Source organism: Triticum aestivum, chromosome 4D (assembly GCF_018294505.1).
Source record: "Triticum aestivum cultivar Chinese Spring chromosome 4D, IWGSC CS RefSeq v2.1, whole genome shotgun sequence".
NCBI classification, from domain to species: Eukaryota; Viridiplantae; Streptophyta; class Magnoliopsida; order Poales; family Poaceae; genus Triticum; species Triticum aestivum.
The window spans coordinates 145,847,371-145,918,638 of record NC_057805.1 but is presented as its reverse complement, the minus strand read 5'-3'; the positions used below and the strand labels follow the sequence as shown (position 1 = coordinate 145,918,638).

At 44.2% G+C, this 71,268-nt stretch overlaps 3 protein-coding genes and 3 long non-coding RNA genes across 37 annotated transcripts; 3 read left to right on the top strand and 3 right to left on the bottom strand.

Moving 5' to 3' along the window:
* Nucleotides 1–35,641: 35,641 nt before the first annotated feature.
* On the top strand, nt 35,642–39,944 carry LOC123096933 (uncharacterized). 12 transcript variants are annotated; one of them, XR_006446783.1, is made up of 6 exons: nt 35,647–36,401; nt 36,484–36,571; nt 36,653–36,708; nt 37,264–37,797; nt 37,867–39,551; nt 39,674–39,944. It is a non-coding gene; the product is annotated as an uncharacterized lncRNA (long non-coding RNA). The 12 variants fall into 12 exon arrangements; XR_006446784.1 differs by having other exon boundaries at nt 35,646–36,401; nt 36,508–36,571; nt 37,243–39,551; XR_006446782.1 differs by having other exon boundaries at nt 35,646–36,405; nt 37,243–39,551.
* Nucleotides 39,945–41,766: 1,822 nt separating this feature from the next.
* On the bottom strand, nt 41,767–47,913 carry LOC123096928 (uncharacterized). Of its 4 annotated transcripts, none has more exons than XM_044518719.1 (4): nt 47,447–47,913; nt 46,972–47,052; nt 46,746–46,840; nt 41,767–42,670 (listed from the first exon to the last, which is right to left on the bottom strand). In XM_044518719.1, the coding sequence occupies exons 1-4, from the start codon at nt 47,465–47,467 to the stop codon at nt 42,634–42,636; spliced, it is 234 nt and encodes a 77-aa protein (XP_044374654.1). In that variant the 5' UTR covers nt 47,468–47,913; the 3' UTR covers nt 41,767–42,633. The 4 variants fall into 4 exon arrangements, 3 of the variants coding, with proteins under 3 accessions (XP_044374654.1, XP_044374653.1, XP_044374652.1); XM_044518718.1 differs by having other exon boundaries at nt 41,900–42,670; nt 46,980–47,052; nt 47,447–47,896; XR_006446769.1 differs by lacking the exon at nt 46,972–47,052 and having other exon boundaries at nt 41,900–44,900; nt 47,447–47,907.
* Nucleotides 47,914–48,625: 712 nt separating this feature from the next.
* On the top strand, nt 48,626–50,060 carry LOC123096936 (uncharacterized). The gene is made up of 3 exons (XR_006446790.1): nt 48,626–48,683; nt 49,455–49,668; nt 49,790–50,060. It is a non-coding gene; the product is annotated as an uncharacterized lncRNA (long non-coding RNA).
* A 2,148-nt stretch (nt 50,061–52,208) lies between these two features.
* Nucleotides 52,209–58,013, bottom strand: LOC123096930 (uncharacterized). 6 transcript variants are annotated; one of them, XM_044518724.1, is made up of 4 exons: nt 57,550–58,005; nt 57,077–57,157; nt 56,852–56,946; nt 52,209–52,786 (listed from the first exon to the last, which is right to left on the bottom strand). In XM_044518724.1, the coding sequence occupies exons 1-4, from the start codon at nt 57,568–57,570 to the stop codon at nt 52,750–52,752; spliced, it is 234 nt and encodes a 77-aa protein (XP_044374659.1). In that variant the 5' UTR covers nt 57,571–58,005; the 3' UTR covers nt 52,209–52,749. The 6 variants fall into 6 exon arrangements, 5 of the variants coding, with proteins under 5 accessions (XP_044374659.1, XP_044374657.1, XP_044374655.1 ...); XM_044518722.1 differs by having other exon boundaries at nt 57,085–57,157; nt 57,550–57,993; XM_044518723.1 differs by lacking the exon at nt 52,209–52,786 and adding an exon at nt 52,894–55,008 and having other exon boundaries at nt 57,550–58,013.
* Nucleotides 58,014–58,743: 730 nt separating this feature from the next.
* On the top strand, nt 58,744–60,154 carry LOC123096935 (uncharacterized). Of its 5 annotated transcripts, none has more exons than XR_006446786.1 (4): nt 58,749–58,823; nt 58,918–58,952; nt 59,549–59,762; nt 59,884–60,154. It is a non-coding gene; the product is annotated as an uncharacterized lncRNA (long non-coding RNA). The 5 variants fall into 5 exon arrangements; XR_006446788.1 differs by having other exon boundaries at nt 58,777–58,823; nt 58,918–58,975; XR_006446787.1 differs by lacking the exon at nt 58,918–58,952 and having other exon boundaries at nt 58,744–58,775.
* A 1,823-nt stretch (nt 60,155–61,977) lies between these two features.
* LOC123096932 (uncharacterized) lies at nt 61,978–68,121 on the bottom strand. 9 transcript variants are annotated; one of them, XR_006446772.1, is made up of 4 exons: nt 67,655–68,111; nt 67,189–67,261; nt 66,956–67,050; nt 61,978–62,881 (listed from the first exon to the last, which is right to left on the bottom strand). XR_006446772.1 is itself a non-coding variant. In XM_044518730.1 (4 exons), the coding sequence occupies exons 1-4, from the start codon at nt 67,673–67,675 to the stop codon at nt 64,954–64,956; spliced, it is 354 nt and encodes a 117-aa protein (XP_044374665.1). In that variant the 5' UTR covers nt 67,676–68,121; the 3' UTR covers nt 61,978–64,953. The 9 variants fall into 9 exon arrangements, 7 of the variants coding, with proteins under 7 accessions (XP_044374665.1, XP_044374666.1, XP_044374661.1 ...); XM_044518730.1 differs by having other exon boundaries at nt 61,978–65,110; nt 67,181–67,261; nt 67,655–68,121; XM_044518731.1 differs by having other exon boundaries at nt 67,181–67,261.
* Between the last annotated feature and the right edge of the window lie 3,147 nt (nt 68,122–71,268).

Here is a 71,268-nt window from a genome sequence, read left to right as displayed (position 1 = left end):
CCACGCGGAGGGGAGTAGACTGTACGAGGGTTTACTGGTTCGTCTGCCGTCCCGAGAATAACAGAGGTGTGGTGAGTAGAGGATGGCTAGGCCAGCGATGGGAGTACGGTGGGGCGGTGAGGCCTGCGCGGCAGCAGAGCCGGCCGCGGGGAGGAGGGAGCAGGCACGTCCCGCGCTTGTTTGAGCGCTTTTTGAAGAAGCACGGCCTTGGAGCCATCAACAGTAATGTTGTCGTCACCTTTTTAGGAAGCTAATTGTGGAAGACATAGCCATCTGCATATTCGCCGTAATGGTTTTTTTGGAGCCATATTCTTTTGTTAGCATTACAGCCATTTTGGCTGTTAAAAATATACGAATTTTGTATATTTCGTGCGTCCGAACTTTTTTAATCCCGAAATTTCGACTCACATTCAACTGTTTTAAAAATAAATGTATGTCATATAAATCCAACAAATTCTCCACGCCCATAAAAATTAATGTAATTAAAATCTCGAAATGAAAAAAAGATATTTGAAACTAATTGCCGGTTTGATGTGTTTTAAAATGTATAGGCCCATTTCTCATTACTGATGGGCCATTTTCTCGGCCAGCCGAATGAAAGCTCTCCTCGTCTTGAAAGATTTGCAGCCCAACAGGCCTGACAAAGCGACTTACTTGGCAAATCACAAAAAAACTGGGCTATGGCCGTGGACCCAGCTGTCAGCCTCTCCACGTACAGTACTCTTCCGATGGAAGTCGTTCCTTGACCACGTTGACCACGCCGCGCGAAGAGCACCACGGCGGTGGACGACAGCGAGGCCTAGGAAGGGGACGACGCGGAGCCGGGGAAGACGCGGCAGTGGAAGCCCGCGCGGAGAGGAGTACGAGGGTTCACTGGTTCGGCTGCGGTGTGAGGCTGCCGTCGCCACAGGGCCTGGCCAGCGGTGGGAATAGTAGGGGGCGGTGAGGCCTCCGCGGCAGCACAGCCGACCACGGGAGGCAGGAGCATGCGGCACGATCGGCGGTGCTTTGGGCGGCTGGAGCAAGAAGACCAGAGGTTGAAGAAGCACTACGGCCGTTGGATGGACATCGTACGGTCACTGGAGCTAGAATCGGTCATATTGACTAAGTTGACAAAGCCCTTCGTCCCGGTCAACTTAGTAGGCCCACAAGTCAGCCTCCCACCAAGGTGGGTCCCAGCTAGCCGGGGGAGTATTCATTTTTTTGTGCGTAATAAGGAGGCACTTCCGGTGGGTCCGAGCTGACAGCGGGGGGAATGTTTTTTGTGAAATACGGTGGCCCATCAGGTGGGTCCCAGCAGTCAGGGGCAAACATTTTTTTGCAAAATACGATGGCCCGTCCAGTGGGTCCCTGCGGTCAGTTGGAGGAATCATTATTTTCCGCGTAATAAGGAGGCACTTACTTGCTGCGGCCGTGGACCCAGCTGAGACTCTCCACGTACAGTATACTTCCGATGGAAGTCGTTCCTTGACCACGTTGACCTCGCCGCGTTCCGTTGCATGCATGCGTCCATGGGCGTGGTGCGTCCCCACTGTCAGCCTCTCACGTACAGTCATCTTCCGATGACTCTCGGTTGTTGACCACGTTGACCACACCGTGCCGAGCGCACCCAGACTGGAATGACCCGGAGATGGGGAAGACGGGGCAGTGGAGTCGCAGATGGAGAGGAGTGGGAAACTTCACTGGTTCGGGTGCGCGGCAGCACAGCCGCGGTGCCGCCCACGGGAGACAGGAGCAAGAACAGAGGTTGAAGAAGGAGCACGGCTGTTGGATTAACATCCAACGGTCCAGCTGCTAGAATCATTTGTTGATTAAGTTGACAAAGCCGTGCGTACACGTCCGCTTAGTAGGCCCACAAGTCAGTCACCAAATCTGACGGGTCCCAGCTGTCAACGGGATGAATAATTTTTTCGCAAAACAAGGAGGCACTTCCTTCCGTGCGAAGATACAGCCGGTGGGTCCCAGCTGTCAGGTGGAGGAAACATTTTTTTCAGCTTAATAAGGAGGAACTTTCCTTGCGTGCGACCATGGACCTCGTGGGTCCCAGCCGTCAGGCTCTCCACGTACAGTCCTCTTCCGATGACTCTCGTTTGTTGACCACGCCGCACCGAACGCAGCGAGGCGGTGGACGACGGCGAGGCCCCGGACGGGAACGACTCGGAGATGGGAAAACGCGGCAGTGGAGTCGCAGATTGAGAGGAGGAGAAGGGTTATAACTGGTTCTGTTGCGGCGTGGGGCTGTAGTCTGTGGAGAATAACAGGAGGTGTCGAGGGGTGGAGGGATAGCCTGGCCGGCGGTGGGGTAGCGCTTCGCAGCGATGCGTGCTAAGCAGAGCCGCTAGCCGCCGGAGGCCGGACCAGGCGGTCCCGGCGACGCTGGAGGAAGAAGACGAGAGATTGAAGGTGCATGCCGGCCGTTGGATATAAATCCAATGGCTGTGGATGACACAATCATTTGTTGACCAAGTTGACAACGCCCTGCGTAGGCTTCGACCTATTGGCCCACATGTCAGCCTGCAAAAATGTGGCATATATTTAACCCATGTTTTCTAGAATGTACAGTCCATTTGCTGGGCTGGGTGAACAAATAATTTCGCGTCAATCAGGCCCATTTATATTTTCTAAGAAAACCCAGCCCATTTGCACTTCCTTGAAATACACGTATTAGGTGGGCTCGTTATATATATAATGTTATGTTAGAAGGAGCAATTAATATCAAAGAATAAACCGGAGAGGCACATTATATATATATATAATTAAGAAATTAGCGAGTTATTGCTCAAAATAAAAATGAGCGCGTTATTATTAAATTGGTCCTTAAAATCTTCGCAAGCTTTTGTACGCAATCACCAGGATTTTCCTTGCCTGTGAGTCAAAAACAACCAGGATTTTCCTTGCCAACTTCCGTTAAACATTTACTTTTATAAGTTAATAACACGTGGGATGTTTTTATAATGTATATATAAGTCTCTATAAAATATACGATAATAGTAATAATATAAATATATATAATGTGGTTAGAAGGGAAAACATAAATTGGACACAACATTACTTTTATAAGAGACCTGCGTTTTATACCCCACAGTAGGCATACTAACAAGTTCACACACAAATACAACAGAAAAGGTAAACATTCATATCAAACTCAGGTTCACAGGACACGTTCATATTCATAGCCAACATTCACTATCAACAACTCAAAAGATTCATATATACACAAGCTCAGCATATCTATGCATCCAAATGATTGATAGATCACACGACAATATTCATACATAATTCACAAAAAGATTCAGATATACACATGTTCAGTATGTTTATGCATCCAAATGATTGAGATCACAGCCAATATGATCCATGGACGAACTTTAATTACCTAGGGTACAGACTGGTAAATGGTGTTCAATCGGAGGTACTTCTTGCTAAAATTAGTTCTTGTACGAGTAAACTTTCGAGTACATAAGAGGCAGCACAGACAATCTGAACTTTGCTTGTAGGTTTATCCTCAAATAGTGGCCTCGTGCCGAGGGAGGTTTGAGCAACTTGGCCACTACTTTCATCCAACTAGTTTACTGGCTCATCTTGGTCCTGTATCTCGCCAAAATTCTACATTGCAGACGAGAAAGGAGGCGGTTGAGAAAATGAACCACCCAAATTTTTTGTGCAGTTCAACTGAAATGGAGCATCCTTGGCGTGCAGACTGATTAAGTGCCAGATGAATATACGCGTCAACCAACTTGTCTGGAATCTTTAGACTCCATGCCATATAGTTCGCTACCATATGTGCCGATAACCAAAAGGCACAAGTTGGGACCAAAGACTGGACTGCGTTTTTCTGGGCTATGCACCAAGCAATATTTTTGGCGTTCACTCTCCTAATACTTGGAGTTTGACAATTGGTTGACGCCGGTTGATACTCGAATGAATATAGGCACTTCTTGTCAACATCGATGCTTGTCTGAGTGAACTTTGGAGTACATAGCAGCAGCATAAGTACCTGTCCATCTGATCATTTTGTGCAGTTCTACTGAAATCACCCGATGTAATGATTTGCCTGCGAGTTCAGGCTCCAAATTACTCCTTTATGAAATCGGCAAACAGTAGCACAATACCAAATTACCAATACATATGACAGGCACAATAATCAGGATAAAGACCAGTACCAACCTGTGTGAGGTAGCATATCAATTACTATTTCCTTTGACTGGAAGCCGAGATAAGCCAAGCGACTGACAGCAAAGGAAGAAAGCAAGCGGAGATTAGCGACTGACAGGAAAGGACGGAAGCTGTCGAGGCAATGAAGCACCCAAAGTTTTTGTGCAGTTCCACCAAAATCGAGCATCCCTGTTGGCACATATATTGAGAGAGTGAGATTACTGTAATAGTGGGACTAGTTGATGAAACATACACTAACAAATAGAAGCACCCTCATTATCTTAATGGGTAAAGTTAGCAACATAGTAGTCTTGCTTAAAGAGAGGTATTAGTTTATTTAATCAGTGCCAATTAGCTCAACTCAACACTCAAAGCATTGCCATTTATCATAGGTTGCAAAACTTTAACGTGCAAAGATAAAGGAGTTTCTCATGACAGTAGCACGATACAAATAGAGATGACAGCAAACTAATATGGATGAAGGCCTTAGGCCCGTACCAACCTGAGAAAAAAAGCTTATTCATGTAGTCCCATAAGAGATGATAAAGCACTCACTGGAATCACACAATAGTATATATTTTTGTGCACTTCAAATGTATGGTTGAAATCACTCTTGTTTACCAGTGCTGAGATTATATCGAAAGATTATCAAGAACTTCCAGCAGAGTTAAAGCACTGGCTGGGATACAGTTCATTGTATTGTCTTGTGTAGTTCCACTAAAATGTATGATTGGCACAACATGATCCCTGTTTGCACAAGTAGGAACAAGGTGAAACCTTCATTAGCTTAGTGAGAAAGGATAGGAAGACATTAGCATATTACTCAAACAGTAGCATCAAATTCATGATGGACAATACGCAAAACATTGCCTCATTGAACCAATGGCAATAAATTGACATGCAAAACAATAGCACTATTATGTCATGACACTAATAATATTCCCTCCCTGCTCCACCACATGATTCACCTCCATAGACAAACATACACACGTACATGATTCAGCATAGGGTCCTACTAAAGATTTGTTTAACTCCAACAGGAAAATTAGGCAGTAATAAATTAGTGGTACTTAAGTACTCCTAATTAATTAAGTGAGACAGCAGAAGTGGAAGGGCTCCCTGGAGGATCGTCTCACATGTAAGGTAGTCGTTGCCGGAGCCCTTGAATGGCCTCGACTGAGGCCTCTGGCTTCAGCAAGATCGCCTTGGCACTGTTTATTCTTCTTCTTCTTCCTCTTCATGCTCTGTTTCTCTTTCTCCTCACCAGTTGGTGAAACCAAGTACATGATTGGCCTTCTAATTCAGAATTGGTTTTGTCAGTGAGGGAGTACAAGTGTACTAGTAAAAAACAACATTATTTTCTCATGGCAGTCGGAAAATAGAGATGAACACATGCATTAAATATCATTCTTACCTAAAGGAAGGTTATGGCGCCAATATGGATGATGAGGATTGGAACACAGATCTCCCTTTGTGCAGTTCCACCAAAATGAACCAACTGTTCCATTCTGACATTCCAGTTAAACAGCACAAAAGTCACTTCTTTTAAGAAGAGTTTTGTGCAGTGCACCAAAAGGTCACAACAGCAACCAGGTGAATTGGATATCCCTGTTTGCACAAAAAGGCACAGAGGAAACAGTCAGAGTCTCAAACAATTACAGGCAAAAACATTTGGCTAAACTTGTCATGGCTTATAACAGTGGCATGGCTTCATTTTTACCAGGGACATTAGATTAAGAACAGCTAAGGCTGCGTTCGGTTCACAGGTTTGGTGCAGGATTTTCGTAGGAACACAATTCCTACGGTATTCTTTCCCTTCCAACCGTTCGGAACACGGGAAAGGTGAATAGTGTTTCATAGGAAAGCTGGTCTGGTAGTACTGATTCCATAGGATTAGAAACATCCACGCGCTGCTCATTTTTTGGGCGGAAGCCCGAGGCAGGCGCTCGCTGCCATGCGTTAGACAGGTTGCTGTGCTGTGTAGCCGGAATAAAAAAATCAACCTATGTGTGGTACGTGAGGTGAGGACAAGAGTAGTCACTGTGCAGCTGAATAAACAAATAGCATCTCATACTGCCAAGCATGCTACTCTAAAAAAACAAATCTGTACATTTCGTAGTCTATCCAAACACATTCTCTTGAGAGTTTCCTCCGGTTCGCTGTTCCATAGTTTTATACCTACATTCCTTTCCTATAGCTCTATTTTCATCAAGACCTATGTTTTTGCCCCTTTATTCCGAACGGAACCTAAATATTTGGTATAAGGGCATGGGACAGTGGGTGCACCAGCAGTCCAGCACCATGTACGTAAACAGGGGCATAAAGTGGTGATTCATAGTTTGTTGCCCGAGAAACAAACATCCAAGAAACATATCTGGGTTGGTCCCATTTTTGTTCACTCTAGCCACCTACTCCTATGTGTGGATAGCAAATCTAGTCCTGGTCATACCACTGTGTACAGCGTTACACCTATATTTCCCTTTTCGACCAAGAGACCGGTTGGATGACCAGTCTGTACTACTTTCACTCCCTTCCCTTCCTGTTTGTACCAAGTCCGATGTACTCCCTCCGTTCGGAATTACTTGTCGCAGAAATGGATGTATCTAGATGTATTTTAGTTCTAGATACATCCATTTCCGAGACAAGTAATTCTGAATGGAGGGAGTACATACTAAATTCCCCCACCCCCACTTTATTTCTTGTTTGAACCAAGTACTCCCTCCGTCCGGAATTACTTGTCATCAAAATGGATGTGTCTAGAACTAAAATACATCTAGATACATCCATTTCAATGACAAGTATTTTCGGGCGGAGGGAGTACAAGATTCGACTCCATGAAGTAGCTTTACCTCTAACAATAGAAGAAAAAAATATGTGACGTTGGACCATCCGATCGAGAGGGGCTGGGAGGTAGAAAATGATGCACATGCAGCGACGTAGTGAGCTGGGGAAGTAGAGCTAAGGCGGTTTCGAACGAAGATATACCTGAAGGTCGTCGGGATGTGGATAGGTGGGCGGCGGGAGGCCGGATCCGCCCACAGGCAACGACGAAGGGATCGGAGGACCTCCCGCGCCGGCGCTCGGCCAGAGATAACGGTGCGGCCGGCAGTGGGTCTCCTCCCTCGCTGTCGACGACGGCCTAAACGCTGCCCCTCCTCCCCTTCACCGGCGGAGGGGGATACGTCCGGATCTGTAACCAGCGGTGAGGATAGAAAGCCAGTGTTTTTTGAAGGGAGAAAGACAGTGTTACTACCCCTATCTTGTTTAGATCTGGAGAGGATGAGAGTGTGTGAATAGAGCAACCCTAGCAAGCAAGCGCGGAGGCTCCGGCCTATATATACGTAGTGGGGTAGTTTTCCTTTTTCACTCCATCAAAACAATCGTTTAAAATTGTGTACTACTACATGCCAGGTCGCGGTTTTTTTAGTTGTTGATTGTTTTTTGAGATAGCTACCCCGCTTGTTCCAAGTGGTGTTTTACGTGTGGTGCCAGGGTCGGCATTTGTATCGTTCAGTCTGGTACTACAAGTCCCTCCAATTAAATGAAACACCAACCCCTCGTAAAAATTGTGACAAGCCCCGGCTAAAATTAGCGAACGTGGGTTGGCCCACATGCATTATTATTTATATTTTTATCCCTCCGTTCCTAAATATAAGTCTTTTTATAAGCCACACCTAAGACAAGAATTTTTTTAGCAGTGAACCCCACATGTCATAGACACAAAAATTTGCGATTCCTAGCAAGCCAGTAACAATTGAGCAACTCAGTAGGCAGTGTGAATATGGGAAAATTTGCAAGATTCCCTTAGGCAAGCCAAAGTGTGTCTAACAATTTGAGCAACTCAGGTTAAGGCAAGTGTGGGAAAAATAATGTGGCACACATAAGACAAACATAGTCACAATCCAAACAGCCCCGTAATTTTTTTGTGACATGCATGAAAATTTGGTTAGTTAAATTTATAGTCAAAATTTGGCAAGGTGCATCAAATCAACACATGCAAGTATCAAAAGGAAAGTCATGGCATGCATGCATGCGTTGTACTCCCTCCGTTTCCAAATATAAGTCTTTTTAGAGATTGCAACAAGTGACTACATACGAAGCAGAATATGTCTACTCCTACATACGAAGTAGCCCATTTTAAATGTGTAAAAAGACTTATATCGAGTGCAGTGCTTTGATGTGTCGCATCAACTCGTACAAGACCGAGAAATTTGATTACTACAACGCCCTCTCCCTCGCGGACTGAGCTCCGGTGCCTTAACTGCACCTGCCTTTGGCAGCATGACAGGAGGGCCAACCACCTGTTGGGCCCACCTGTCAGACGCAAAGGCAGGAGTAGTAAGTAGAAGCTTTCGCTACACGCTATCCCTCCCGCACGAGGTGGACGGACATGCAGCAGTGGATTCGATACTGTAGAAGTAGGAGTAACATCATTGTTCGTCTTCTCGAAGAGGCGAAGAGCCAAGCGCAACCCGAACGTGGCAGTTGCAAACGCTCGCATGGTGCGGTTCCTTGGAGTACTAGCCAGGCTCTTGCATGAGACAAAACTGCTATTGTTTAACAATTAAAAACTCCATTATCCATTGGTTGATACTCATTCTGCATAGGTCCACGCGCTTAGCACCGTTTCCTCCTGGGGTCACCAATGTTTATTTGCTAATTAATAGCATTGCATGCAATGAACTAGCCATTGCAAGTCATTAAAAGCATGCACACCTCTCATCTCTTATTGGTTGATATGTCAAGAAACAAGAAACAAGGTAGAAGTTAATGCACCGTGCCTAAGTGTTTTGGGACTATTTGGTTTTCGTAAGATGACTTACACACCTAGACGGAGGGAGTAGTATAGCCCTGTAAACCGGAAAGGAGTATTTGCCTTTCTAGAGATTTCAACAAGTGACTAGACTACACCGTGTGCAGTACTCCCTCCCTTCCGGTTTATAGGGCTCAAATCTCAAATCTCATGAACCAAGGCATTTTGCGATTGGAGGAATGTATCTCGTACTTTACAAAACTACCCTAATTAAACTCATGCATTAATTACGTAGTTCTCTCGTTTTCCTCTCCGCCTTGGTCGCGGTGCACAATATTGAGCACTCCTATATGACTAGCCACTCTATCTACATGCGGGACATTTCAAAGCATCCGGGCCCGCGTGCCATCCACCAAATCACAGCGAGGTGCTACAGTCGAGACTCACCTGTCACCCCGGTGTGGCCGTCATGACCCGTCATATCACAAAACCCACACCTTTACCAGCAGTGGTAAGGTGGCCTCCAAGTTGGACTGGACGAAGCAACCATCATTTCACTGGAACGCTCGTTCAAGCCCTTTCTTCCCTTTCTTGAAGAAAACCTCACTCCAGGCTACTCACTTCTGCCATTTTTCTTCTGTATCGATGAAGGAAAGGTGGGCGAATCAGCTATGCTGCTATATTTTCATTCCAAGAATCTTCTTTTTGCGGAGCACCGACCGATTCTCACATCCTATTCTTTTCCCGTTTTCATTGCGATTGTGGTTTCCTTTCGATTGCTTTTTGTTTGTCAGTTCATTGATGGATCCTGGAGCACTAGGCAAAGAGTTGCCGGCGGACAACCCACTGGAGACAGCGATCTCCAGGAAGCGAGCACCGACCAACGAGTTGACCATGTTGGCGGGCCAACCCATGGAGACGAAGAACTCCAAGAAACAAGCACTGGCCAAAGAGTTGAGGACGTTGGCGGACGAACTCCTCAAAGAAAGTTGGAAGAACAGCAAGGGCCCCACCGTGCCTACCCCAGGAACTCTGATTGCCACCTATGTGAGGCTCAAGACCGAGTTTGAGGAGATAGTCGCCGTTGAGAAGCAGTATTCCCCTGGCAAGGTGATGGCCCCCATCGAGGACGAGGAGATGGCCCCCGGAGGGATGAGATCCCCCGGTGAGCTGCACAAGGTAAAAAATAATGGCTTATTACCATAGTTGTGGTTTTTGATTATTTGCAATGTGCTTGCTAATATGTTAGGGTTGTGCAGGTGCCGGTGGACGTCCTTGATGATTCCGATGTCGTGGCCCGTCCTGTTGGCATCGCCCCGGAGATCGATTCCGATGCCGCTGTCCATCCTGTGGACATCGCCCCAGAGATCGATTCCGATGTCGCGGTCAGTCCTGTGGACATCACCCCAGAAATCGATTCCCATGCCGCTGTCCGTGCTGTGGTCATTGCCCGAGAGATCGATGACAAGAAATAGTTGGTCGCGCTAATCCTTCAGGGTAGTTTGCATTGCCCTGTGTTTAATTACCATAACGATGCGTGTTATCAAACCATCTTAGGGCTAGTGCACTGTCATGTGTGGGCGGATCTTGCTACTTTTGTTTGATAGTGAATCATGCGATGAATCATGCGAACCCTCTCCGAGTTATGGAAACAGATGTATCCTCACCAGCTTTTGATGTAATATATGGCATGCTTAGATGTAAGTTTGAACTGTTTATCATATCAGCAGGCTTGTTTGATGATTCTTGGTGTCAGTAGGCTAGCTACTGTGCGAGCTATAGTACTTGCAAAACACTCACCGAAGAGAAACGTTGGGGCTGATGAGCTCGTGGTACGCTTATACTTATCCCTCGTCGATCGACCAATAGCCCTAGCTCCTAAAATTGTAGGCTTAGCGATCGATCAGACAATAGTCGACATACATTCAGGCCTCATTTGGTTCATAGGGTAGGAAAATCGTAGCAAAAGTACAAGAGACGTGCAACACAAAATCATAGCAGTGCAGAGACGTACTCCCTCCGTTCCAAAATAGATGACCTAGGCGGGCTAGTTTGGCCTATTGGGTTTCAGTGATATGACGTGGTACAGTGCCGTCCAGTCCTCGCGTGTGGTAGCAGTATTGCGGGTACAGTAAGTTTTCTTGAAGAAGCGGAATTCAACGAAGTCATGATGGTTCCTTCGTTCGAACAACTTACAGTGGGAAAGGTTGGGCCTGCGATACGACCGGGGTAGACCAGGATAATTTTGTGCATGGCAGGTGGACCAGGATGGTCGACGTCCCACATGTCGGCGAATGAAAGTATTCTTTCCGATATAGAGGACGAGCAACGAGTATTCATTGTTTATTTTTGATGAAAGCTATTGTCTCCACTGTTACGACGGAGGAGTGTGAAACACGGCAGCCCAGTGAACTTGGCATGTGCACCACTCCCTCCTTCCTCATGTAATGCCCAGGTTACAGCTTTTTCTCACTTTCTCTCTATCTATTTCCTCTCAAATGTTTTTTACCTTTCTTTTTTTAAGACACAATTGTTTTTTATGCCTTTTTTTAGAATTATTTTTTTATACCTAGGAGCACGTGTAGAGACGGGCTCTTGCAGAGTCCACTCCTTGACTTTGTCAATGCCTCTCTCTCCTCCACATAAGGAGTACTACTTGCTATGCATGCATGCGGCGGGCAGCTGGCGTCTTGAGGGGCCAGGACGGTGAGAGCGGGCTCCGGAAGCGGTCCGGACTCCAGCATGGCCCACCTCACATTATCACCATATATTTCTTGGAGTCCATGCGCGGCGGGCGGGCGATCTCTTCTCCCTCCCCCGTTTCTCTCTTCTCAGCCGACGCCCGCCGAGTGATTAGATTTCGACTATCGACTGTTTATTCAATTACGGTCCCACATGTCAGTGAAATTGCAAGACAACGTGTGTCCCCTCTGGTGAGCGGCGCGCGAGACGGACTGTCGGGGTTGCGACGCGTACGAGTCGTAAGTGTGCCGCCTTTTCCTTTAGAACTTGCGAAGCGTAACATTTTCACGCGATCGATCGATAGAAATCCAGAACAAAATGACGAGGGCGGTGCTTTCCTGCTCGTTAGGCGGGCTAGTTCGAGTGATGTGACGTGCTACAGGTTTGTCGGGCGTGAATGCGGACGCTGCTTCAGTGACTTAACTGCAGATGCGTTTGGGTTACTGACATGTGGGCCCAACGGGCATCTGGCCCGCATGTCAGTGACACACCAATTGCACCTGCAGTTAAGTCCGATGAATGCGGCATTGACATTCTGGAGAGACGGTGACCGTTTCAGGCGGGAAGCGCGCGCTAGCGATGGAAGGAGTTTCGGTGTGCAGTGGCACTAAGATCGGTCGCTCACGATAGTACATACTCCATACCATACTACCATAGTACCCTCTCTAGCTTAGGCTGTTTGATAGATTGCCATTGTGATGGACGATATACATGAGCAAGGCGGTCCGAGTATGACCGTTGGTGTTGAGCCAGGTGAATACATGCTCGGCGTTCGCGTAGGCCTCCATCAAACGTCTAAACAGTAATGTCAGGCACCGCCGGGGTGCGCACGTGATGGGCTCACCGTTTGCATTGCGCCATGAGCAGGACTTTGATTTAGAGGGCGACGTGCATGCATTAGCATGCTTTGACAGCGTGAGCGTGAGTGTCTGACGCGAAGTATTTCATTTTCATTTGGCTAACGAGGGTGCGTTGCAGCGACGAGTCCGTGGTTTGATTCCCCACATACGCATAATTTTGGTTTTTACAGTATTTCTTTCTCCATTGACAGGTAGGCCTGCGTAGATAGATAAAGAACACGAGCTGATGAGGCGCATGCGGACTGTTTGACTGGTCAACCCGACAAATACGGAGCTATACGCTGAGCCAGTGACCGTATAATCACCATATCTCGTATACAATGATCAAAGTGAGCTATCAAGACAAGTTCGATGACCGCCAATGCATTTTACTCGGTAATAAATGACCAGGATTGAAGGGGAATCCAAATTTGCTTCGTCTTCTGTCCTTGAGCTCTTGACAAACCAATGCACTATACGGTTGTCCGGCCACTCCACCCCAGAGCTCTCACCAAGCGTCGTTCATGCCACCGCGCCGCACACTAACCGGTAAGGCAGCGATGGCATCCCGCCGCGCCGAGTTCCTCGCCGCCCACGACCGCACACAAAATGGTAGGGAAGCGATGGCATCCCGCCGTGCCGAGTTCATCGCCGCTCGCGACCTCACAACTATGTGGGAGGAATTTGAAGATGCCAAGGCCGAATGGGCGGTAGAGCAAGAGGCGGCCAAAGCCGCACAGAGGGAGCGGAAAAGTCAGAAAGCACTCAAGAAAAGAGAGGCCCGCCGCCGCAAGAAAGAAAAGGACGCACGCGCTGCTGCGGAGAGGTCGGCGGAGATCCAAGCACGGTGGGGTGTCGCCGACAAAGCCGGGAAGGAGAACGACGGCGTCTGGCCAGCATGTGAGAAGTAGTAGTACTAGTAGTTAGTGTGTGTGTCTGTGTCTGAGTACGAGCATGTACCAATACTACTAGTTACTACTGTAGTTTTTAGAGCAAATTACCAGTACATTAGCCTAGACTAAATGGAAAAATTCCTATCCTAAGCATCAAATGGCATCTCTTTCTCTATAGGAATTGAGATGCATGTCATCTCACTTCCTATGATTTTCATATTCCTATCCTATGAACGAAAGGAGGCCTCTGTTGGAGTAACTACTGTAGCTAGCAGTACTGCTGGTACAGTAGTTTTCTTCAAGAAGCGGAATTCAACGAAGTCATGATGGTTCCTTCGTCCGAGCAACTTCAAAGTGGGAAGTGGGCCTGTGATTTGACGGCTCATTAGTCATTGTTACTGCGGCGCGACGACCTGGGTGACTCTCCCTTGGAGTTCTGCGTGCATGGCAAGTGGACCAGGATGGTCGACGTCCCACATGTTGGCGAACGGAAGTATTCTTTCCGATATCGAGGAGCAAGGAAACCGCGTGGTATAGTATCACTGCTGATTGGTTCGCAAAAAAATAGTATCACTGCCGATTTATAATTATTTTTTATTTCTGATGAATGCTAGCGTTTCAACTCTTACGACGAAGGGTGCCAAACACGGCACGTGCTGGATGTCCCACACGTCAGCGAAAGGAGTGGGACATGAACAGCGTGGTAGAGCCCAGCGTAAAAAAACAGCGTGGTAGAGCGTCTCCACTTCTTCCACTTCTGGGTCGGAGACCACACGTAGTAGTACTTAGTGGTATGAACGATACAAAGTGCGACCTGGAGAGAAAGACACGTCTAGTTGGAAGGTCTCGGGGCATACACGTAAACAAATATAAAAGTTAATATGTGCCTCCAACTAATATAGTAGTAGTAGAGTACTTAGGCACGTACTCCATAACATCACCGTGCATTGCACGTACAACATTTAGTGGTAGTACGTAGTAAGAGACAAATGCCGCCCAAGAGTTCCCTTCTCGACCTACTTTTGGGTGTTTGGTAGAGTGTATGGAGGGTGCATGAGTCCACACTAGTTTAGCACAAATACACTAGAAGCATGCATGAAGAGAGCATGCATGAAGAGGGGTGTTGAGTTGAGCATGCATGAAGAGGGAACAACTATGCTGAGACGAGAACGCAACCAAACACACCCTATATGCCACGCATGTTCATACCATTTGTGCCTTTCTACTTCACTTACTGCGCTACATTACTCAGGTTCGTACGTCCACTCCTGGGTACATGTCCGTCTCGTAGTTCCAGTCCCACGTGTTCTTCATATAGATGGAACGATCCTTGCATAACACGTGCACCTTGATGCTAGATGTCTCGCGTGTTGGCAAAAGGATGAACAAAGCTCACGTAAAAAAATAGAGTGGAAGAACATAGATTCCGGACGACCGAGAAGGAGCAAGGAACCTCGTGGTGGAGCGTCTGCACTCATAATATTTAATATTATTCAGCGATATAAAATTAACCAATCATCTCCACAGTGGACTGGAAGAGTACGAAACACGGCAGCCCAGTGTAGTTACATCATACTAGTACATGGCTAACCCACGCTATCACCATATTTCTTGGCTTCCGTGCGACACCTATCTCTAGTAATCCAGCAGCCTGTATCGCTTCTCCCTCCTCGTCTCTATCAAAGTGCGGCGGGCTGGCGTTTCTGCCGTCTATTGAGGTCGGTTAACTATCACATGTTAGCGACATGCCAAGAGCATTCTAAAAAAATTCCTTTCACGTTCCGTTTTCAAAAAGAAAAAAATCCTTTCACGTACGAATTTGCCTGTATGCTTTGAGCAACTTGCATGTCCTATACTGCTCCTGTTTGATACTCTAACTTAGCTAGAGGTTAGACTAACTCATGACTAACCCTGAACTAACTGTAGCCAAAGAGGTGTTTGGGTGACAGGGTTAGATTGACAATAAATGCACTTCATGGAGAGAGAAAAGTGATTTTTCAGTGGTCCCAATGAGAACTATCTCCAGTTAGCACCTCTTGGGTGGGATAGTTTTTTTTGGTGGGTTCGGTGCAACTTGCTCCAATTTAAACCCTCATGCTTGGATACTTTAGGGCTATTTGAGCCCCAACTAGCTCAAACTAACTCTAACCCATGGATCCAAACAGGGCCTATGGCCAGTCTCGACGCGGAGCAGTCGCGTGCACCGGGAAGCGGCGCTCTCTCGGCCGTCGCGCCACTTCAAAGCCGGCGCCAGTGAGAGGTCGCCTCCGCTCTGGCCGGGCATTAATGCGGCACTGACGCTCCAGGGCGACGCTGACCGTTTCACGCGGGAAGCGCGCGCTGGCAAGGGAGTATAGGTTTTGAACCGTTTCAGGTGTAGTACTGGTAGTTTGCAAAACTACTCAATTATTGCACTCAGTTTCCTAAGAAATTGTGGTAAAAAACGTTACTCCACAGCCCGCTTCCCTTCTCCTTCCTCTTCCACCGCCCGCGCACGTCCGCGGGAAGCGACCGGTCAACCCTTATATAGGAGTGCTAGCACAAAAAGATGCATGCATGACCACTAAAATTTCCATATTAAAGCGCCGCTCCGGCGGGAGTATGGCGTATGTTGTTACCTTCGGCCGGCCCATGGCTACCGGGCGACGGCGACCAGAGAAGAGGCGGCGGGAGGGGAATGAATGCAGCTACTGTTTGGGTTCGCCTTCCGGCTTAAATAAATGCGCAGCATCACGTGTACCCGCGGGTGCACAAATTGTAACATACGTGTCTGCTTAAGTGGGCGTCACGTAACTGGTGTGTGTGTGAGAGAGATTCTGAGAGACAGAGTGCGTGTGTGCGACTCTACTCTTCGGACATGTACTCAACCTTTTGCATCGGGATATAAGTATAATGGTATTTACTTTAGCTAGTGATTTACGTGGCCATGTTAACGTGGTTGTGTCAAAAAAATGTCACTTCCTGCTCGTGATTTGCGTTATATAATTACAAGCAAGATTCTCGTGCATTGCACGGAACATCAATATGCATTTTTTTACAGAACACCTGTTGTGATTGACCCATGCAGGAGTAATCCCATGTGTAAAAACTAATGATATCTCGAGAATTTTATCGGAAAACTGGTATCTCGAGAATGTCATCGAAAAAATGAAAGATGAGAGATAAGGCGAGGAGGAGTGGAGCGTGGTGGTGACTGGTGGTCGGAATGGGCGGAGGCATGGGGATGGACGGCGCCGGCAGGCGGCAGCGGCCACCATGCATGCTAGATTGTTCCAGAGACTTATTCCTTTTTTAATTGCTGAGCAATGAGGTTGCGGGAGATAATGATGTGGAGAGAGGTGCGGGTATCTTTTGTAAAATTATCATAGTTTGCTTTCTATCCTCAGATATAGATCATACGGTCTGTATTACAAGATGGCAGGCACACCATCACCGCCAACTCGTTTTTTATAAGGGTACAGATGATAAGTTTGCTGACTACTAAAGTAAAGTGGAATTTGTCCATGTTATGCAAGTAAATAAAGGTGATTGTTTATCATACGGGTAAGGTTGGATGAAGGGTGGTAGGAACAAATGCTCCGCCTAGAGCATGTGTGTGTGAGATGGAGTCTTAGTGTGTGTGTGGGGTGTGTGTGTGTGTGTGTGTGAGAGAGAGAGAGAGGAGAGAGAGAGATGGAGTCTTAGTTTGTGTGTGTGTGTGAGAGAGAGAGAGAGATGGAGTCTTAGTGTGTGTGGGGGGGTGTGCGTGCGTGCGTGTGTGTGTGTGTTTGTGTGTGTGTGTGAGAGAGAGAGATGGAGTCTTAGTGTGTGTGTGGGGGGGTGCGTGCGTGCGTGCGTGTGTGTGTGTGTGTGTCGCGGGGTCCTCTGTGGCGGATGTAATTTAAGTGTGCATGGCTTCATCATAGAGAGGTGATGTGTATGGCAGAGGCCACCAACGATGGGGTGCGAGAGAGAAAATGCCCGTAGAGAGGGAAGAGAAGGTGTGTGCGCGTGAGAGGAGTCGACATCGAGAGAACGTGTTTGTTCGAGAGACACCGAGGAAGACTACTATATATCGATGGTGCATGTAGGCGGGAATTAAACAAAGGGATGGTCTTATTGGTTTCGGGGATATAGGGGAAGAGTGAGAGGCGGGGGGGTAGCTAGAAGGAGATTGTTAAGTGTGAGTGTGTGTTTTACCCATCCAGGCGGAAGTTATGTGCACAAAAGAGGAGAACGATTCGATGTGGCGTTAGGATTGAGGGTAATTAACTACGTATGGAGACATAGAGACCTTGAACGTGCATGTGTGAGAGGTATACATGTATACGTGGGATGTGTGTGTGTGCGCGCGCGCATGATCGAGATAAAAGAAAGAAGACATAAGTCATAAGATCAACGACATGGGAGAGACGGATCGGTATGACAATATGCATGCATGTGAGAATGCAGGGAAGAAGGCCCGACAATTGAGCATGTGTTTTTGTCTTTAAGAGATAGTGGCGTGGGCTGGAGCATGCATCTATGGCGAGCAGAGGGAGTGAGGCGCAACGATTGTGCAAAAGAGACCAACCTATAAATGCATATGTATGGAGAGACATATATAGTGTGGGTGATAGGAAGCAAGACTCCGTGCGAGAAAGAAATGTTGACGGAGAAACTACAGATAGATACAGAGATGGAGATGCTAGCTAGAGGGACATCCGCTAGTTTGGGTGTTGGAGATGACCGTCGGGTGGTTCAAAGGGTGAAGTTATATATGTGTGTGAGAGGGCACTTGACTGCATGTAGAGAGAAACATATGTAGTGTGCGTGATAGGAATCAAGAGTGAGGGCGAGAAAGAAGGTTGATGGAGAAACAGATAAATAGAAAGATAAAGATGCTAGCTAGTGTGCGTTAGAGATAGGAGTCGAGTGGATCAGAAGGCTGGGTTATGTGTGTGGGTGTGAGAGAGATAGAGAGAGGGTGCATGTGAGTCACATACAAACAGATATCAGAGAGAAATGAGATCCAGAGAGACGGAGTTTTGTGTCTGCGAGAGAGAAAGATATTTCACAACGAGAGTGATAGCTAGAGAGACATACGAGGGAACGCAAGATATCTCTAGGGAGAGAGGGTGTGTGTGAGCGACATACAAGAGAACAATGGAGAAATATGAGACCCTGGGAGACAGAGTTTGTGTTTGTGTGTGAGAAAGAGACATTGAAGAGGAAGAGTCGTAGGTTCTCATATCTAAGGAGCGAAAGACATCTCTGTATGAGGGGTGTGCGAGTGGCACACATGGGAATAGTAGAGAGAAATGAGACCCCGGGAGACAAAGTTTTGTGTTTGTGTGAGAGAAAGAGATTCCACATGGAGAATCATAGTTAGAGACACATAGCAGGGAGCGAGATATACTTAGAGAGAGATAGAGTGATGAAGGTCGAGGGAGAGAGTACCGTCAGTGTGTTACGAAGATAAAAGATCATTGTCGACATACAGGTAGCACGAGAGATACCTGAGAGACGATGAACGCGTATAGGTCCAGAGAGATAGTCCTATATAAGCATGAGTGATAGCTATATGAGACGAATATCTGGATTAAAGGGGATTCAAATATTTAAACTGGAGATCACGACATCGATAATATCATAACGCAAATTGGTGTATCAAACATGCATATTCATTTGAATTTGGGCACACGTGTAATGTTATATAGTTTATCAATATTGGTGATCCATAGATTCTTCAATTACAAACAATGCATGGTTTATATGCAATTAATGTCTAAACGGGATTACACTATATGTTGCGTGTGTGAAACACATTATACATGTTTGAGAAGTAAAAAAAACCCGCATGAAACACACATTAATTGGAGACAGTTAGCGAGGAATGCATACATTGGATTTCAACATAAAGTGGTTTCAAATATTTGAAAATCCAAATTGATGGATACAACCTTATGAATCTGAGATCATGCCATTTGTAAACCATATTTATGTATAAATGGTGTTGTGCTTTTGAAAGTATATATAAAAAATGATGTATATAGAATGTAATTCCAATTGAAAATGGATCCCGCCCGAAAAAAATAGAATACAAACGGGATTCGAATTGAGTTGGCACGGTAAACGTGCACTCTGCAAAATTTGAACGAAGCGGGGAAAGTCGCAGTAACCGCCCGAAACCAAAATCTGCGAGATGGAAATCACTACTGCCTATCCCTGCCACGCAAAGCCTATCTGCTGGATTTCTATAGGTTTCGATAGGGGTAGGTTTGTAATTTCACCCAAACGTGACGTAACCGCCTCTCACCCGGATTCATACACGGTGGGCGCCAAAACACAGTGTGTCCTCGGCCGAAATCGACTCCCTCCCCGATTCATATTCATACACGGTGGGCGCCAAAAACAAACTCTCGTCGGCAAATATTCGGTGTATGCGAGATTACCGTCCTATCCCCAACCGACTAATGTTGCTGTGATGTAGTAGAAATTTGAAACGGGGGCTAAGTTTGTAAATTTCCTCGCATTTGAGACAAGCGCGCCCTGAATACATGGTTCCCCCCTTCCTCTCTACCTCCCTTTTCCCCATTCGTACTCCGTGGGCGCCAAAACACCCTCTCCACCCCACCCTCCTCCGTCCGCCGCCGTCCGCCACCCCATCCACCGCCGTCCTCCTCCACCATGCCGGAGCTGATACCCCGACGCCGCCGTCCATTACAAGAGATCGACCTCTCTCATCCACGGCTTCGGACCGGGATCCTTGCATCCCGTCCTCTCGCTTCATCCCCGCCGTCGTCCACCTTGCCGGCGCCGCTCCTACGACCGTCTCGTCCACCGCGCCCCGCCGCCACCGTCTACCCTCCTAGATCTGCTTCCACGCCGCCGACAGCCATCGCTACCGCAGCACCGTCAAATTCTCAGCAGATGCGTACACGGCGCCGCACCAGAGGCGGTACTCTTTCGTATCTGCTCAACTTATTTATCGCAGCAAGAAAATAGATCGCCACTGCTTTACTCTGATTTCTTGTCTTGGTTGCGAAGTTGCCTTTGTCCGGTTTGCACCTTCAGATCCGCCATGGCACGCTCAACACTATACTCCCAATGCTTATGGTTTTCCCCTTTTATATTCCACACTAGTTAAATCACAGTAGACTAAATTTCAAAATTGGGTCAGTCGATTTTTCAGAGCTCGCCGGAGTTCGCCGGTGCGAACGAAGGGGCTCGGGTGGTTGTGGGGCCTCGCCGAACGAAGAAAACTCGATGCGGGTGGGGGTTGGGGCGGGGTGGGGGTGGGGGTGGCGGAGGAACACAGGCGGCGGGGGCCGGTGGTCCGGCCGGCAGCCCGTGCGGTGTTCTGTATGGGAAGAATCAGAGACGAGGAAGAAGATGGGTTAGGAGACGTAGGATCTTCATCCAACCGCCTGAAATGGTCGAGAGACAGCTGGGAGTTGCATTCTTAATGCGCTCTGGTTCATCATGTGTGGGCACTGCGCAACCAACATTTTATTATCCAAAATCTGCTTGCTCTTCTTTACCATGTTCCTCTTCCGTTCTTCTTTAATATGTACTCTCTCCGTTCCTAAATACAAGTCTTTGTATAGATTCCACCATGGACTACATATGGAGCAAAATGAGTGAATCTACACTCTAAAATGTATCTGGATACATCTGTATGTGATCCATAGTGGAAATCTCTACCAAGACTTATATTTTGGAACGGAGGGAGTATGATAGTGGTACAGTATGTTCCTTGTACTGAAGATGAGCAGGGACTTTTGCAGTGTAGAGGTCTATACGGTCGGTTGTGATGGACACTTTGAGCCTCTTTGATTCGTAGGATCTTGTAAACATAGGAATAGGATTTGTAGTCACCTGCCCACTTGAATCCTATAAGAATAGCAAGGAAATGCGGGGAGCTGTGTCGCCTTTGAGAGTAACACTGATATTAACAGTACCGCACCTTCACTTGAAGAGAGCTGGTATCCGAAGCCTTTCTAGCCGTACCGGCAATACTAGCACATATATTCCAGCAAGTTCCACTTTGCTGATTTTACTCTGATGCTTACGGTTTTCCCCGTTATATCTACACTATGATCTGTGTAGCTGCTTTGTGTCGCACTAGCAGCAGTCCACTCTTGAAGCTAAACACTGCAATGACTTACAAAATTGGCACCAAGGCATTGAGTGCCATTCTGGATGCAATGAAACTCATACGCTCCCCACCTGTTGATTCTTGTTCAGAATATGATCCTAATGACTCTTGTTCAAAATTGCCACATATAGAGAGACAGCATGGAATTGCATTTCTTTGGGCGCTGTGATTCATCATGAGTGGGCAACCAACATTGTATGCAATGAAGCGGAACCTCAAGAATATGCTTCCTCTTCTGTTCTTTAACATGTTCCTCTTTGTTTATTCTGTATTTAGTACGTACAGTATGTTCCTTGTCAGGAAGGGGCGCAGGGACATCTGCAGTCAACAGCTGATAGAGCTGGCCTGTACGTGATCGATAGGCTTTCAATTACTAGCGGCAATACAACACCGTATTTTCAAGCCAGTTCCACTTTCCCGATTTATATATCGTGGTTATGGTGTACCCCTGTTATGTACACTATGATCTGCCTAGTTGTTGTGTGCTCTTGTTATCATGGTTTGGCAATAAACTCTCTATATAGTATATTATGAACCTATCATCTGCCAGCTATCCTTACTTCTGGAGCCTATTTTTTTGTGTACTTGTGCCAGATTATATAAATGCACGCACCATATTACAGCACACATGAGCTCTCTCATCAGAATCCAGTGATAGCACACAAGTGTTTACAGGGGCGCCCCTATATTAGAATATCATCTGCATTACAAAGATAATCTCACAACTATTTATGTTTTCATGGTTCTCAGATATTATACGCAATTACAGTGAATATCAGAATCCGCGCATCAGAAGAATATTGTGGAACACTGCAATGACTTACAAAATTAGCACCAAGGCATTGAGTGCCATTCTGGAAGCAATGAAACTCATACGCTCCCCACCTGTTGATTCTTGTTCAGAATATCATCCTAATGACTATTCTAACCTCGAGGAGTCAAAGGCAGATGGCCTGTCCTGTTCACCCATCAAGGTGCCTGTTCTAATTTGGCAAGGTTTTATTGATTGCGCGTATCTTGCATATGTTGTCTTGCATTTCTTCTACTTTGTTGCACCGCCATCTGCTTAGTTTACTCATCATATAACTCGAGATGCCATGCCCATCCATTATCAATACATATTCCATCTGTCATCATACCATGTTTTTCCACTCAAATGTTGTTCTTGTGCATCAGACATCAAAAAGGAAGAGGGTGATTGCCGAACCTGAAGGAGCACCAGCAAAGTCCTTGAAAAACGTGGTGGTGCCGGAGAAATCAGATAGCGCCCCACTTATATTGGTTGTACAACCAGTGACACTAAACGTAGGACCGACTCCAGCAGACTGTACCCATACTTCACTGGCCACACCACTAGCCCCACCACACAGGACCTGCACTCCAGCAAAAGGTATACCGATTTCATTTGCCATAGCACCAGCTGTACCACAGAAAAATCCCACTCCAGCAAAAAGTACAGCAAGTCCACCGGCCGAAGACCTATCCCAACTGCAGAGATGGCCAATTCCTACAGATAGACAAACACCATTTTCACATCTTCCTGTCCAACTTACGTGTAAGTGCTATTATTCATGGTTATTATTTTCCTGTTTTCTGTTGATCGAACACATCAATGATTTACATTACATTGTTGTAACTAGGCGAGGGTCAATCTGGATAGTCATGACGAGCAAAGCTTGCTTGTGCTTTTCAAGGAAGCATTGCAGCAGTATCGGTGTTACCTGAGGAAATCACACTTTGATGGCAAGTCTATAAACGAATTTCCGGTGAAGTCTCCTGTGCTAAATTTAGAAGACATTGAATGGAAAAACGTTGTTATGCACTGGTCTCGTTCCCAGGATGAGGTACTGTCTATGAAATCAAATGACAATTTGAACTTCTACTTTTCCGCATGTGCCTTACGGATCTTTTTTGCAGGAAGTCTGCTCGAAGAAGAATTCCGGTTTGAAAAGAACGACAGGATATCGCAAATATGCTGCCCGCTGCTTTGCTCTTATTAGTACCTGTTGTCCTGTATCACTGTACTTGCATACATACCTTGTTCATTATGTGACAGCAGTATGCATGATAGCTTGCTTATCAATTGTTCGCTCCAAATTATCTGATCTGTATGAATGGTTACATTAGTGTAGAATATATCCAATGCCAATGATTTTTTTAGCTCTGCATTGTTCTTGTAAGTACATGTTGTCCTTTATCAGTGTACTTATATTGACAGGTAGTTGTTCATGTACCATCACTCTGCAGCTTATTTTCCTTTGCCCTCCATTTTCTACACATCAGATCTATATTTACTCTTACCATAAGGTTGGTACTGAAGAAGTTTAGCTGTGCATTGCTCTTGGCTGTGCCTTTTGCCTGTATCGCTGCACATACATTTATAGCTACTTGGTTATGTAGCATCACTCTTCATCTTATCTTAAATATTCTCCATTTTTTCGTATATTATCACATCTATATTTACTCTTAACAAAATGTAGAATAAAGGCAATGCTTATGAAGAAGATTCTGTGGTAAACTTCTTGAATTGCCCCCCCCATCAGCATGGACAAGGGCTTTATAGAGCCTGTCTTCACCAGTAATGTAAGTTTGTCCTTCTCAAGCCTTCAAACTTTGTTGTGTATATTTGGTTAGGCATGACTGCAACAGCTGTTTATTTTTGGTGTTTGCATCAAATTGCATGTTTAAAGTTTATTATGTAGTTCATAAACAAAAGTTTGTCCTTCTCAATTTAAGTTTTCAGTTGTACAACCAAGTTCCTTCTTCATACCATGTAAATTAAACTATACAGAGCAAGTGATCTTCTTTTGCACTGCATGTATGCTTCTGTTCTTCATCCGTAATCCAGTGGTGTGGTGAACCTACCCACTACAACACAATGTCATATTCTGCAATGTCTTAACTATGAACAATGTCATATCATTCTACTATTATTTAAACCGTCTCTTTATTTGCCAATCTGAAATGGGATAAATTGACAGCACACTAACCATTGATACTTATGAGTTCTTGATCTGTAATCTAGTGGTGTCGTGAAGCTGCCAACTCCTTCACAATGTCATTTCCTGCCATGTCTTGACCTGAACAATACCATATTGTGTTAATGCAATTTTAAACTGTGTCACTTTATTCATCAGTAAGAAATGTGATGAATTGTCAGCACTGATACTTTTATGTGCAAAACCCGTCATCTGTGTGCTTGTTTATCTTTCAGAGTGAGGAAGATATAAGTGTTGAACAAGCATAGTCTCATCATCTTGCTCAGGTGGTTGCGCTGCAGCTCGCCAGCAGGGCTAACCTTTCTTAAACTCTATTGAAGTGCTGTCGGTTTTGTATATTATTTTGTCGGCGTGTTTATTTGCACTGGTGGCGATCTTTGATGCCCAGTGTATGTAATCTGCTGTCTGCTTGTGCTTTATTATCATAGTGGCGAACTTTGATGCCCAGTGGATGTAATATGCCATAATTTCTTTATTGTATAGTCTAGGTTTTTTCTTATTCACGATGCTGCAGTTATTTTACTGTATATATATCCTGTCTTCGCAGTAAACCGGCCAAACCGTGCGATACATAATCGGGCCGTCATGTAATCACGATGTATGATCCGCATCATGGGCCTCGTCAAACTGGCCCACTAGTAGATTCGGGCCTTTAATAGGCCGAGTAATCCCCGGCCCTCTTTTCGCAAGAAAACTCAATGGGCTTTTAGGAGGCTGAGAAGTAGGTTGGGCCTGAAACGTGCCGAACAGCTCACGGGCCGGCAGCAGCCCGAAATGGACCCCGGCCCATGATTGTGCGAATCAAATCACGGGCTTTTAACAGGCCAAAATTGTCTCGGTCCTTGTTTGGCCCAATCAGATATCGGCTGGGAGCAGGCCGGATGCAAACCGGGCCGTAGTTAGGCCCAACTATATGACAGGCTTTTAACAGGCCGAAATTAATATAGGGCCGAAATGTTAAACGGGCCCTTAACAAGCCGAAACTAATATCAGGCCGAATTACTAAATGGGCCTTTAGCAAGTGGGCCCAAAAGCATAGCGTCCAGTTAACGGGCCCAATCTGATATGGGCCATAATTGAGGCCAAAGCCTCTTAAAGGGCCGGACCTGATCTGGGCCGTGATTTGGCCCAGAACGTGGGAGGCTTTTAACGGGCCGGATCTCATATGGGCCATTATTAGGCCCGGAACGTGGCAGGCCATTAATGGACTGGATGAAATATGGGCCGGCATTTGGCCCAAAACATGGCAGCCAGTTAATGGGCCGGCCTACTAGGGTCCTCAAAATCTTGTGGGCCTACAGCTAGGCCGGCCCATTAGTGTCGGCGAAATCTCGTGGGCCTTTAGCTGGGCCGGCCCATTATGATCCGCAAGAATTTTGTGGGCCTTTACCTGGGCCGACCCATTATGGCACACAAAAATCTTGTGGGCCTTTACCTGGGCCGGCCCATTATGGCCCGCGAAATCTTGTGGGCCTTTAGCTGGGCCAGCCCATTATGGTCCGCAAAATCTCGTGGGCCTTTAGCTGGGCCGGCCCATTATGGTCCGCAAAATCTTGTGGGCCTTTAGTTGGGCGGCCCATTTAAACTTGATGGGCCGTGCCATGTGTCGACGTATCATAGGCGTCTTCTGTCCAATGAGTGGATGACATCTGTCCCAACGATGAGCTGACACGTGTTTCCTCCAGCCAATGATGATTTTACACGTGGAAAATCCCCATTGGTCACGGCTGTTAACGGGTTATCGGATCCAAAACCCGACCTGATAGCTTAACGGCGTTCCGTTACGGTGGATGCCACGTGTCGGTCACCCTTGACGAAAGCACTTCTGTGACGCGCGATTTATCGTCATGGAAGTGGACACTTCCGTGATGATAATTTTGGTAATGTCATGGAACACTTCTACGACAGCACAGGTATGACTATCTTGATTCTGTCATAAATTTTTCATGGATGTACATGCATGACAAAAAACGCGACCTACTGTGACAAACACGTATCATCACGGAAGTGTATTTTTTTGTAGTGGCGGTCGATGTTAGGGAACGCAGTAATTTCAAAAAAATTCCTACGCACACGCAAGATCCATCTAGGTGATCCATAGCAACGAGCGGGAGAGTGTGTCCATGTACCCTCGTAGACCGAAAGCGGAAGCGTTTAATAACGCGGTTGATGTAGTCGAACGTCTTCGCGATCCAGCCGATCCAAGTACCGAACGCACGGCACCTCCGCGATCTGCACACGTTCAGCTCAGTGACGTCGCTCGTACTCTTGATCCAGCTCAGGTTGAGGGAGAGTTCCGTCAGCATGATGAAGTGGTGATGGTGTTGATGAAGTTACCGATGCAGGGCTTCGCCTAAGCACTACAACGATATGACCGAGGTGGAAATCCGTGGAGGGGGGCACCGCACACGGCTAAGACAATTGTAAACTTGTGTGTCTATGGGGTGCCCCCTCCCCCGTATATAAAGGAGTGGAGGAGAGGAGGGCCGACCCTCATAGGGCGCGCCAAAGGGGGGAGTCCTACTCCTAGTAGGAGTAGGTTTTCCCCCTTTCCTTGTTGGAGTAGGAGACGAAGGAAGAGGGAGAGAGAGGGAAGGAGAGGGGGGGCACCCAATTCGGATTGGGCTTGGGGGGGGGGGCGCACTCCACCTGGCCGCCTCCTCCTCTCTCCCACTAAGGCCCACTAAGGCCCATTGACTCCCCGAGGGGTTCCGGTAACCCCCCGGTACTCCGTTAAATGCCCGAACTCATCCGGAACCCTTCCGGTGTCCAAACATAGCCTTCCAATATATCGATCTTTATGTCTCGACCATTTTGAGACTCCTCGTCATGTTCGTGATCACATCCGGGACTCCGAACTACCTTCGGTACATCAAAACACATAAACTCATAATACTGATCGTCATCGAACGTTAAGCGTGCGGACCCTACGGGTTCGAGAACTATGTAGACATGACCGAGACTCACTTCTGGTCAATAACGAATAGCAGAACCTGGATGCTCGTATTGGTTCCTACATATTCTACGAAGATCTTTATCGGTCAAACCGCATAACAACATACGTTGTTCCCTTTGTCATCGGTATGTTACTTGCCCGAGATTCGATCGTCGGTATCTCAATACCTAGTTCAATCTCGTTACCGGTAAGTCTCTTTACTCGTTCCGTAATGCATCATCCCGTGGATAACTCATTAGTCACATTGCTTGCAAGGCATAGTGATGTGCATTACCGAGAGGGCCTAGAGATACCTCTCCGACAATCGGAGTGACAAATCCTAATCTCGATCTATGCTAACTCAACAAACACCATTGGAGGCACCTGTAGAGCATCTTTATAGTCACCCAGTTACGTTGTGACGTTTGATAGCACACTAAGTGTTCCTCCGGTATTCGGGAGTTGCATAATCTTAGTCATAGGAACATGTATAAGTTATGAAGAAAGCATTAGCAATAAACTAATCAATCATAGTGCTAAGCTAATGGATGGGTCAAGTCAATCACATCATTCTCTAATGATGTGATCCCGTTCATCAAATGACAACTCTTGTCCATGGCTAGGAAACATAACTATCTTTGATTAACGATCTAGTCAAGTAGAGGCATACTAGTGGCACTCTGTTTGTCTATGTATTCACACATGTACTAAGTTTCCGTTTAATACAATTCCAGTATGAATAATAAACATTTATCATGATATAAGGAAATATAAATAACAACTTTATTATTGCCTCTAGGGCATATTTCCTTCAGTCTCCCACTTGCACTAGAGTCAATAATCTAGATTACATTGTAATGATTCTAACAGCCATGGAGTCTTGGTGCTGATCATGTTTTGCTCATGAGAGAGACTTAGTCAATGGGTCTGCAACATTCAGATCCGTATGTATTTTGCACATATCTATGTCTCCCTCCTTGACTTGATCGCAGATGGAATTTAAGCGTCTCCTGATGTGCTTGGTTCTCTTGTGAAATCTGGATTCCTTTGCCAAGGCAATTGCACCAGTATTGTCACAAAAGATTTTCATTGGACCCGATGCACTAGGTATGCCACCTAGATAGGATATGAACTCCTTCATCCAGACTCCTTCATTTTCTGCTTCCGAAGCAGCTATGTACTCTGCTTCACACGTAGATCCCGCCACGACGCTCTGCTTGGAATTGCACCAACCGACAGCTCCACCATTCAATAAAAATACGTATCCGGTTTGTGACTTAGAGTCAACGGATCAGTGTCAAAGCTTGCATCGACGTAACCGTTTACGACGAGCTCTTTGTCACCTCCATAAACGAGAAGCATATCCTTATTCCTTTTTAGGTACTTCAGGATGTTCTTGACCACTGTGCAGTGATCCACTCCTGGATTACTTTGGTACCTCCCTGCTAAACTAATAGCAAGGCACACATCAGGTCTGGTACACAGCATTGCATACATGATAGAACCTATGGCTGAAGCATAGGGAATGACTTTCATTTTCTCTCTATCTTCTGCAGTGGTCGGGCATTGAGTCTGACTCAACTTCACACCTTGTAACACAGGCAAGAACCCTTTCTTTGCTTGATCCATTTTGAACTTTTTCAAAACTTTATCAAGGTATGTGCTTTGTGAAAGTCCAATTAAGCGTCTTGATCTATCTCTATAGATCTTGATGCCTAATATATAAGCAGCTTCGCCGAGGTCTTTCATTGAAAAACTCTTGTTCAAGTATCCTTTTATGCTATTCAGAAATTCAGTATCATTTCCGATCAACAATATGTCATCCACATATAATATCAGAAATGCTACAGAGCTCCCACTCACTTTCTTGTAATTACAGGCTTCTCCAAAATTCTGTATAAAGCCATATGCTTTGATCACACTATCAAAGTGTATATTCCAACTCCGAGAGGCTTGCACCAGTCCATAAATGGATCGCTGGAGCTTGTACACTTTTTTAGCACCTTTTGGATCGACAAAACCTTCTGGCTGCATCATATACAACTCTTCTTTGAGATATCCATTAAGGAATGCAGTTTTGACATCCATTTGCCAAATTTCATAATCATAAAGTGTGGCAATTCCTAATATGATTTGGACGGACTTAAGCATCGCTACGGGTGAGAAGGTCTCATCGTAGTCAACTTCTTGAACTTGTCAAAAACCTTTTGCAACAAGTCGAGCTTTGTAGGCAATAATATTACCGTCAGCGTCAGTCTTCTTCTTGAAGATCCATTTATTTTCTATGGCTTGCCGATCATTGGGCAAGTCAACCAAAGTCCACACTTTGTTCTCATACATGGATCCCATCTCAGATTTCATGGCCTCAAGCCATTTCGCGGAATCTGGGTTCATCATCGCTTCCTCATAGTTCGTAGGTTCGTCATGGTCAAGTAACATGACCTCCAGAACAGGATTACCGTACCACTCTGGTGCGGATCTTACTCTGGTTGACCTACGAGGTTCGGTAGTAACTTGATCAGAAGTTTCATGATCATCATCATTAGCTTCCTCACTTACTGGTGTAGGAATCACTGGAACTGATTTATGTGATGAACTACTTTCCAATAAGGGAGCAGGTACAATTACCTCATCAAGTTCTACTTTCCTCCCACTCACTTCTTTCGAGAGAAACTCCTTCTCTAGAAAGGATCCATTCTTAGCAACGAATATCTTGCCTTCGGATCTATGATAGAAGGTGTACCCAACAGTCTCCTTTGGGTATCCTATGAAGACACATTTCTCCAATTTGGGTTCGAGCTTATCAGGTTGAAGCTTTTTCACATAAGCATCGCATCCCCAAACTTTAAGAAACGATAACTTGGGTTTCTTGCCAAACCATAGTTCATATGGTGTCATGTCAACGGATTTAGATGGTGCCCTATTTAACGTGAATGCAACCGTCTCTAAAGCATAACCCCAAAACGATAGCGGTAAATCAGTAAGAGACATCATAGATCGCACCATATCTAATAAAGTACGATTAGGACATTCGGATACACCATTACGCTATGGTGTTCTGGGTGGCGTGAGTTGCGAAACTATTCCGCATTGTTTCAAATGAAGACCAAACTCGTAACTCAAATATTCTCCTCCACGATCAGATCGTAGAAACTTTATTTTCTTGTTACGATGATTTTCCACTTCACTCTGAAATTCTTTGAACTTTTCAAATGTTTCAGACTTATGTTTCATCAAGTAGATATACCCATATCTGCTCAAATCATCTGTGAAGGTCAGAAAATAATGATACCCGCCGTGAGCATCAACACTCATCGGACCACATACATCAGTATGTATTATTTCCAACAAGTCTGTTGCTCGCTCCATTGTTCCGGAGAACGGAGTTTTAATCATCTTGCCCATGAGGCATGGTTCGCAAGCATCAAGTGATTCATAATCAAGTGATTCCAAAAGCCCATCAGAATGGAGTTTCTTCATGCGCTTTACACCAATATGACCCAAACGGCAGTGCCACAAATAAGTTGCACTATCATTATTAAAACTTATATCTTTTGGCTTCAATACTATGAATATGTGTATCACTACTATCGGGATTTAGTAAAAATAGACCACTCATCAAGGGAGCATGACCATAAAAGATATTACTCATATAAATAGAACAACCATTATTCTCTGATTTAAATGAATAACCGTCTCGCATCAAACAAGATGCAAATATAATGTTCATGCTTAACGCTGGCACCAAATAACAATTATTCAGGTCTAAAACTAATCCCGAAGGTAGATGTAGAGGTAGCGTGCCGATGGCGATCACATCGACTTTGGAACCATTTCCCACGCGCATCGTCACCTCGTCCTTAGCCGATCTTCACTTAATCCGTAGCCCCTGTTTCGAGTTGCAAATATTAGCAACAGAACCAGTATCAAATACCCAGGCACTACTGCGAGCATTAGTAAGGTACACATCAATAGCATGTATATCAAATATACCTTTCGCTTTACCATCCTTCTTCTCCGCCAAATACTTGGGGCAGTTCCGCTTCCAGTGACCGGTCCCTTTGCAGTAGAAGCACTCAGTCTCAGGCTTAGGTCGAGACTTGGGCTTCTTCACTTGAGCAAAAACTTGCTTGCCGTTCTTCTTGAAGTTCCCCTTCTTTCCTTTACCCTTTTTCTTGAAACTGGTGGTCTTGTTGACCATCAACACTTGATGCTCCTTCTTGATTTCTACCTTCGCGGCCTTTAGCATCGCGAAGAGCTCGGGAACTGTCTTATCCATCCCTTGCATATTATAGTTCATCATGAAGCTTTTGTAGCTTGGTGGCAGTGATTGAAGAACTCTGTCAATGACACTATCAACTGGAAGATTAACTCCCAGCTGAGTCAAGTGATTGTGGTACCCAGACATTCTGGGTATATGCTCACTGACAAAACTATTCTCCTCCATTTTGCAGCTGTAGAACTTATTGGAGACTTCATATCTCTCAATCCGAGCGTTTGCTTGAAATATTAACTTCAACTCCTGGAACATCTCATATGCTCCATGACATTCATAACTTCGTTGAATTCCCGGTTCTAAGCCGTAAAGCATGGCACACTGAACTATTGAGTAGTCATCATCTTTGCTCTGCCAGGCGTTCACAACGTTCGGCGTTGCTCCTCCAGCGGGTCTTGGTACCATCATCTTTCAACTTAGCTTTCTCTAGGAATGCATTAAAATTCAACGGAACAACAGCACGGACCATTTGTCTACAACAACATAGACATGCAAAATACTAGCAGGTACTCAGTTCATGATAAATTAAAGTTCAATTAATCATATTACTTAAGAACTCCCACTTAGATAGACATCCCTCTAATCATCTAAGTGATCACGTGATCCATATCAACTAAACCATGTCCAATCATCACGTGAGATGGAGTAGTTTTCAATGGTGAACATCACTATGTTGATCATATCTACTATATGATTCACGCTCGACCTTTCGGTCTCAGTGTTCCGAGGCCATATCTGCATATGCTAGGCTTGTCAAGTTTAACCCGAGTATTCTGCGTGTGCAAAATTGGCTTGCACCCGATGTATGTGAACGTAGAGCTTATCACACCCGATCATCACGTGGTGTCTCGGCACGACGAACTGTAGCAACGGTGCATACTCAGGGAGAACACTTATACCTTGAAATTTAGTGAGAGATCATCTTGTAATGCTACCGCCCGTACTAAGCAAAATAAGATGCATAAAGGATAAACAACACATGCAATCAATATAAGTGATATGATATGGCCATCAACATCTTGTGCCTTTGATCTCCATCTCCAAAGCACCGTCATGATCACCATCGTCACCGGCTTGACACCTTGATCTCCATCGAAGCATCGTTGTCGTCTCGCCAACTATTGCTTCTACGACTATCGCTACCGCTTAGTGATAAAGTAAAGCAATTACATGACGATTGCATTTCATACAATAGAGCGACAACCATATGGCTCCTGCCAGTTGCCGATAACTGTGTTACAAAACATGGTCATCTCATACAAAAACAAGTTAGACGTCCTCTACTTTGTTGTTGCAAGTTTTACGTGGCTGCTACGGGCTTAGCAAGAACCGGTCTTACCTACGCATCAAAACCACAATGATTTTCCGTCAAGTTTGTTGTTTTAACCTTCAACAAGGACCGGGCATAGTCACACTCGATTCAACTAAAGTTGGAGAAACAGACACCCACTAGCCACCTGTGTGCGAAGCACGTCGGTAGAACCAGTCTCGCGTAAGCGTACGCGTAATGTCGGTCTGAGCCGCTTCGTCCAACAATACCGCCAAATCAAAGTATGACATGCTGGTAAGCAGTATGACTATTATCGCCCACAAATCTTCGTGTTCTACTCGTGCATATAACATCTACGCATAGACCTGGCTCGGATGCCACTGTTAGGGAATGCAGTAATTTCAAAAAAATTCCTACGCACACGCAAGATCCATCTAGGTGATGCATAGAGACAAGCGGGAGAGTGTGTCCACGTACCCTCGTAGACCGAAAGCGGAAGCGTTTAATAACATGGTTGATGTAGTCGAACGTCTTCGCGATCCAACCGATCCAAGTACCGAACGCACGGCACCTCCGCGATCTACACACGTTCAGCTCGGTGACGTCCCTCGTACTCTTGATCCAGCTGAGGCCGAGGGAGAGTTCTGTCAGCGTGACGGCATGGTGACGGTGTTAGTGAAGTTACCGACGCAGGGCTTCGCCTAAGCACTACAACGATATGACCGAGGTGGGAATCTATGGAGGGGGGCACCGCACACGGCTAAGACAACTATCAACTTGTGTGTCTATGGGGTGTCCCCCTCCCCCATATATAAAGGAGTGGAGGAGAGGAGGGCCGGCCCTCATAGGGTGCGCCCAAGGGGGGAGTCCTACTCCTAGTAGGAGTAGGTTTCCCCCTTCCCATGTTGGAGTAGGAGAAGAAGGAAGAGGGAGAGAGAGGGAAGGAAAGGGGGGGGCGGCCCCCCACCCAATTCGGATTGGACTTGGGGGGGCGCGCCCTCCACCTGGCCGCCTCCTCCTCTCTCCCACTAAGGCCAAATAAGGCCCATTGACTCCTCGGGGGGTACCGGTAACCCCCCGGTACTCCGTTAAATGCCCTAACTCATCCGGAACCCTTCCGGTGTCCAAACATAGCCTTCCAATATACCGATCTTTATGTCTCGACCATTTTGAGACTCCTCGTCATGTCCGTGATCACATCCGGGACTCTGAACTACCTTTGGTACATCAAAACACATAAACTCATAATACCGATCGTCATCGAACGTTAAGCGTGCGGACCCTACGGGTTCGAGAACTATGTAGACATGACCGAGACTCACTTCCTGTCAATAACCAATAGCGGAACCTGGATGCTCATATTGGTTCCTACATATTCTACGAAGATCTTTATTGGTCAAACCGCATAACAACATACGTTGTTCCCTTTGTCATCGGTATGTTACTTGCCCGAGATTCGATTGTTGGTATCTCAATACCTAGTTCAATCTTGTTACCGGCAAGTCTCTTTACTCGTTCCGTACTGCATCATCCCGTGGCTAACTCATTAGTCACATTGCTTGCAAGGCTTATAGTGATGTGCATTACCGAGAGGGCCTAGAGATACCTCTCCGACAATCGGAGTGACAAATCCTAATCTCGATCTATGCCAACTCAACAAACACCATCGGAGACACCTATAGAGCATCTTTATAGTCACCCAGTTACGTTGTGACGTTTGATAACACACTAAGTGTTCCTCCGGTATTCGGGAGTTGCATAATCTCATAGTCATAGGAACATGTATAAGTTATGAAGAAAGCATTAACAATAAACTAAACGATCATAGTGCTAAGCTAAAGGATGGGTCAAGTCAATCGCATCATTCTGTCATGATGTGATCCCGTTCATAAAATGACAACTCTTGTCCATGGCTAGGAAACATAACCATCTTTGATTAACGAGCTAGTCAAGTAGAGGCATACTAGTGACACTCTGTTTGTCTATGTATTCACACATGTACTAAGTTTCCGGTTAATACAATTCTAGCATGAATAATAAACATGTATCATGATATAAGGAAATATAAATAACAACTTTATTATTGCCTCTAGGGCATATTTCCTTCAGTCGGTACTCCACCCCGTCGATTTATGGCACCGAGAGGCCGGCCGGAGAGGCCGTAGGCCGGAATGGAGGTGGCGATGGCGCGGGAGGTGGGAGCTAAAATTGCCGGAAGTGGGTTCGCGCCAAGGGATAGGGGAGCCAGCAAACTTTGGCGACATACCGTAAATTTGGAGGAAATGGTGTCGCGAATTCAGGATCCCATAAAAAAAGAAATGACCGGATTTGCCGGATCTGTCCGGGGACACAGATGGATTCGCAAACCGGCAGCTATTATACCGGATGGCTGGGTTTGCGGAATATGCTAGAGATGCTCTTAAATCATATCAAAAAGATTACATCTAACCTATAAACAACGCTATGCTGCTCGCATAGCTGATGGATTTGCGTGTTGGGTGAATCTACTTCGCACGTTCCACCCGAGTGTGTACCTTCTACCTTGCTGTTACAAATCTGGTCATTCGCTTTACTGTACGCTATGAGTTTGGGTTACAGTGGATGATGCCTGGGACCCTTGTGCGCGGGACCGCCGGTGGAGTGTGTGTGGCGCGCATGCATCAGATGAAAAAAGTGTGAGCGAGGGGTGGACAGCAGCGAAGAAGGAGTGGGCTGCGGTGAAAACCTAGCCCCCGATCCTTCCGCCCTCCCTTGAATCTTCTCCCCGCCCCGCAGCCGCCTCCCCGAGCTCTCTCCAATCTCTCATCTCCTCCCTTCCTCCTCGTCCACGTACGCGCTCGCCTCCGGCCACCTCCGCGGCCAGCCCTCCTCTATCTTCTTCTTCTCTCCATCTCCATCTCCTTCTCCTATCCATCTCCATCTCCCTCTCCTCTCCTCTCTCCTCCACGTGCCCAACACCCGCGCGCTTGCCTCCTGCACCAACCGCAGCCGCTCCATCGGGGCTCAGCCGGCGCGGGTTGCCATGGGGAAGGAGCAATGTGGCGCACACTTCATGAGGTGTAGGAGAAGACATGGGTGAGCTCCAGCGCCAGGTGAGGAAGGAGGGGTTTACGGGCCGGATCTGGCGGGTGATAGGTTGGAGCTCGAGCTCGAGACTGAGACAGGGAAGGTGAGGAGGAGGCGAGGGAGAGGCGAAGATGGCAGCGTGGATGAAAGGAGAGAAGAGGTCGGTGACGCAGATGAAGGCGAGGAGCAGCCGGTGGCATGGATCAAGGGGGAGAGCACCGTCGTCGTCGGTGATGCACATATGGGAAAGAGGGAGGTGAGAGCGCCGATCCAGGAGGCGGCTTGGCTCGGCCCAGCCATGGAGCTGGCATTGGAGACTCCCCGCTGACCTCCTTGGCAAGAGATGTTGTGCCTGTAGGTATTTTTATCCTCCCCACCTCTTGTTCTCCCCTCTCTTCATGTACTCTATCTTATTCCACTACTCTCTGTGTCACAGATGTTCCTGAATTTGTCTTTGTAGTGGTCGGGTGCTGCCACAAAACGTGTGACTATAGTAAGATGCAGTTCTCGACAATCGCTATTAGGTGCTCTCTCCCTGTTGGTTTTTTGTTTTTCTGGTTTTGATTTCCTGGTATTCATTTTATCTAAACACCACAATCTATCAGATCTGAGAGAGAAGAGGAACAGAAGGGCACGGTGGAAGAATTTGGTGAAGAACAAGGTGACTCTCTCTCTTCCATGTGAACACGGTTCATTTTGCTTTTATAATTTGTGCTAATAATAATGTTTTAAATAGCGGGCTATGGCATTTAGCGGCAACCCTTAAAAACAGCTATAGCGGCAAATTGTACATGAAATCATTTAGCGGCAACACCCTCAAACAGCTATAGCGGGGCTATAGCCGACTATTTAAAACTATGCCTAATATACATGAGTTGTGCATATTGAGCTAAATGTATTGGAAAAATGGTCTGGTTGCAGAACATTTGGTAGAATTTTTTTTATTCAAGATGGAACAAGTTTGTTATCGATATTCCTGTAAATGGTTTGTATAGTTTGTTTTTTTATTAAGCAAACATACGGTTGTATGGTTATCAAAATTCAGAGGTTCTGCGATGGCATCAAGATAGTCTCTTTTTTTATTTCCCATTTAACATTACCAAACAGAACAAAGATAGCTACAAAGAAGAGCATATATATTTGAAATACTTGTGTGATATCTGCACTCTTGTCCTCATATATCTCAATCAAGTAGACCCACTTTTTTTATGTGCAGATGTTGGAGCAGCAAACATTTATGTTTGCCGCCCGTACTCACGCACAGGTGTAACGTCATTCATACATCAGGTATCTATGCATGACGCGAGATAAGCCAGAGAAACCACTCCTCGTGAGATCAAGGAGAGCATTAAGAAGATCAAGTTGAAAGGAGATCACCTGAGGGAAGCCTCCCTTGCCAGACTGTTAGCTATCTAATCACACCAAAATGACCATTTTGCCACTGTGCTCGCCCCTTAAGCTATAAAAGGAGGCCCGAGGCGACCTAGCAAGGGGTTCAAATTTTAGACCCCCCAACACTTGTACGTACACGCTGCTCCCCCCGAGGAACCCTTGCCGGTCTAGAGCACGTCGTGTCTTCGTGTTCCTCCAGATCAATCCACCACAGTAGGAGTAGAGTTTTATGCTGCAAAGCGGCCCGAACCCGGGCAAAAGAGAGCTGTCCATCGCCGCGCTACCCCTGCCGTTTCTGCTCTTTGTGCAATGTGATCGTCCCCTTGCCGAACCTCAAAGGGGCACCCCTACCCCATAGGTGATCGTTCTTCCACGCCGAGAGCTGATATGCTTTGGAATTTAGTAACAATCACCTTGCGTAATGCAGACTAACATGGGAACGAAGGACGATGATCTTCTTGAACGTTTAATGGTTTGACCCCTCCCTCCCATTCTTGTTCTTGGCACCATGAACTGAACTGTGCTCTTGAAAATATAAACAAACTTATGAAACTGATTTTTTTTGTTGCCCATGCGGCTATCTTTTGTTTTGATATGCATCTAATATTGGTGATGGTTGCGTTGCTGTAGTGTTCTGTTTTCTGCTTATAAATATTTGTTGGTACTTTCGAATTTGGGATTACTTGCTTAGTTGCTGGATTGAGAAACATGAATCCGTGATTCTTTTGATTTATCCCATATGTGTGCAGGCTGGGCTGAGTTGCTGGATAGAGAAATAAATTTTGTATACTTGTTTGATGTCTCATTTGTTCAAACGAGTGAAAGCCTTAAATTGCACATATGCTATTATGATCATCAGATTGTTTGCTGCATTCTGAGTTTGTAGTGTTACATAGAGGAATGCAACTCATATATATGGTCCTTTTATGCTTAGATTATCATATTGGTTGTGTTGATTGTTCTATTTTATTCCTTATGAATAATTCCCAAGCGCACTTTGGTTATATTTCTTGAGGGAAATAATGCTAATGTTGTACCTATTGTTCCATCACTATTAGGACTAATGGTTTTGTCCCTCCTGGGCAGATGGCTCGGATGCATTCTTATATGCTACATCCTCATGGTATTCCTCAATCTTTAGCCTTGCCCAACTCTGGTCTTCCTCGGTTTGGTACTTCTCAGCCTACAATCCAACCTACCTTACACTGGCCTGATGAGTAGGCAATTTATTATACTCACAAGCACATCATTTATTGTATCATCCAGGTAGAGATGGCATATTGGAGCAAGCATCATGTCAGGTTTAGGGCATACAAAACCTTTAGTATGTAGAAATTTCGCCCCATAGTTACTGTACACCGGCTGGAGAGAAATTATTGGACAGATGCCCCAATTATAAGAAAGAATAATTTCATAAATCAGAGGGAGATATGCTCTCATAAATTGCTCACCGTTTGAAGGTTTAATACATATCGTCCTGATGAAGCCGTTTTTCTGTTTGTAGTTTCCTATATCAACAACTCCCTATATTACCCCGAAATGGATTATTGCTTATTTATTTTTTCTTATTCACACATTTATTTAGTTCAGAGGAATACCAGTCATTTACAAACACAACTGATGGCAATGTTCGCATGGATTAGAAAGAAAAAATAGTGATGCCAAAATATAATTTGATCACACCGCATTACAATGTTGTGGTTTGCCAAAGAACTGAGCAATGGTTCACATGGATTGCTGAAAATATTAGTAACAGAATGACAAGTGCATCATAAGAACTAAATAATCTGGAACTTATATATATATATATTTTAAATTATGCATTCATTGCTGAAAATATTGTTTGATGTATGCATCACCTCTCTTCCATTTAACTAGATTTCTATATCTTATACTAGGATGTCGATGCCGATGCTTCTCTGGCTGCTACTGAGGATGGCAGTGATCCTTTCACCCACCTAAAATCAAAGACGGGTTGTTCTTCCCATCGCTTGTTTATTTATGCTATGAAGTAAACAGGTACAATGATCCTCTTTCGCTAAACATGGGTGTCTGGAACTTAAGGAACACTAGTGGTGGGAAAGCAGCTGGAGGAAACAAGAAAGCGCAGTAGTAAGTCCCCATGTGATTGTCCTTGATAAGAAAAATGGTCCACCCAACATTTATTTTGCATTCCTATCCATCTAAACGTCGGTATTTTTTTCATACTCTCAGTTTCACTCTTCATATTGCAGACTACTTTCCTATGGTACTTGTTGCGTGCTTGTTGCTGATTGCACACCCTATGGTGCTTGATGCCGATTGCAATGGCAACGCTTCATCTCCGCAGGCGATCCAAGCTGTGCTCGTCATCTACACTAGTGTTAAAACTATATTCAGGCGTGACTATATGCATGCCATTTGTGTAATAGAATATTTATAGCAAATATCCACTATAATTTATTCTTTCGTGTAGGCACATGCCTTTTCTCTCTTTAACACAGTACATTAGTTAAGAATTTTCAATCATTGTCCGATGTCAGGTAATCTTATATTACTTCTAAGCTTCTACAAAAGTGACTATAGATTTATTTGATTTATTAGATTATATCAAACTACTACAAAGTATACTTCATAATGTTTCCCCTCCAATCAGCAACGCTTTTAGTTAAACAAGGTATTCTTTCATTATTTGAGGCTTCCACTTAATATTATTGCAACTCAGCGAATGATCAACACCCGAAGACAATGATAACCATACTTTCTCGCAAGTAAAGTAGGTTGTAGAACACCTTGACAGTGCAACTATATATTTAGGGGACATTCTACAGATTTGTGCTTCGACGATGAGTTTCAGTGCATGGAAAGCATATGTGTTTTCAACAACGACAGCTCACCGAAAACACCTAGCCATGAAGAGTTGGTTAGAGAATAAGGTCATGTTCGATACAGATGCAACATGCAGCGATGTACCTATGGAAACAAGTGCATGTCTTGGTTTTGCCTACAAGCAGGATCTACAAAGATCAACCACAAGCTGAGAAACCGAACTAGGGCTATCTGTATGATACTACCTATATAGCTTGCTTTCTAATATAAAACCAATGCAAATAAGCTATCATGAACTGGCCAAATAATTTTCTGGCCTATCATGCTACCATGAAATACCTAAGTATCTATGTCCTTATGCTTCAAGGATTCTATTATCAATATCTAAACTACTCTTGCATGGTTTGAATGCTCAGTTCGCTCTCGCCTTTTGTTCCAGGGGTGCAACAGGTTGATTTTATGAACGTTGTATAAATATCCCATCTTGCATGGTCTGAAAGCCTGATTTGCTCACGCCCTTTGCGCCATTGGTGCAACGGGTCATCTAGTAATAATAAAAACTGAACCATAACTCACTCGACGATGCCGAGGTAAAACTTCATGGCGGATTTCCACAGTGCCACTTCGAGCTGGTGCTTGTTCTTGTTGTTCTTGGAGTCTTCGAGGTGGGCGGGAGCCCCTTCTTCGTCGGCCGCTACCACACGCTCGTCGGCAAGGAGCTCTTCATCCATGGTGCGGCACCACTGGATGTGGGGGAAGATGTGCTCATCGCACATCAAACCCACCCTACACCCCCGGCCGCCACACCGGCAGAGCCAACCGCGCTCCCGAGCCTACATCGACCTCCACCGGCGCCACCCTTTGTTGCTGTCATTGCTTGAGTTGAAAATCGTCACGACGGTGCGGTTGAGCTCGCTTGCTTGGCGTCGTGGTGGCATTGCTTGCTGGGCGCGCTCCTGAGCCTGCCTCGACCTCCACTTGCGCCCCTGTTGTCGTCCTCATTGCTTGAGCTGGATTGCGTCACGATGGCATGGCTCGAGCTTGCTTGCTTGATGTCATAGTGGCGTCACTTGTCAGTCGTGCCCCCGTTCCCACCTCGGCCTCTGCCAGCGTTGGCATGACCACCACAGCTAGATCCACTTGCCATGGATCTTCCGTTGATGGCGAAAAAGGAGAGGAGAGATGCGGCTAATTGCTCGCTGGAGTATTCTAAACCTAGCGGTGGAGTAGACGTTTCGTGACGAAGGGGATCTGGTTTGCTAACCCTACAAGCCCCCTGGCCCCATACATATAGCAGCAGAGCGGCGCATATGCGGGTCGTGTAGGATCGAAAGTATATCTAGAGGGGGGAGGGGGTTATTAGACTACTTGACGTAATAAAAACTTATCTTTTTCCCAATTTTAGTGGTAGGCAAGCTTTAGCAATTCTACCAAGTCAAGCACACCCTACACATGCAAGTCTAAGAGTTGAGCAGCGGAAAGTAAAGACTTTGCATATGAATGTAAAGGAGAGATCGGAGATATCAAACACAATGAGGATACGATGATTTTTGTCATGGTTCCGATAGGTGGTGCTATCGTAAATCCACATTGATGGCGACTTCAACCCATAGAGGGTAACATTTGCGCGAGTCTATGGAGGGCTCCACCCATGAAGAATCAACCTTGTCTTTTCCATCATGGCTTACGCCCACGAAGTACTAGCCTCACTCGGGTAGATTCTCATGAAGTAGGCGATCTGCTTGCCCTTACAAACTCCTTGATTCAACTCCACAATATCTTGGAGGCTCCCAAGTGACACCTAACCAATCTAAGAGACACCACTCTGCAAAAGGTAATAGATGGTGTTGTTCATGATGAACTCCTTGCTCTTGTGCTTCAAATGATAGTGTCCCCAACACTCAATCACTCCGTCCTGAAATGTAGGAGCATTTTCAAAATTCCGACAGCACCGATTTCTGTCAGAAGGACGTTTCTACCCCTGCGATCGTCTTCCCCGCGATCGTCTTCCTCAATCCTTCTCAGAAATTCAAATTCAAAATCACCCACGCGTCCATGGCACTAGGCACCCACGAGACCATGGCACCATGCCCTCGGTTCTTCCCCACGCGTAGCGCTTGCCGCCTCGCCGCACCCAGCGCCCAACGCCCACGAGCTCCAGGCGCATCTCCTAGCAGCTCCTGCACGTCACCGTCGCCCAGCACCAGCAGCTCCTGCACGTCGCCATCGCCCAGCACCAGCAGTTCCTCGACCCAGCGCCTCCAGCTCGCTATGCCCATCGGCTCCTCTCCCAGGCTCGCTGCGCCTAGCGCCTCCTCGCCTAGGCCCCAACGCCTCCTCCCAGGCTCGCCCAGGCCCCAACGCCTCCTAGTCAGTGCCCAGGCTGCTACTCGCTGTGCTCCTCCTTGGCCAGAAGATCCAGGCTGCAACAAAATCAACAAAGAAGATCATTAGAGAAGCATCAGAGAAGATTGCAGGAAGTAGAGAAGCAGAGAAGCTCCAGATCAAACGAGAAGTAGAGAATCTCGAGGCTCCAGATCAACAGAGAAGCCGACAAACAAGATAGAGATCAGTACAATACTCCAGGAAATTTGAAGTGAAACTGAAATTTGAATTGCAATACTGATTAAATTGTTTGCAGGAAATTGAAATTTTAATCCAGGAAACAGAAATTTGAAATGCAATACTGTGAGACAAGGTATAGATCAACAACAACAGTAAGATTCACTTCAAATTGACCAACAGAAGCAAGATTTAACAATTGATTGCAGAGACAAGGTACAGATCAATAACAGCTGCCAGATATACTTCAAACTGAACATAACAACAAGTTTTAACAAGTGATTACAAGGACAAGGTACATATCAACTGGAATAAACTGATTACAGCAGCTACAACAATCAGTGTTAACTGAATATTGTTAATTGAAAAATCAGTGTTAATGGAAAAAATCAGTAGATATCAGCAGAACAATAATGATCCAAACAATTTTCAGTAGTACAATTATGATATGAACAATTATGATGCATCTGAGCTGAACTACTTGGAATACTTCCTGTTATGATTTGTAGAGCCACTCTCACCAAACACTTATGTACACACAATTATGATGCGTGACTTGTTGTTATCACAAGCTGATGGGTGCCTCACCTCAAGTATGGGTGACTTGTTGTCACAAGAGTTTTAGTGCCTCACCTCACAAGCTGATGATTTAATCAGAATTATAGAGAATATAGTGGCAGCAAGTGGCGTTATTCAGAGAATGACTTAGTATTTCACTTTACACAGAGAATATAGTAGAGCAAACAGAGAAAACAGATTGCATGATCTTAATTGATCAGGAGTCCTGATGATTTCAAAGAACAGAGAATTAAAGAATCGCAACATTAAAGAAACCAATGCAGTACAATAATTAACTGAATTTGACATGGTTCATGTTGTTAATTTACAGAAAACAACCACTTAGCACAAACCTAGACAAACCAATATTTACTCCTACTCCAATGGTAAATTGATTGCAAACCTATGCACTTAAATTGACTGCAATTTGTAGCAATTCTGAATTTAAATTGACATCAAGCAAAAGTTTACTCCATTTAAATGTTCATACTCCAATTACTTGTACTCCAACAATTTACTTTTATTCCAAAATTCTTAATATGTTTGCTTCTTGTACTCCAGCTCCAGCTCCAAACTCTGAATTTGGAACATGAACTTTGACCTAAACTTTTCTCCACCAGAAGATGTGGATGAAGAAGTGGGAGGAGAAGAGGAACATGTTGTTGGAGAAGAGGAGGATCAAGCTATGGGAGAAGCAGTGGGAGAAGAAGAGGATCAAGCTATGGGAGAAGCAGTGGGAGAAGCAGGTAAATTGAATATACATATTCTTAACTGAATATGTATTTACATACTACTTAAATGAATTAAAATGAACTTAATTACACTATATGTACCACAAGTCTGCAATAAGTTTAGAATCCACTTAACTGAATATATATGTGCTTAAGTGCATTCAAATTTGGTCAAGTGGATTTAAATGGACTTAACTGAATTTGAATGCACTTAACTGAAGATATATATGCGCTTAAGTGCATTCAAATTCAGCCAAGTGGATTTTACTGAATTTATATTCATCCATGTTCTCCAAGTGCACAATTTCTCTAATTTTCTTGTTGCATTGCTACTGTAGGTGTTCAACAAATACGGAGGAAGAGAAAATCACTAACAAATGAGAAGAGATATGCTGCTTATATGGCAATGCAAGCGCTAAGTATTAAGAGAGGTGGAGATTTGAAAGGGAACGATAAGCAGGACGTGGCTGCATTGTTTCAAGTAGACATCCAACTCATTAAAAGAATTTGGAAGATAGCAAAGAAACAGATTGCTCTTGGTCAACAGGTGGATGTGTCAACCAGAAAGATGCGGCACAAAAGTGGTTGATGGCTTTCTATCACAAATCTCAGCAGTTCCACTACACAGAAGGTCAAGCATATGATCACTTGCTGCTGCATTGGGTGTCAGCCGCTCCACACTCCACAGGAAATTCCAGCTTAATGATAAGGAGGCACTCCAAACAGGGTGAAGCCGCCTTTGAAAGAGAAGAATAAGAGAGAAAGGGTTCGATTTTGCATGTCGATGCTGGACCAGACAACCCTGCAGAATGAAAGAATTTGCTTCAACACTATGCATAATATTGTGCATATTGATGAGAAATGGTTTCTCATGACAAAAAGGAACATAAACTACTACCTAATGCCAGATGAAGAAGACCCAGTAAGGCCAGTTCCAAACAAGATTGGAAAGGTGATGTTTCTCACAGCAGTTGCAAGGCCCAGATACGACGCTGACGGGAATGTCACATTCTCAGGAAAGATTGGGGTTTGGCCTTTCGTCACAACAGTTGTGACATAAAGAAGGAGTGAAAATAAAGAACGAGGGTGTCATAGAATTCAAGTCACTCATGGTGAACAGAGAAGTCATGAGATGATACATGATTGAGAAAGTTGTTCCTGCAATAAAAGATGTGTGGCCCTTTGGAGATGTTGGACAAACAGTCCTCATCCAACAGGACAATGCAAGGACACATATTTTACCTAATGATGTTGAGTTTGCAGAAGCAATGGCTGAGAACGGTATGGACATCAAACTAGTGCAACAACCCCCAAATTCTCCTGACTTGAACGCTCTTGACCTTGGGTACTTCAAATCCCTAGAGTCTCTAACGGACTGCAGAGCCCCTACCACCATCCCCGAACTAACTCAAGGTGTAGAAGAAGAATTCGATGACTATGAAGTTGGAAAACTCAACAGAATCTTCCTAACACTCCAAACATGTATGGTTGAAGTCATGAATCATGCAGGAGGAAATGCTTACAAAATTCCACACGTCACCAAACAAAGATTTGAAAGAGATGGAATTCTACTTCCTAGGATCCATTTCCCATGTGAAGTGTACTACAATGCCTTAGAGAATCTAGAACAAGATGAACACTGAGGCTTGTGATGAGAGGCCTGGATGGTGAGATGCTTGTGATGAGAGGCTGGATGATGAGATGCTTGTGATGTGATCCATATGTTTGTACTCCTTGTGATGAGATGCTTGTGATGTGATCCATATGTTTGTACTCCTTCTGATGAGAGGCTTGATGAGAGACTTGTTATGTGATCCATATGTTTGTATGCATCATTGTGGATTTCTTGTAGGCATCATTGTGGATTTCTTAAAATTGTTTCTGAATTTTGTGTGTGGAGTAAACAAGAACTTTGTGAATTTTTCAAAGTTGTGTGGAGAGGAGACAAGGGAAGAAGAGAAGAGGAGACAAGAGAGAGGAGAGGGGAGGAGAGAATGAAATTATATATTCCTATGAGTAATCCTTAGGAACTTTGTGTGGAGAGAGAGAGAGGAGAGGAGAGAAGACAGAGGAGAGAAACCCTAAAGTAAAAGAAATCCTAATAGTACAACAGTCCAGAGAAGAAAGGAGTAGAGAGGAGAGAAGAGAGAGGAGAGGAGTAAAGAAAAAGGAATCCTAAAAGAAAAGAAATCCTATAGAGCATTATACTCCATCTAATACTCCAAGTACAACAAACAACACGTTTTAACTAGATGACCACCACTGCTACTCCAAGTACAATTTTTTTAACTAGATGACCACCACTGCTACTACAAGTAGTACAACATGTTTTAACTACTCTAACTGAAGTTTTACAATTTACTACATCATGTTTTAACTACTCTACCAGAAGTTAAAACTACTCCAGTTGGAGAAACAACAGTTGCATCAACAGCAACACATGAACAACCACTTTGACTTGAGACTACCACTCCTGTTGTACTCCATGAAGAACAAATTCCATTCCATATGAACAAGCAAAACAATCACATGAACAAGTAGGAGTACAACTCACACTTCAAATGAAGAACTACTACTACAGGAGCAAGAAAAATAACACTTCACATAAACAATTTCATTCCATTCAAAACAGAGTGTGCATGCTTACAGTACTCCAGAGAGTTCGGTCCACAGAGGGGTCTTCTTCAGACATGGTGCATACAGCAGCAGCAGGTAGCAGCTGCATCGATCAATCGTCTTGGACTGCAACAACGCAAACAGAAAAAAATGCTTACTCAAATTACTCCAATAATCCTCCATCATGTACAACAAGCAAGCATACACCAAACATCTTTTAACTGAAAATGTACAAGAAGAAATCAAGTTATTCCCACAAATGTACAGCAAGTCAGTAGAGCATCACTAGAGCAGTACTCCTTTTGTTCCCTTTGTTCCTCACAAGCAAAAAAGCAGATCTTGAAGCACAAGCACAAGCTTTAGTGAGCTCAGTAAAACTTTACTACCTGCACATCACTACAAGCATATGTTAATGGAGTAAAATTTAGTAAACATCACAAGGAGCAGCCAAAAGTTCACATGCAAAATTCAGTGAACAAAACTGCAAGGAAAATTCAGTGAACAACACTGCAAGCAAAATTCAGTGATGTTTACTCCATCACAAGAACTTTACTAGACTTGAGCTCCATCATAACTTCACAAGATCTAAAGCAGCAACATCACTAGAGCAGAACTACTACTACAACACCATCACTAGAGCAGAAATACAGTAGCATCATCGGAGCAGAACCACTCTGTCGCAGCATCACTTAAGTAGCAGCATCAGTACAGAGTACAAACACAAGGACTCACCGTCGTGGTAGTGCTCGCCATAATTGCTCCTCCCGCCGCAACGGTGCCGTCAACCGCTTCAGATCCAATGCTGCCATTGCTGCTATGGTGCCCTCTTTAGATACAGCGCCGCCGCCGCCTCCGCCGCCTCCGCCGCCTCCGCACAAGTACCCATCACCGCTTCAGATGCGTTGGAGTAAAAAAAAAGCAATCTTTGGAAGATAGGCGAGGACACCAGACAGGCAGAGGGGACGACGCCATCTTTGGAGGGGAGTAGGTGAGCGAGGGGAATGGGAGAGGAGACACCGGCTAGAGGGAGGCTCAACGATGCCGGCGAGTGGGAGGCGGCAGCAACGACACTAGGGAGGAGTGGGTGAGCTAGGGATTTGGGGCTGTCGGAGAGAGGAACGCGAGAGGAGTGGGAGTCCCGAGATGAGAGGAGTGGAATCGGTCGCCAGGGCAAAAGTGGAAACGTCAAAAATTTCGTTACGCTCGGAGGAAAAATATTGTATATTTTGGGACGGAGGGAGTAACAATCATCTTGCGTAATGCAGACTAACATGGCAACGAAGGATGATGATCTTCCTGAACGTTTAATGTTTTGACCCCTCCCACCATTCTTGTTCTTGGCACCATGAACTGAACTGTCCTCTTGACAATGTCCACAAACTTATGAAACTGAATTTTTTTGTTGCCCATGTGGCTATCATTCGTTTTGATATGCAATCCAATATTGGTAATGGTTGCACTGATGTAGCGTTCTGTTTTCTGCTCATAAATATTTGTTGGTACTTTGGAATTTGGGATTACTTGCCTAGTTGCTGCCTTGCTGTATTGAGAAACATGAATATGTGATTCTTTTGATTTATCCCATATGTGTGCAGGCTGGGCTGAGTTGCTGGATAGAGAAATAAATTCTGTATACTTGTTTGATGTCTCATTTGTTCAAACGAGTGAAAGCCTTAAATTGCACATATGCTATTATGATCATTAGATTGTTTGCTGCATTCTGAGTTTGTAGTGTTACATAGAGGAATGCAACTCATATATATGGTCCTTTTATGCTTAGATTATCATATTGGTTGTGTTGATTGTTCTATTTTATTCCTTATGAATAATTCCCAAGCGCACTTTGGTTATATTTCTTGAGGGAAATAATGCTAACGTTGTACCTATTGTTCCATCACTATTAGGACTAATGGTTTTGTTCCTCCTGGGCAGATGGCTCGGATGCATTCTTATATGCTACATCCTCATGGTATTCCTCAATCTTTAGCCTTGCCCAACTCTGGTCTTCCTCGATTTGGTACTTCTCAGCCTACAATCCAACCTACCTTACACTGGCCTGATGAGTAGGCAATTTATTATACTAACAAGCACATATTTATTGTATCATCCAGGTAGAGATGGCATATTGGAGCAAGCATCATGTCAGGTTTAGGGCATACAAAACCTTTAGTATGTAGAAATTTCGCCCCATAGTTACTGTACACCGGCTGGAGAGAAATTATTGGACAGATGCCCCAATTATAAGAAAGAATAATTTCATAAATCAGAGGGAGATATGCTCTCATAAATTGCTCACCGTTTGAAGGTTTAATACATATCGTCCTGATGAAGCCGTTTTTCTGTTTGTAGTTTCCTATATCAACAACTCCCTATATTACCCCAAAAATGGATTATTGCTTATTTATTTTTTCTTATTCACACATTTATTTAGTTCAGAGGAATACCAGTCATTTACAAACACAACTGATGGCAATGTTCGCATGGATTAGAAAGAAAAAATAGTGATGCCAAAATATAATTTGATCACACCGCATTACAATGTTGTGGTTTGCCAAAGAACTGAGCAATGGTTCACATGGATTGCTGAAAATATTAGTAACAGAATGACAAGTGCATCATAAGAACTAAATAATCTGGAACTTATATATATATTTTAAATTATGCATTCATTGCTGAAAATATTGTTTGATGTATGCATCACCTCTTTTCCATTTAACTAGATTGCTATATCTTATACTAGGATGTCGATGCCGATGCTTCTCTGGCTGCTACTGAGGATGGCAGTGATCCTTTCACCCACCTAAAATCAAAGACGGGTTGTTCTTCCCATCGCTTGTTTATTTATGCTATGAAGTAAGCAGGTACAATGATCCTCTTTCGCTAAACATGGGTGTCTGGAACTTAAGGAACAATAGTGGTGGGAAAGCAGCTGGAGGAAACAAGAAAGCGCAGTAGTAAGTCCCATGTGATTGTCCTTGATAAGAAAAATGGTCCACCCAACATTTATTTTGCATTCCTATCCATCTAAACGTCGGTATTTTTTTCATACTCTCAGTTTCACTCTTCATATTGCAGACTACTTTCCTATGGTACTTGTTGCGTGCTTGTTGCTGATTGCACACCCTATGGTGCTTGATGCCGATTGCAATGGCAACGCTTCATCTCCGCAGGCGATCCAAGCTGTGCTCGTCATCTACACTAGTGTTAAAACTATATTCAGGCGTGACTATATGCATGCCATTTGTGTAATAGAATATTTATAGCAAATATCCACTATAATTTATTCTTTCGTGTAGGCACATGCCTTTTCTCTCTTTAACACAGTACATTAGTTAAGAATTTTCAATCATTGTCCGATGTCAGGTAATCTTATATTACTTCTAAGCTTCTACAAAAGTGACTATAGATTTATTTGATTTATTAGATTATATCAAACTACTACAAAGTATACTTCATAATGTTTCCCCTCCAATCAGCAACGCTTTTAGTTAAACAAGGTATTCTTTCATTATTTGAGGCTTCCACTTAATATTATTGCAACTCAGCGAATGATCAACACCCGAAGACAATGATAACCATACTTTCTCGCAAGTAAAGTAGGTTGTAGAACACCTTGACAGTGCAACTATATATTTAGGGGACATTCTACAGATTTGTGCTTCGACGATGAGTTTCAGTGCATGGAAAGCATATGTGTTTTCAACAACGACAGCCCACCGAAAACACCTAGCCATGAAGAGTTGGTTAGAGAATAAGGTCATGTTCGATACAGATGCAACATGCAGCGATGTACCTATGGAAACAAGTGCATGTCTTGGTTTTGCCTACAAGCAGGATCTACAAAGATCAACCACAAGCTGAGAAACCGAACTAGGGCTATCTGTATGATACTACCTATATAGCTTGCTTTCTAATATAAAACCAATGCAAATAAGCTATCATGAACTGGCCAAATAATTTTCTGGCCTATCATGCTACCATGAAATACCTAAGTATCTATGTCCTTATGCTTCAAGGATTCTATTATCAATATCTAAACTACTCTTGCATGGTTTGAATGCTCAGTTCGCTCTCGCCTTTTGTTCCAGGGGTGCAACAGGTTGATTTTATGAACGTTGTATAAATATCCCATCTTGCATGGTCTGAAAGCCTGATTTGCTCACGCCCTTTGCGCCATTGGTGCAACGGGTCATCTAGTAATAATAAAAACTGAACCATAACTCACTCGACGATGCCGAGGTAAAACTTCATGGCGGATTTCCACAGTGCCACTTCGAGCTGGTGCTTGTTCTTGTTGTTCTTGGAGTCTTCGAGGTGGGCGGGAGCCCCTTCTTCGTCGGCCGCTACCACACGCTCGTCGGCAAGGAGCTCTTCATCCATGGTGCGGCACCACTGGATGTGGGGGAAGATGTGCTCATCGCACATCAAACCCACCCTACACCCCCGGCCGCCACACCGGCAGAGCCAACCGCGCTCCCGAGCCTACATCGACCTCCACCGGCGCCACCCTTTGTTGCTGTCATTGCTTGAGTTGAAAAGCGTCACGACGGTGCGGTTTGAGCTCGCTTGCTTGGCGTCGTGGTGGCATTGCTTGCTGGGCGCGCTCCTGAGCCTGCCTCGACCTCCACTTGCGCCCCTGTTGTCGTCCTCATTGCTTGAGCTGGATTGCGTCACGATGGCATGGCTCGAGCTTGCTTGCTTGATGTCATAGTGGCGTCACTTGTCAGTCGTGCCCCCGTTCCCACCTCGGCCTCTGCCAGCGTTGGCATGACCACCACAGCTAGATCCACTTGCCATGGATCTTCCGTTGATGGCGAAAAAGGAGAGGAGAGATGCGGCTAATTGCTCGCTGGAGTATTCTAAACCTAGCGGTGGAGTAGACGTTTCGTGACGAAGGGGATCTGGTTTGCTAACCCTACAAGCCCCCTGGCCCCATACATATAGCAGCAGAGCGGCGCATATGCGGGTCGTGTAGGATCGAAAGTATATCTAGAGGGGGGAGGGGGTTATTAGACTACTTGACGTAATAAAAACTTATCTTTTTCCCAATTTTAGTGGTAGGCAAGCTTTAGCAATTCTACCAAGTCAAGCACACCCTACACATGCAAGTCTAAGAGTTGAGCAGCGGAAAGTAAAGACTTTGCATATGAATGTAAAGGAGAGATCGGAGATATCAAACACAATGAGGATACGATGATTTTTGTCATGGTTCCGATAGGTGGTGCTATCGTAAATCCACATTGATGGCGACTTCAACCCATAGAGGGTAACATTTGCGCGAGTCTATGGAGGGCTCCACCCATGAAGAATCAACCTTGTCTTTTCCATCATGGCTTACGCCCACGAAGTACTAGCCTCACTCGGGTAGATTCTCATGAAGTAGGCGATCTGCTTGCCCTTACAAACTCCTTGATTCAACTCCACAATATCTTGGAGGCTCCAAGTGACACCTAACCAATCTAAGAGACACCACTTTGCAAAAGGTAATAGATGGTGTTGTTCATGATGAACTCCTTGCTCTTGTGCTTCAAATGATAGTGTCCCCAACACTCAATCACTCCGTCCTGAAATGTAGGAGCATTTTCAAAATTCCGACAGCACCGATTTCTGTCAGAAGGACGTTTCTACCCCTGCGATCGTCTTCCCCGCGATCGTCTTCCTCAATCCTTCTCAGAAATTCAAATTCAAAATCACCCACGCGTCCATGGCACTAGGCACCCACGAGACCATGGCACCATGCCCTCGGTTCTTCCCCACGCGTAGCGCTTGCCGCCTCGCCGCACCCAGCGCCCAACGCCCACGAGCTCCAGGCGCATCTCCTAGCAGCTCCTGCACGTCACCGTCGCCCAGCACCAGCAGCTCCTGCACGTCGCCATCGCCCAGCACCAGCAGTTCCTCGACCCAGCGCCTCCAGCTCGCTATGCCCATCGGCTCCTCTCCCAGGCTCGCTGCGCCTAGCGCCTCCTCGCCTAGGCCCCAACGCCTCCTCCCAGGCTCGCCCAGGCCCCAACGCCTCCTAGTCAGTGCCCAGGCTGCTACTCGCTGTGCTCCTCCTTGGCCAGAAGATCCAGGCTGCAACAAAATCAACAAAGAAGATCATTAGAGAAGCATCAGAGAAGATTGCAGGAAGTAGAGAAGCAGAGAAGCTCCAGATCAAACGAGAAGTAGAGAATCTCCAGATCAACAGAGAAGCCGACAAACAAGATAGAGATCAGTACAATACTCCAGGAAATTTGAAGTGAAACTGAAATTTGAATTGCAATACTGATTAAATTGTTTGCAGGAAATTGAAATTTTAATCCAGGAAACAGAAATTTGAAATGCAATACTGTGAGACAAGGTATAGATCAACAACAACAGTAAGATTCACTTCAAATTGACCAACAGAAGCAAGATTTAACAATTGATTGCAGAGACAAGGTACAGATCAATAACAGCTGCCAGATATACTTCAAACTGAACATAACAACAAGTTTTAACAAGTGATTACAAGGACAAGGTACATATCAACTGGAATAAACTGATTACAGCAGCTACAACAATCAGTGTTAACTGAATATTGTTAATTGAAAAATCAGTGTTAATGGAAAAAATCAGTAGATATCAGCAGAACAATAATGATCCAAACAATTTTCAGTAGTACAATTATGATATGAACAATTATGATGCATCTGAGCTGAACTACTTGGAATACTTCCTGTTATGATTTGTAGAGCCACTCTCACCAAACACTTATGTACACACAATTATGATGCGTGACTTGTTGTTATCACAAGCTGATGGGTGCCTCACCTCAAGTATGGGTGACTTGTTGTCACAAGAGTTTTAGTGCCTCACCTCACAAGCTGATGATTTAATCAGAATTATAGAGAATATAGTGGCAGCAAGTGGCGTTATTCAGAGAATGACTTAGTATTTCACTTTACACAGAGAATATAGTAGAGCAAACAGAGAAAACAGATTGCATGATCTTAATTGATCAGGAGTCCTGATGATTTCAAAGAACAGAGAATTAAAGAATCGCAACATTAAAGAAACCAATGCAGTACAATAATTAACTGAATTTGACATGGTTCATGTTGTTAATTTACAGAAAACAACCACTTAGCACAAACCTAGACAAACCAATATTTACTCCTACTCCAATGGTAAATTGATTGCAAACCTATGCACTTAAATTGACTGCAATTTGTAGCAATTCTGAATTTAAATTGACATCAAGCAAAAGTTTACTCCATTTAAATGTTCATACTCCAATTACTTGTACTCCAACAATTTACTTTTATTCCAAAATTCTTAATATGTTTGCTTCTTGTACTCCAGCTCCAGCTCCAAACTCTGAATTTGGAACATGAACTTTGACCTAAACTTTTCTCCACCAGAAGATGTGGATGAAGAAGTGGGAGGAGAAGAGGAACATGTTGTTGGAGAAGAGGAGGATCAAGCTATGGGAGAAGCAGTGGGAGAAGAAGAGGATCAAGCTATGGGAGAAGCAGTGGGAGAAGCAGGTAAATTGAATATACATATTCTTAACTGAATATGTATTTACATACTACTTAAATGAATTAAAATGAACTTAATTACACTATATGTACCACAAGTCTGCAATAAGTTTAGAATCCACTTAACTGAATATATATGTGCTTAAGTGCATTCAAATTTGGTCAAGTGGATTTAAATGGACTTAACTGAATTTGAATGCACTTAACTGAAGATATATATGCGCTTAAGTGCATTCAAATTCAGCCAAGTGGATTTTACTGAATTTATATTCATCCATGTTCTCCAAGTGCACAATTTCTCTAATTTTCTTGTTGCATTGCTACTGTAGGTGTTCAACAAATACGGAGGAAGAGAAAATCACTAACAAATGAGAAGAGATATGCTGCTTATATGGCAATGCAAGCGCTAAGTATTAAGAGAGGTGGAGATTTGAAAGGGAACGATAAGCAGGACGTGGCTGCATTGTTTCAAGTAGACATCCAACTCATTAAAAGAATTTGGAAGATAGCAAAGAAACAGATTGCTCTTGGTCAACAGGTGGATGTGTCAACCAGAAAGATGCGGCACAAAAGTGGTTGATGGCTTTCTATCACAAATCTCAGCAGTTCCACTACACAGAAGGTCAAGCATATGATCACTTGCTGCTGCATTGGGTGTCAGCCGCTCCACACTCCACAGGAAATTCCAGCTTAATGATAAGGAGGCACTCCAACAGGGTGAAGCCGCCTTTGAAAGAGAAGAATAAGAGAGAAAGGGTTCGATTTTGCATGTCGATGCTGGACCAGACAACCCTGCAGAATGAAAGAATTTGCTTCAACACTATGCATAATATTGTGCATATTGATGAGAAATGGTTTCTCATGACAAAAAGGAACATAAACTACTACCTAATGCCAGATGAAGAAGACCCAGTAAGGCCAGTTCCAAACAAGATTGGAAAGGTGATGTTTCTCACAGCAGTTGCAAGGCCCAGATACGACGCTGACGGGAATGTCACATTCTCAGGAAAGATTGGGGTTTGGCCTTTCGTCACAACAGTTGTGACATAAAGAAGGAGTGAAAATAAAGAACGAGGTGTCATAGAATTCAAGTCACTCATGGTGAACAGAGAAGTCATGAGATGATACATGATTGAGAAAGTTGTTCCTGCAATAAAAGATGTGTGGCCCTTTGGAGATGTTGGACAAACAGTCCTCATCCAACAGGACAATGCAAGGACACATATTTTACCTAATGATGTTGAGTTTGCAGAAGCAATGGCTGAGACCGGTATGGACATCAAACTAGTGCAACAACCCCCAAATTCTCCTGACTTGAACACTCTTGACCTTGGGTACTTCAAATCCCTAGTCTCTAACGGACTGCAGAGCCCCTACCACCATCCCCGAACTAACTCAAGGTGTAGAAGAAGAATTCGATGACTATGAAGTTGGAAAACTCAACAGAATCTTCCTAACACTCCAAACATGTATGGTTGAAGTCATGAATCATGCAGGAGGAAATGCTTACAAAATTCCACACGTCACCAAACAAAGATTTGAAAGAGATGGAATTCTACTTCCTAGGATCCATTTCCCATGTGAAGTGTACTACAATGCCTTAGAGAATCTAGAACAAGATGAACACTGAGGCTTGTGATGAGAGGCTGGATGGTGAGATGCTTGTGATGAGAGGCTGGATGATGAGATGCTTGTGATGTGATCCATATGTTTGTACTCCTTGTGATGAGATGCTTGTGATGTGATCCATATGTTTGTACTCCTTCTGATGAGAGGCTTGATGAGAGACTTGTTATGTGATCCATATGTTTGTATGCATCATTGTGGATTTCTTGTAGGCATCATTGTGGATTTCTTAAAATTGTTTCTGAATTTTGTGTGTGGAGTAAACAAGAACTTTGTGAATTTTTCAAAGTTGTGTGGAGAGGAGACAAGGGAAGAAGAGAAGAGGAGACAAGAGAGAGGAGAGGGGAGGAGAGAATGAAATTATATATTCCTATGAGTAATCCTTAGGAACTTTGTGTGGAGAGAAGAGAGAGGAGAGGAGAGAAGACAGAGGAGAGAAACCCTAAAGTAAAAGAAATCCTAATAGTACAACAAGTCCAGAGAAGAAAGGAGTAGAGAGGAGAGAAGAGAGAGGAGAGGAGTAAAAGAAAAAGGAATCCTAAAAGAAAAGAAATCCTATAGAGCATTATACTCCATCTAATACTCCAAGTACAACAAACAACACGTTTTAACTAGATGACCACCACTGCTACTCCAAGTACAATTTTTTTAACTAGATGACCACCACTGCTACTACAAGTAGTACAACATGTTTTAACTACTCTAACTGAAGTTTTACAATTTACTACATCATGTTTTAACTACTCTACCAGAAGTTAAAACTACTCCAGTTGGAGAACAACAGTTGCATCAACAGCAACACATGAACAACCACTTTGACTTGAGACTACCACTCCTGTTGTACTCCATGAAGAACAAATTCCATTCCATATGAACAAGCAAAACAATCACATGAACAAGTAGGAGTACAACTCACACTTCAAATGAAGAACTACTACTACAGGAGCAAGAAAAATAACACTTCACATAAACAATTTCATTCCATTCATAACAGAGTGTGCATGCTTACAGTACTCCAGAGAGTTCGGTCCACAGAGGGGTCTTCTTCAGACATGGTGCATACAGCAGCAGCAGGTAGCAGCTGCATCGATCAATCGTCTTGGACTGCAACAACGCAAACAGAAAAAATGCTTACTCAAATTACTCCAATAATCCTCCATCATGTACAACAAGCAAGCATACACCAAACATCTTTTAACTGAAAATGTACAAGAAGAAATCAAGTTATTCCCACAAATGTACAGCAAGTCAGTAGAGCATCACTAGAGCAGTACTCCTTTTGTTCCCTTTGTTCCTCACAAGCAAAAAAGCAGATCTGAAGCACAAGCACAAGCTTTAGTGAGCTCAGTAAAACTTTACTACCTGCACATCACTACAAGCATATGTTAATGGAGTAAAATTAGTAAACATCACAAGGAGCAGCCAAAAGTTCACATGCAAAATTCAGTGAACAAAACTGCAAGGAAAATTCAGTGAACAACACTGCAAGCAAAATTCAGTGATGTTTACTCCATCACAAGAACTTTACTAGACTTGAGCTCCATCATAACTTCACAAGATCTAAAGCAGCAACATCACTAGAGTAGAACTACTACTACAACACCATCACTAGAGCAGAAATACAGTAGCATCATCGGAGCAGAACCACTCTGTCGCAGCATCACTTAAGTAGCAGCATCAGTACAGAGTACAAACACAAGGACTCACCGTCGTGGTAGTGCTCGCCATAATTGCTCCTCCCGCCGCAACGGTGCCGTCAACCGCTTCAGATCCAATGCTGCCATTGCTGCTATGGTGCCCTCTTTAGATACAGCGCCGCCGCTGCCTCCGCCGCCTCAGCACAAGTACCCATCACCGCTTCAGATGCGTTGGAGTAAAAAAAGCAATCTTTGGAAGATAGGCGAGGACACCAGACGGGCAGAGGGGACGACGCCATCTTTGGAGGGGAGTAGGTGAGCGAGGGGAATGGGAGAGGAGACACCGGCTAGAGGGAGGCTCAACGATGCCGGCGAGTGGGAGGCGGCAGCAACGACACTAGGGAGGAGTGGGTGAGCTAGGGATTTGGGGCTGTCGGAGAGAGGAACGCGAGAGGAGTGGGAGTCCCGAGACGAGAGGAGTGGAATCGGTCGCCAGGGCAAAAGTGGAAACGTCAAAAATTTCGTTACGCTCGGAGGAAAAATATTGTATATTTTGGGACGGAGGGAGTAACAATCATCTTGCGTAATGCACACTAACATGGCAACGAAGGATGATGATCTTCCTGAACGTTTAATGTTTTGACCCCTCCCACCATTCTTGTTCTTGGCACCATGAACTGAACTGTCCTCTTGACAATGTCCACAAACTTATGAAACTGAATTTTTTTGTTGCCCATGTGGCTATCATTTGTATTGATATGCAATCCAATATTGGTAATGGTTGCACTGATGTAGCGTTCTGTTTTCTGCTCATAAATATTTGTTGGTACTTTGGAATTTGGGATTACTTGCCTAGTTGCTGCCTTGCTGTATTGAGAAACATGAATATGTGATTCTTTTGATTTATCCCATATGTGTGCAGGCTGGGCTGAGTTGCTGGATAGAGAAATAAATTCTGTATACTTGTTTGATGTCTCATTTGTTCAAACAAGTGAAAGCCTTAAATTGCACATATGCTATTATGATCATCAGATTGTTTGCTGCATTCTGAGTTTGTAGTGTTACATAGAGGAATGCAACTCATATATATGGTCCTTTTATGCTTAGATTATCATATTGGTTGTGTTGATTGTTCTATTTTATTCCTTATGAATAATTCCCAAGCGCGCTTTGGTTATATTTCTTGAGGGAAATAATGCTAATGTTGTACCTATTGTTCCATCACTATTAGGACTAATGGTTTTGTTTCTCCTGGGCAGATGGATCGGATGCATTCTTATATGCTACATCCTCATGGTATTCCTCAATCTTTAGCCTTGCCCAACTCTGGTCTTCCTCGGTTTGGTACTTCTCAGCCTACAATCCAACCTACCTTACACTGGCTTGATGAGTAGGCAATTTATTATACTCACAAGCACATATTTATTGTATCATCCAGGTAGAGATGGCATATTGGAGCAAGCATCATGTCAGGTTTAGGGCATACAAAACCTTTAGTATGTAGAAATTTCGCCCCATAGTTACTGTACACCGGCTGGAGAGAAATTATTGGACAGATGCCCTAATTATAAGAAAGAATAATTTCATAAATCAGAGGGAGATATGCTCTCATAAATTGCTCACCGTTTGAAGGTTTAATACATATTGTCCTGATGAAGCCGTTTTTCTGTTTGTAGTTTCCTATATCAACAACTCCCTATATTACCCCAAAAATGGATTATTGCTTATTTATTTTTTCTTATTGACACATTTATTTAGTTCAGAGGAATACCAGTCATTTACAAACACAACTGATGGCAATGTTCGCATGGATTAGAAAGAAAAAATAGTGATGCCAAAATATAATTTGATCACACCGCATTACAATGTTGTGGTTTGCCAAAGAACTGAGCAATGGTTCACATGGATTGCTGAAAATATTAGTAACAGAATGACAAGTGCATCATAAGAACTAAATAATCTGGAACTTATATATATATATTTTAAATTATGCATTCATTGCTGAAAATATTGTTTGATGTATGCATCACCTCTCTTCCATTTAACTAGATTGCTATATCTTATACTAGGATGTCGATGCCGATGCTTCTCTGGCTGCTACTGAGGATGGCAGTGATCCTTTCACCCACCTAAAATCAAAGACGGGTTGTTCTTCCCATCGCTTGTTTATTTATGCTATGAAGTAAACAGGTACAATGATCCTCTTTCGCTAAACATGGGTGTCTGGAACTTAAGGAACAATAGTGGTGGGAAAGCAGCTGGAGGAAACAAGAAAGCGCAGTAGTAAGTCCCATGTGATTGTCCTTGATAAGAAAAATGGTCCACCCAACATTTATTTTGCATTCCTATCCATCTAAACGTCGGTATTTTTTTCATACTCTCAGTTTCACTCTTCATATTGCAGACTACTTTCCTATGGTACTTGTTGCGTGCTTGTTGCTGATTGCACACCCTATGGTGCTTGATGCCGATTGCAATGGCAACGCTTCATCTCCGCAGGCGATCCAAGCTGTGCTCGTCATCTACACTAGTGTTAAAACTATATTCAGGCGTGACTATATGCATGCCATTTGTGTAATAGAATATTTATAGCAAATATCCACTATAATTTATTCTTTCGTGTAGGCACATGCCTTTTCTCTCTTTAACACAGTACATTAGTTAAGAATTTTCAATCATTGTCCGATGTCAGGTAATCTTATATTACTTCTAAGCTTCTACAAAAGTGACTATAGATTTATTTGATTTATTAGATTATATCAAACTACTACAAAGTATACTTCATAATGTTTCCCCTCCAATCAGCAACGCTTTTAGTTAAACAAGGTATTCTTTCATTATTTGAGGCTTCCACTTAATATTATTGCAACTCAGCGAATGATCAACACCCGAAGACAATGATAACCATACTTTCTCGCAAGTAAAGTAGGTTGTAGAACACCTTGACAGTGCAACTATATATTTAGGGGACATTCTACAGATTTGTGCTTCAACGATGAGTTTCAGTGCATGGAAAGCATATGTGTTTTCAACAACGACAGCCCACCGAAAACACCTAGCCATGAAGAGTTGGTTAGAGAATAAGGTCATGTTCGATACAGATGCAACATGCAGCGATGTACCTATGGAAACAAGTGCATGTCTTGGTTTTGCCTACAAGCAGGATCTACAAAGATCAACCACAAGCTGAGAAACCAAACTAGGGCTATCTGTATGATACTACCTATATAGCTTGCTTTCTAATATAAAACCAATGCAAATAAGCTATCATGAACTGGCCAAATAATTTTTTGGCCTATCATGCTACCATGAAATACCTAAGTATCTATGTCCTTATGCTTCAAGGATTCTATTATCAATATCTAAACTACTCTTGCATGGTTTGAATGCTCAGTTCGCTCTCGCTTTTTGTTCCAGGGATGCAACAGGTTGATTTTATGAACGTTGTATAAATATCCCATCTTGCATGGTCTGAAAGCCTGATTTGCTCACGCCCTTTGCGCCATTGGTGCAACGGGTCATCTAGTAATAATAAAAACTGAACCATAACTCACTCGACGATGCCGAGGTAAAACTTCATGGCGGATTTCCACAGTGCCACTTCGAGCTGGTGCTTGTTCTTGTTGTTCTTGGAGTCTTCGAGGTGGGCGGGAGCCCCTTCTTCGTCGGCCGCTACCACACGCTCGTCGGCAAGGAGCTCTTCATCCATGGTGCGGCACCACTGGATGTGGGGGAAGATGTGCTCATCGCACATCAAACCCACCCTACACCCCCGGCCGCCACACCGGCAGAGCCAACCGCGCTCCCGAGCCTACATCGACCTCCACCGGCGCCACCCTTTGTTGCTGTCATTGCTTGAGTTGAAAAGCGTCACGACGGTGCGGCTTGAGCTCGCTTGCTTGGCGTCGTGGTGGCATTGCTTGCTGGGCGCGCTCCTGAGCCTGCCTCGACCTCCACTTGCGCCCCTGTTGTCGTCCTCATTGTTTGAGCTGGATTGCGTCACGATGGCATGGCTCGAGCTTGCTTGCTTGATGTCATAGTGGCGTCACTTGTCAGTCGTGCCCCCGTTCCCACCTCGGCCTCTGCCAGCGTTGGCATGACCACCACAGCTAGATCCACTTGCCATGGATCTTCCGTTGATGGCGAAAAAGGAGAGGAGAGATGCGGCTAATTGCTCGCTGGAGTATTCTAAACCTAGCGGTGGAGTAGACGTTTCGTGACGAAGGGGATCTGGTTTGCTAACCCTACAAGCCCCCTGGCCCCATACATATAGCAGCAGAGCGGCGCATATGCGGGTCGTGTAGGATCGAAAGTATATCTAGAGGGGGGAGGGGGTTATTAGACTACTTGACGTAATAAAAACTTATCTTTTTCCCAATTTTAGTGGTAGGCAAGCTTTAGCAATTCTACCAAGTCAAGCACACCCTACACATGCAAGTCTAAGAGTTGAGCAGCGGAAAGTAAAGACTTTGCATATGAATGTAAAGGAGAGATCGGAGATATCAAACACAATGAGGATACGATGATTTTTGTCATGGTTCCGATAGGTGGTGCTATCGTAAATCCACATTGATGGCGACTTCAACCCATAGAGGGTAACATTTGCGCGAGTCTATGGAGGGCTCCACCCATGAAGAATCAACCTTGTCTTTTCCATCATGGCTTACGCCCACGAAGTACTAGCCTCACTCGGGTAGATTCTCATGAAGTAGGCGATCTGCTTGCCCTTACAAACTCCTTGATTCAACTCCACAATATCTTGGAGGCTCCCAAGTGACACCTAACCAATCTAAGAGACACCACTTTGCAAAAGGTAATAGATGGTGTTGTTCATGATGAACTCCTTGCTCTTGTGCTTCAAATGATAGTGTCCCCAACACTCAATCACTCCGTCCTGAAATGTAGGAGCATTTTCAAAATTCCGACAGCACCGATTTCTGTCAGAAGGACGTTTCTACCCCTGCGATCGTCTTCCCCGCGATCGTCTTCCTCAATCCTTCTCAGAAATTCAAATTCAAAATCACCCACGCGTCCATGGCACTAGGCACCCACGAGACCATGGCACCATGCCCTCGGTTCTTCCCCACGCGTAGCGCTTGCCGCCTCGCCGCACCCAGCGCCCAACGCCCACGAGCTCCAGGCGCATCTCCTAGCAGCTCCTGCACGTCACCGTCGCCCAGCACCAGCAGCTCCTGCACGTCGCCATCGCCCAGCACCAGCAGTTCCTCGACCCAGCGCCTCCAGCTCGCTACGCCCATCGGCTCCTCTCCCAGGCTCGCTGCGCCTAGCGCCTCCTCGCCTAGGCCCCAACGCCTCCTCCCAGGCTCGCCCAGGCCCCAACGCCTCCTAGTCAGTGCCCAGGCTGCTACTCGCTGTGCTCCTCCTTGGCCAGAAGATCCAGGCTGCAACAAAATCAACAAAGAAGATCATTAGAGAAGCATCAGAGAAGATTGCAGGAAGTAGAGAAGCAGAGAAGCTCCAGATCAAACGAGAAGTAGAGAATCTCGAGGCTCCAGATCAACAGAGAAGCCGACAAACAAGATAGAGATCAGTACAATACTCCAGGAAATTTGAAGTGAAACTGAAATTTGAATTGCAATACTGATTAAATTGTTTGCAGGAAATTGAAATTTTAATCCAGGAAACAGAAATTTGAAATGCAATACTGTGAGACAAGGTATAGATCAACAACAGCAGTAAGATTCACTTCAAATTGACCAACAGAAGCAAGATTTAACAATTGATTGCAGAGACAAGGTACAGATCAATAACAGCTGCCAGATATACTTCAAACTGAACATAACAACAAGTTTTAACAAGTGATTACAAGGACAAGGTACATATCAACTGGAATAAACTGATTACAGCAGCTACAACAATCAGTGTTAACTGAATATTGTTAATTGAAAAATCAGTGTTAATGGAAAAAATCAGTAGATATCAGCAGAACAATAATGATCCAAACAATTTTCAGTAGTACAATTATGATATGAACAATTATGATGCATCTGAGCTGAACTACTTGGAATACTTCTTGTTATGATTTGTAGAGCCACTCTCACCAAACACTTATGTACACACAATTATGATGCGTGACTTGTTGTTATCACAAGCTGATGGGTGCCTCACCTCAAGTATGGGTGACTTGTTGTCACAAGAGTTTTAGTGCCTCACCTCACAAGCTGATGATTTAATCAGAATTATAGAGAATATAGTGGCAGCAAGTGGCGTTATTCAGAGAATGACTTAGTATTTCACTTTACACAGAGAATATAGTAGAGCAAACAGAGAAAACAGATTGCATGATCTTAATTGATCAGGAGTCCTGATGATTTCAAAGAACAGAGAATTAAAGAATCGCAACATTAAAGAAACCAATGCAGTACAATAATTAACTGAATTTGACATGGTTCATGTTGTTAATTTACAGAAAACAACCACTTAGCACAAACCTAGACAAACCAATATTTACTCCTACTCCAATGGTAAATTGATTGCAAACCTATGCACTTAAATTGACTGCAATTTGTAGCAATTCTGAATTTAAATTGACATCAAGCAAAAGTTTACTCCATTTAAATGTTCATACTCCAATTACTTGTACTCCAACAATTTACTTTTATTCCAAAATTCTTAATATGTTTGCTTCTTGTACTCCAGCTCCAGCTCCAAACTCTGAATTTGGAACATGAACTTTGACCTAAACTTTTCTCCACCAGAAGATGTGGATGAAGATGTGGGAGGAGAAGAGGAACATGTTGTTGGAGAAGAGGAGGATCAAGCTATGGGAGAAGCAGTGGGAGAAGAAGAGGATCAAGCTATGGGAGAAGCAGTGGGAGAAGCAGGTAAATTGAATATACATATTCTTAACTGAATATGTATTTACATACTACTTAAATGAATTAAAATGAACTTAATTACACTATATGTACCACAAGTCTGCAATAAGTTTAGAATCCACTTAACTGAATATATATGTGCTTAAGTGCATTCAAATTTGGTCAAGTGGATTTAAATGGACTTAACTGAATTTGAATGCACTTAACTGAAGATATATATGCGCTTAAGTGCATTCAAATTCAGCCAAGTGGATTTTACTGAATTTATATTCATCCATGTTCTCCAAGTGCACAATTTCTCTAATTTTCTTGTTGCATTGCTACTGTAGGTGTTCAACAAATACGGAGGAAGAGAAAATCACTAACAAATGAGAAGAGATATGCTGCTTATATGGCAATGCAAGCGCTAAGTATTAAGAGAGGTGGAGATTTGAAAGGGAACGATAAGCAGGACGTGGCTGCATTGTTTCAAGTAGACATCCAACTCATTAAAAGAATTTGGAAGATAGCAAAGAAACAGATTGCTCTTGGTCAACAGGTGGATGTGTCAACCAGAAAGATGCGGCACAAAAGTGGTTGATGGCTTTCTATCACAAATCTCAGCAGTTCCACTACACAGAAGGTCAAGCATATGATCACTTGCTGCTGCATTGGGTGTCAGCCGCTCCACACTCCACAGGAAATTCCAGCTTAATGATAAGGAGGCACTCCAACAGGGTGAAGCCGCCTTTGAAAGAGAAGAATAAGAGAGAAAGGGTTCGATTTTGCATGTCGATGCTGGACCAGACAACCCTGCAGAATGAAAGAATTTGCTTCAACACTATGCATAATATTGTGCATATTGATGAGAAATGGTTTCTCATGACAAAAAGGAACATAAACTACTACCTAATGCCAGATGAAGAAGACCCAGTAAGGCCAGTTCCAAACAAGATTGGAAAGGTGATGTTTCTCACAGCAGTTGCAAGGCCCAGATACGACGCTGACGGGAATGTCACATTCTCAGGAAAGATTGGGGTTTGGCCTTTCGTCACAACAGTTGTGACATAAAGAAGGAGTGAAAATAAAGAACGAGGTGTCATAGAATTCAAGTCACTCATGGTGAACAGAGAAGTCATGAGATGATACATGATTGAGAAAGTTGTTCCTGCAATAAAAGATGTGTGGCCCTTTGGAGATGTTGGACAAACAGTCCTCATCCAACAGGACAATGCAAGGACACATATTTTACCTAATGATGTTGAGTTTGCAGAAGCAATGGCTGAGACCGGTATGGACATCAAACTAGTGCAACAACCCCCAAATTCTCCTGACTTGAACGCTCTTGACCTTGGGTACTTCAAATCCCTAGAGTCTCTAACGGACTGCAGAGCCCCTACCACCATCCCCGAACTAACTCAAGGTGTAGAAGAAGAATTCGATGACTATGAAGTTGGAAAACTCAACAGAATCTTCCTAACACTCCAAACATGTATGGTTGAAGTCATGAATCATGCAGGAGGAAATGCTTACAAAATTCCACACGTCACCAAACAAAGATTTGAAAGAGATGGAATTCTACTTCCTAGGATCCATTTCCCATGTGAAGTGTACTACAATGCCTTAGAGAATCTAGAACAAGATGAACACTGAGGCTTGTGATGAGAGGCTGGATGGTGAGATGCTTGTGATGAGAGGCTGGATGATGAGATGCTTGTGATGTGATCCATATGTTTGTACTCCTTGTGATGAGATGCTTGTGATGTGATCCATATGTTTGTACTCCTTCTGATGAGAGGCTTGATGAGAGACTTGTTATGTGATCCATATGTTTGTATGCATCATTGTGGATTTCTTGTAGGCATCATTGTGGATTTCTTAAAATTGTTTCTGAATTTTGTGTGTGGAGTAAACAAGAACTTTGTGAATTTTTCAAAGTTGTGTGGAGAGGAGACAAGGGAAGAAGAGAAGAGGAGACAAGAGAGAGGAGAGGGGAGGAGAGAATGAAATTATATATTCCTATGAGTAATCCTTAGGAACTTTGTGTGGAGAGAAGAGAGAGGAGAGGAGAGAAGACAGAGGAGAGAAACCCTAAAGTAAAAGAAATCCTAATAGTACAACAAGTCCAGAGAAGAAAGGAGTAGAGAGGAGAGAAGAGAGAGGAGAGGAGTAAAAGAAAAAGGAATCCTAAAAGAAAAGAAATCCTATAGAGCATTATACTCCATCTAATACTCCAAGTACAACAAACAACACGTTTTAACTAGATGACCACCACTGCTACTCCAAGTACAATTTTTTTAACTAGATGACCACCACTGCTACTACAAGTAGTACAACATGTTTTAACTACTCTAACTGAAGTTTTACAATTTACTACATCATGTTTTAACTACTCTACCAGAAGTTAAAACTACTCCAGTTGGAGAACAACAGTTGCATCAACAGCAACACATGAACAACCAATTTGACTTGAGACTACCACTCCTGTTGTACTCCATGAAGAACAAATTCCATTCCATATGAACAAGCAAAACAATCACATGAACAAGTAGGAGTACAACTCACACTTCAAATGAAGAACTACTACTACAGGAGCAAGAAAAATAACACTTCACATAAACAATTTCATTCCATTCATAACAGAGTGTGCATGCTTACAGTACTCCAGAGAGTTCGGTCCACAGAGGGGTCTTCTTCAGACATGGTGCATACAGCAGCAGCAGGTAGCAGCTGCATCGATCAATCGTCTTGGACTGCAACAACGCAAACAGAAAAAATGCTTACTCAAATTACTCCAATAATCCTCCATCATGTACAACAAGCAAGCATACACCAAACATCTTTTAACTGAAAATGTACAAGAAGAAATCAAGTTATTCCCACAAATGTACAGCAAGTCAGTAGAGCATCACTAGAGCAGTACTCCTTTTGTTCCCTTTGTTCCTCACAAGCAAAAAAGCAGATCTGAAGCACAAGCACAAGCTTTAGTGAGCTCAGTAAAACTTTACTACCTGCACATCACTACAAGCATATGTTAATGGAGTAAAATTTAGTAAACATCACAAGGAGCAGCCAAAAGTTCACATGCAAAATTCAGTGAACAAAACTGCAAGGAAAATTCAGTGAACAACACTGCAAGCAAAATTCAGTGATGTTTACTCCATCACAAGAACTTTACTAGACTTGAGCTCCATCATAACTTCACAAGATCTAAAGCAGCAACATCACTAGAGCAGAACTACTACTACAACACCATCACTAGAGCAGAAATACAGTAGCATCATCGGAGCAGAACCACTCTGTCGCAGCATCACTTAAGTAGCAGCATCAGTACAGAGTACAAACACAAGGACTCACCGTCGTGGTAGTGCTCGCCATAATTGCTCCTCCCGCCGCAACGGTGCCGTCAACCGCTTCAGATCCAATGCTGCCATTGCTGCTATGGTGCCCTCTTTAGATACAGCGCCGCCGCTGCCTCCGCCGCCTCCGCACAAGTACCCATCACCGCTTCAGATGCGTTGGAGTAAAAAAAAGCAATCTTTGGAAGATAGGCGAGGACACCAGACGGGCAGAGGGGACGACGCCATCTTTGGAGGGGAGTAGGTGAGCGAGGGGAATGGGAGAGGAGACACCGGCTAGAGGGAGGCTCAACGATGCCGGCGAGTGGGAGGCGGCAGCAACGACACTAGGGAGGAGTGGGTGAGCTAGGGATTTGGGGCTGTCGGAGAGAGGAACGCGAGAGGAGTGGGAGTCCCGAGACGAGAGGAGTGGAATCGGTCGCCAGGGCAAAAGTGGAAACGTCAAAAATTTCGTTACGCTCGGAGGAAAAATATTGTATATTTTGGGACGGAGGGAGTAACAATCATCTTGCGTAATGCAGACTAACATGGCAACGAAGGATGATGATCTTCCTGAACGTTTAATGTTTTGACCCCTCCCACCATTCTTGTTCTTGGCACCATGAACTGAACTGTCCTCTTGACAATGTCCACAAACTTATGAAACTGAATTTTTTTGTTGCCCATGTGGCTATCATTCGTTTTGATATGCAATCCAATATTGGTAATGGTTGCACTGATGTAGCGTTCTGTTTTCTGCTCATAAATATTTGTTGGTACTTTGGAATTTGGGATTACTTGCCTAGTTGCTGCCTTGCTGTATTGAGAAACATGAATATGTGATTCTTTTGATTTATCCCATATGTGTGCAGGCTGGGCTGAGTTGCTGGATAGAGAAATAAATTCTGTATACTTGTTTGATGTCTCATTTGTTCAAACGAGTGAAAGCCTTAAATTGCACATATGCTATTATGATCATCAGATTGTTTGCTGCATTTTGAGTTTGTAGTGTTACATAGAGGAATGCAACTCATATATATGGTCCTTTTATGCTTAGATTATCATATTGGTTGTGTTGATTGTTCTATTTTATTCCTTATGAATAGTTCCCAAGCGCACTTTGGTTATATTTCTTGAGGGAAATAATGCTAATGTTGTACCTATTGTTCCATCACTATTAGGACTAATGGTTTTGTTCCTCCTGGGCAGATGGCTCGGATGCATTCTTATATGCTACATCCTCATGGTATTCCTCAATCTTTAGCCTTGCCCAACTCTGGTCTTCCTCGGTTTGGTACTTCTCAGCCTACAATCCAACCTACCTTACACTGGCCTGATGAGTAGGCAATTTATTATACTCACAAGCACATCATTTATTGTATCATCCAGGTAGAGATGGCATATTGGAGCAAGCATCATGTCAGGTTTAGGGCATACAAAACCTTTAGTATGTAGAAATTTCGCCCCATAGTTACTGTACACCGGTTGGAGAGAAATTATTGGACAGATGCCCCAATTATAAGAAAGAATAATTTCATAAATCAGAGGGAGATATGTTCTCATAAATTGCTCACCGTTTGAAGTTTAATTCATATCGTCCTGATGAAGCCGTTTTTCTGTTTGTAGTTTCCTATATCAACAACTCCCTATATTACCCCGAAATGGATTATTGCTTATTTATTTTTTCTTATTGACACATTTATTTAGTTCAGAGGAATACTAGTCATTTACAAACACAACTGATGGCAATGTTCGCATGGATTAGAAAGAAAAAATAGTGATGCCAAAATATAATTTGATCACACCGCATTACAATGTTGTGGTTTGCCAAAGAACTGAGCAATGGTTCACATGGATTGCTGAAAATATTAGTAACAGAATGACAAGTGCATCATAAGAACTAAATAATCTGGAACTTATATATATATTTTAAATTATGCATTCATTGCTGAAAATATTGTTTGATGTATGCATCACCTCTCTTCCATTTAACTATATTTCTATTTCTTATACTAGGATGGCGATGCCGATGCTTCTCTGGCTGCTACTAAGGATGGCAGTGATCCTCTCACCTACCCAAAATCAAAGACATGTTGTTCTTCCCATTGCTTGTTTATGTACGCTATGAAGTAAACAGGTACATGATCCTCTTTTACTAAACATGGGTGTCTGGAACTTAAGGAACACTAGTGGTGGGAAAGGAGCTGGAGGAAATAAGAAAGCGAAGCAGTAATTCCCTGGGTGAATGCCCATGACATGACAAATGGTCCACCCAACATTTGTTTTGCATTCCTATCCATCTAAACATCGGTATTTTTTTCATACTCTCTGGTTCGCTCTTCATATTGCAGACTACTTTCCTATGGTGCTTGTTCGTGCTTGTTGCTGATTGCACACCCTATGGTGCTTGATGCCGATTGCAATGGCAACGCTTCATCTTCTCAGGGGATCCAAGCTGTGCTCGTCATCTACACTAGTGTTAAACTATATTCGGGCGCGACTATATGCATGCCATTTGTGTTGTAGAATATTTATAGCAAATATTCACTACAATTTATTCTTTCGTATAGGCACATGCCTTTTCTCTCTTTAACACAGTACACTAGTTAAGAAATTTGAATCGTTGTCCGCTGTTAGGTAATCTTATATTACTTCTAAGATTCTACCAAAGTGACTATAGATTTATTTGATTTATTAGATTATATCAAACTACTAGAAAGTATACTTCAGAATGTTTGCCCCTCCAATCGGCAACCCTTTTAGTTAAATAAGGGATTCTTTCATTAGTTGAGGCTTCCACTTAATATTATTGCAACTCAGCGAATGAGCAACAACCGAAGACAATGATAACCATACTTTCTCACAAGTAAAGTAGGTTGTAGAACACCTTGACAATGCAACTATATATTCAGGGGACATTCTACAGATTTGTGCTTAGACGATGAGTTTCAGTGGTATGGAAAGCATCTGTGCTTTCAACAACGACAGCCCACAGAAAACACCTAGCCATGAAGAGTTGGTTAGAGAATAAGGTCATGTTCGATACTGATGCAACAAGCAGCGATGACTCTACCTATGGAAACAAGTGCATGTCTTGGTTTTGCCTACAAGCAGGAGCTACAACAATCGACCACAAGATGTGAAACTGAGTTACCATGGGGAAGGAGCAAGGTGGCGCACACTTCATGAGGTGTAGGAGAAGACATGGGTGAGCTCCAGCGCCTGGTGAGGAAGGAGGGGTTTACGGGCCGGATCTGGCGGGTGATAGGTTGGAGCTCGAGCTCGAGACTGAGACAGGGAAGGTGAGGAGGAGGCGAGGGAGAAGAGCAGATGACGGCATGGATGAAAGGAGAGAAGAGGTCGGCAATGCAGATGAAGGCGAGGAGCAGCCGGTGGCATGGATCAAGGAAGAGAGCACCGTCGGCGTCGATGATGCACATATGGGAAAGAGGGAGGTGAGACCGCCGAGCCAGGAGGCGGCTTGGCTCGGCTCAGCCATGGAGCTGGCATTGGAGACTCCCTGCCGACCTCCTTGGCAAGAGATGTTGTGCCTGTAGGTATTTTTATCCTCCCCACCTCTTGTTCTCCCCTCTCTTGATGTACTCTATCTTATTCCACTACTCTCTGTGTCAC

Excerpts from the sequence above, each read along its gene's own strand:
- LOC123096932 (XM_044518726.1), bottom strand. The coding sequence starts at position 67,033 with ATGCAGCTGCTACCTGCTGCTGCTGTATGCACCATGTCTGAAGAAGAC. Across the intron at positions 62,882-66,955 it reads ACCGAACTCTCTGGAGTACT|CCTGGATCTTCTGGCCAAGG; the intron begins GTAAGCATGCAC and ends ATTTTGTTGCAG.
- LOC123096928 (XM_044518718.1), bottom strand. The coding sequence starts at position 46,823 with ATGCAGCTGCTACCTGCTGCTGCTGTATGCACCATGTCTGAAGAAGAC. Across the intron at positions 42,671-46,745 it reads ACCGAACTCTCTGGAGTACT|CCTGGATCTTCTGGCCAAGG; the intron begins GTAAGCATGCAC and ends ATTTTGTTGCAG.
- LOC123096930 (XM_044518722.1), bottom strand. The coding sequence starts at position 56,929 with ATGCAGCTGCTACCTGCTGCTGCTGTATGCACCATGTCTGAAGAAGAC. Across the intron at positions 52,787-56,851 it reads ACCGAACTCTCTGGAGTACT|CCTGGATCTTCTGGCCAAGG; the intron begins GTAAGCATGCAC and ends ATTTTGTTGCAG.